At 34.8% G+C, this 68,309-nt stretch overlaps 6 protein-coding genes and 1 pseudogene across 7 annotated transcripts in view; 4 read left to right on the top strand and 3 right to left on the bottom strand.

The window, feature by feature from the left end:
- Positions 1–23,917: 23,917 nt before the first annotated feature.
- LOC112036431 (multiple C2 domain and transmembrane region protein 7) lies at positions 23,918–29,887 on the top strand. Of its 2 annotated transcripts, none has more exons than XM_024069225.2 (2): positions 23,918–24,153; positions 26,614–29,887. In XM_024069225.2, the coding sequence occupies exon 2, from the start codon at positions 26,684–26,686 to the stop codon at positions 29,723–29,725; it is 3,042 nt and encodes a 1,013-aa protein (XP_023924993.2). In that variant the 5' UTR covers positions 23,918–24,153; positions 26,614–26,683; the 3' UTR covers positions 29,726–29,887. The 2 variants fall into 2 exon arrangements, with proteins under 2 accessions (XP_023924993.2, XP_065621238.1); XM_065765166.1 differs by lacking the exon at positions 23,918–24,153 and adding an exon at positions 24,872–24,891.
- Positions 29,888–30,559: 672 nt separating this feature from the next.
- Positions 30,560–32,974, top strand: LOC112036441 (xyloglucan-specific galacturonosyltransferase 1). The gene has a single exon (XM_065765584.1). It carries the CDS (start codon positions 30,857–30,859, stop codon positions 32,666–32,668), a length of 1,812 nt encoding a protein of 603 aa, XP_065621656.1. The 5' UTR covers positions 30,560–30,856; the 3' UTR covers positions 32,669–32,974.
- Positions 32,975–38,600: 5,626 nt separating this feature from the next.
- On the top strand, positions 38,601–43,768 carry LOC112038122 (probable phospholipid hydroperoxide glutathione peroxidase). Its single transcript, XM_065765775.1, has 8 exons — positions 38,601–38,891; positions 39,494–39,570; positions 39,977–40,038; positions 40,285–40,403; positions 42,375–42,542; positions 42,628–42,663; positions 43,483–43,650; positions 43,736–43,768. The coding sequence occupies exons 1-8, from the start codon at positions 38,610–38,612 to the stop codon at positions 43,766–43,768; spliced, it is 945 nt and encodes a 314-aa protein (XP_065621847.1). The 5' UTR covers positions 38,601–38,609.
- A 3,432-nt stretch (positions 43,769–47,200) lies between these two features.
- On the top strand, positions 47,201–52,856 carry LOC112036445 (probable glutathione peroxidase 8). Its single transcript, XM_065765164.1, has 6 exons — positions 47,201–47,475; positions 50,643–50,719; positions 50,943–51,004; positions 51,347–51,465; positions 52,239–52,406; positions 52,545–52,856. The coding sequence occupies exons 1-6, from the start codon at positions 47,422–47,424 to the stop codon at positions 52,578–52,580; spliced, it is 516 nt and encodes a 171-aa protein (XP_065621236.1). The 5' UTR covers positions 47,201–47,421; the 3' UTR covers positions 52,581–52,856.
- A 1,052-nt stretch (positions 52,857–53,908) lies between these two features.
- LOC112036440 (subtilisin-like protease SBT3) lies at positions 53,909–55,198 on the bottom strand. The gene has a single exon (XM_024069234.2). It carries the CDS (start codon positions 55,196–55,198, stop codon positions 53,909–53,911), a length of 1,290 nt encoding a protein of 429 aa, XP_023925002.2.
- Positions 55,199–57,801: 2,603 nt separating this feature from the next.
- On the bottom strand, positions 57,802–61,458 carry LOC112038152 (subtilisin-like protease SBT3; annotated as a pseudogene).
- A 4,895-nt stretch (positions 61,459–66,353) lies between these two features.
- The window catches only part of LOC112036449 (AT-hook motif nuclear-localized protein 5), an 8,232-nt gene continuing 6,276 nt past the window's right edge, over positions 66,354–68,309 (bottom strand). Inside the window, exons 5-6 of the mRNA XM_024069242.2 lie at positions 67,514–67,672; positions 66,354–66,841 (exon numbers count right to left, since the gene is read on the bottom strand). Coding sequence (XP_023925010.2) covers positions 66,605–66,841; positions 67,514–67,672 — 396 coding nt within the window. The 3' untranslated portion in view covers positions 66,354–66,604. The remainder of the gene's footprint in view (positions 66,842–67,513; positions 67,673–68,309) is intronic.

The following is a 68,309-nucleotide window of genomic DNA, read 5'->3' as shown; positions in this document are numbered from 1 at the left end:
TTCTTTTTTATACTCTTCCTTCAAACCAAATATAGGGCAAAAAATTTATAAAACGGGCTAATTTTGTCCCTTTTTTAAAAGAATAACTCTGTCCTTATTACCTTTTTTTTATTTAAAAAAATTATCCTTATTCCTTACGTCCGTTGTTGATAAGTTTTTTTTTTTTAAGACCATCTAGACTTTTTGTCATATCACGTCAACACTTTGTATGTTGTAATTTGTTTAACAATAAAGACATAAAATTGATGGTGAATTTTATTTAACTTAATAGATAAAGTTTATTGATCGATAACAAAAGGTTTTGAATTTAAACTCTACCTACACCAAACCAATAACTCATTGATATTTTGGTACGCAAGAAGGATTAACCATTATGGAAAAAACATCATATATTAAAGTTCTATTTTACCTATAAAAAAAAAACAATAAAATTGATTTTTTTTTCTTTTTAAAGATGTAATTGTAACCTTTCAAAATTAAATCAAATTTCAAAGATCAAAGATCAAAGATATATTTCACTTTTTTTTCCGTGTGTCACCACCTATGTAGATGTAAATGACTAAATGAACTTTATAAGCTTTTTCTTTTTTCTTTTTAAATTGTAAACTACCATACATAAATCTTAGAATCATACTAAATTTCATTAAGGAAAAAAAAAATGAAATTAATTAATTTAGTATTTTGCGTCACGTTGGGCTTCCACTCTCTTCAATAAGTAAGCCCTATTACATAAAAATATTCATTTTCAAATGGGATGTGATAATGTAAATAAGAGATAATGTTTAAAATCATAAACACCTGCAATAAACGGGTTAAGGAGAAATAACTACTCAAACCATTTTAGCCCTTTAAATTAGTCATTTTGAACCACCGCACACCCTTTGTGTGATGGTTACTCTACAAGTATAAGTACTTATGGGGTGTAGGGGGGGTAAAGGTCGGGATTCAAGTTTCGAAGAGGGAGTTTCACACACATATACATTTAGATTAAGTTAGAGTAGAATTTCTATTTTGTATATATATAAAAATAAAAAAAAAATTAGTCATTTTGAGTGATTTTTGGGCAAAATTACTGGACTAAGTGAGTCCTTAAAAGTCTTAAAATAACTAAAATGATTTTTTAGGCAAAGTTAGTGAATTAGAATGACCAACTTAAAATTTGAAGGATTAAAATAATTTTTGGGCAAAATTAGTGGACTAAAATGACCTGCTTCAAATTTAAAGGACTAGAATGATTTTTGGTGTAAATTTTATTTTTGGCAATTGTTTATGATATGAACATCCTTTTTGTTTGGGATCGGGGCTTTGTATTCATGGGTCGATCTACTAAATTTTATGGCCTATAACTTTGCGGGTTGGGTTCCTAACGTATTGTAAATCCTTCGGGCCGAGCCTCATCTACAAACTTTTCCTCTGGGTTTTTGAGATGGTTCGGATCGGGTCCATTCTTTCGGCTTTTTTCCGCTATTAAACTATTAATTAATTAATATGGATTCGATTTTTTTTTTTTTTTTTATATTCAAACGAGGCCACGACAGTATTCAACATCTTCCAGTATTTAAATATATCATCCAATGTATATAATCTCTCATCTTACACACCACGTTATTATCAGAAAGAATTCTGACAAAAAATATCAAATTGAGAATCTCATAAATATTACTAGGTATTAAGATTTTAAAACCACTTAGCCAATCCAAGTTAACATGGATTCGATCCTTAATTTAGAGGTAGTTTGTGATGCTACTTCACGTGACTGATCTACTCATATATAACTTGATGCTGACTATGCAACAGAATTAATAATGTAAAAAAAACTCATGGAAAATTCTTGTAGGAGACCGTCTCATATAATATTTATTCGAAAACTCATAATTGCAACTTCAAAAGATTGTGACTGTTCCTACTGATTTCACGAGACCATTGATTTCCCGAGTCTGGAACCTTTTCCCATGCTGAAGGTCATAAAGGCGTTGGCAATATATTAAAGTCCACCATTAATGCTTCGAGGTGGACCATCATCTACTTCTTCAGGTTACAAGGGCATGGAGCTTCTGAAACCAACTGGACATGGAGCTTCCGAAACCAACTTTGACCTTCGCACTCAATGGGGTACTATTTATAATTTAATCCTCCATAAAAGTTACATTAACTAATTCTGCCTTTTCTTTTTTTCTTCTCAAGCACGTGTAGTATTTATTGTATATATGATGAAGCATGCATAATTATGGGCAACCCTTTTGTTTTTGAGCTTTATAATTGATACTGCACAGAATCAGTAGGCTAAATGCTCCGGCTTCGATGAGACAATGGTTGTTGTGAAGGACTGCAAAGATGAACACACTATCAAAAGGGACCAGGGTGGACCAGCCAAATACCCTCCGATAGCTAAGTTATTTCTTGCAAGAAAAGAGTTTCAACTTTTTTAGAAGTAAAATCTCATAATGCACTTTCTTTGATTTGATTCAGATCGGTCCTTATATAAAGAACCTTGGAGAGGTTATTGGCTTAGTAACTTCCCCAAGATTCATAGAAATCAGTGAGTCCGGACATAACTTCCTCAACGGCTATAGGAGTTACAACCGCTAGTAGAAATTAAGTACTTATGAAGAATTTGTGGCAATAAATATGGGTTGGGTAACCGCTCCAAGATTTTGTGGCTTGAATCCTCCACACACATGAGTGAATCTATACTTGAGGATTTCCCAAGTGTTATGCAGTCGTTTATGTGCTTTGCTTATAGACGACTCTTTTGTTCATAGATGGAGTGTTATGTGATCGTCCATGTGCTTTGCCCATGGACGATTCTTTTGCTCAAACAGTCTATTTGAACATTTGGCTCAAGGCTCATGGACGATCCCTATGGACGAACCAGAGATGGTAATTTTTGCTATCCCATCAGTTGCCCCCTTGTCTAGGGATCGTCCAAGGATATTGTGGGGATTTAATTCACACCTTTATGGATTTGACCTAATTCCTTTTCCTTTCTTTTTCTTACTTTCTTTTATGGGGCCACATGTCATGATTTTCTAGGTTGACCTGTTGCGTCGATTGCATTTTTCAAAGGGACTACCACGTGTCGTCTTCTTAATGGCTGGTGTCGCTTCGCTGACCCTACCTCTGGGCCCTATAAATAGGCACATTCTCTTTCTTGCCCTTCACCTTTCTCATAATCTCCCTTCTGTCATCTCGTCCAAGACCATCGTCTTGCCCTCGTCCTAGTTCTGTCAGGTATTTCCTCTTCCTTTTTAGGTTTTCGTCTTAATCTTTATTTTAGTCATGTCTTCGTCTAGTAATAGTACAGAGAGAGAGATAGACGAGTACCAAGACGTTTCTTCTGGGAGTTATGGCAGTAGTGAAGGTAGCACGAGCTATAGTAGTATTTCCTTGAACGAACATAATTCGTCTGGGGTTCCTGGTATTTCTTTAGAGGAATTCTAGGAGATGCAATGTAGGATGGCCTCTGGAGTTGGGACTAGCTCGTCCAGAGAGCCACCTAGCCCTTCTTAAGATGAGGAGGAGGAAGAGGAGAATGTGATATACAGCTGTGCCCCTGAAGTAGCGTCCACCCTAGACGCCCCAAAATTGAAAACTCTTGTAGATAGATACCAGATCCCTTTGGAGTTCAAACCTCGTCTATCCAAGGAAGGAGAGTGGTGTTGTTCTCCCTCTTCTGGTTTGGGAGTATGTAAGTCTTACTTTTTAGCTGGCCTTAGGTTTCCCCTAAATTTTTTTTGTAGAGGTCTTCTGCATAGGTTGGGTATTGGACCTAATCAACTCAACCCCAATGGATGGAAGACGGTGGTTATCATGCAAGTGTTATGGTGTGAGGCATTGGAAGTGGGTTATCCTATAACAATGGACGAGTTCCTCTACTGTTATAAGCCCTCAGAGATAAAGAAATCTGCTGGTTTTTACCAATTCTCATTCAGAGGCTCTTACTATAGTTTAATAAGGAGTCGTAGCTCGTCTAACAGGCTTTGGAAAACAGAATTTTTTATTATTTCCGGAAATTAGGCTGGGGACCCAGTAGATGTTGGTAATGCCCTTTTCCCACCTTTTACCAGCCCTTTAGGTTGCCTTTGTCTTAAGGGAATGTTTCCTTCCCATTTTATTTCATTTCTCTTTATATATTTTCTAACTTTTAGTCATCTAACCCCCTTTTCTTTTTTATTGATGCAGCTGTTGTTCGTCCACGCTTGGACAAATTTTACTTGGATCGAATTGACCAAGTTCATGCCTTCCCTGGGAGAAATTTTCACGATCTAGTGACTCTCAGTTGTCTAGCTATGTAGGCGCTTAGCCCAGTACCTACTGCTGAGAATCTCGGTCATAAGGAAACCACTCGTCGAAGTAAGTATCGCTCATTCTTCTTTTCTTCTTCCTTTTTTTTTTTTTTTTAACTTGATTTTCCTCGTCGCAGGAATGACTACAATGAGGGAGAACAAGGAAAAAACCATAACTAGTGGGAACTAGGATGCCACCGTACCACCAGTCGTCCAGAAAACTTCCGTCCAGACAAGGAAGAGAAAATCTAAGTCTATATCCAGTGCTGTGGATCTGGACGACTTTCCAAGTCGTCAAGGTCCTAAGAAGCAAAAAAACCTGGCAAGGCTTCTCTTCCCAAGGTTCCCAAGTTTACACCCCTGACAGTAGACCTGGACGACCCTCTAGTCAATGTGGAGCCTGTACAAATAGTTCATCCCATCCAGACTGATCCTACTCCCCCTCCAGCCAAGACTCTTCGCAAGCCTCATCTGTCAGAGCCATCTGAGCGTCCTTCTAACCTAATGCTAGACAAGAGCTACGCATGGAGGACGTTCAAAGGAATAATCACTAATAATGAAGTCAATGAATGCTACAATATGTTAGTGAAGGAGTTTGAATGCTCTGGTATCCATGACCTCTTTAAGGTATGAGTTTCATTCGTCCTCATGTGTTTTCAGTAAGTTTTTCAAAATAAAATGTCTAACTTTTCTTCGTCCACACATAGGCTATGTCGAAGTTTTATATAGCGACGTGTCAGGCCAAGGAACTCTGTAAGGAGGCCAAGACGGCTAAGGAGAAGGCTAAGGAGCTGAACAATGAAATTCTATTAAAAAAGGGGGAGGTGATTAGGTTGACTGATAATTTCAATCGTCTGCAAAGAAGTGAGATGAAGTTGAAAAACAAGGTGGAGGAGCTCAAAACAGATGCCATCAAGAAAGACACTCGCATTGCTCACTTGGAGGGACAAGTTTCTGGGTTTGCCTCGTCCTTGGAGAAAGCATGTGAGGAAGCCATATCAGCCTTCAAGAAGTCTGACGAATACAAGAATCGTCTAGATAGTCACTATGCTATTGGCTATGAGGACTTCCGTATTGATGCCAAGGAAGCATTTCCTGATTTGAACTTTGACTCTTTTAAGCTTCCTCTCACTATAGAAAGCTCCTTACTGTAGACGAGTTCTAAGGATGTGAACGTAGTGGACAATGCTAGCAACGAAGTTACCCAGGATGACCCCAAGTCTGGGGGCAATGCCCCTAGTGGTTTATCCAAATGAGGTTATTTATTAGTTTAATTTTATTAAAAGTGCCCGTTGTTTTGGGCTTTGCTCTTTTTTTTCTTCTCTTAGGATTTATTCAAGTACAATTCTCTCGTCCAAGTTTATGGACGAGCTTTATGAATAATCACTCATTACATTACTTCTAAGGGTTTTTGGACGATGGTCGTCTATGTAACACCCACCTCACTTAAATTGAATTTAATTGCTTCTAGAGTGGAATTGATGAATTATTTAATTTATTTTGAAGGTGATATTATTTTATATTATGGTCACTAGAAAGAAAATAAATAAAAGAAGATGCAACGTGAGAGTTATTTTGTGGATTATTCATATTTAACTTTTAGTCTCCTTATCAGTTAAGGAAAAGGATAAGAGATTTCCTATTTGGATTAGGAGTTTAAGTGTTATTGGAATCCTTTAGAGTTTTAGCCTATCTAAACAACCTTAATATGAGTTTTAGTGGGAATTAAAGTCTTGAAAGCTTATTTAAGTTCTAGTGGGTTTTAATTTCAGCCCTAGTGGAAACAGTTTTAACGTGTAAAGCTGAAAAATAAGCTAGGGCTTCCTGCGTGAAAGATTAAGAGTAGGGAATTAGGGTTTCTCAAAATTGAAGGGATAGAAGACCGTGGCACTACTAGGGGCAGCTAGCAAATTTGTTGTATTGAGGTAAGCATCTATTTTTATGCAAGCCTTATTGATATCGTTGGACACATTTTTGATTAAGGAACCTTCATTAATAACAGTGGCTTAGGAATAGAAGTTATCATGGAAGTGTATTTTAGACTTGCATTATTTTTACTAGATTGTGAAACGGATCCTCATATATGAACGTGGAGTAACCTCACATCCTTTATAGGTTAATCACTTGTAGATGTCCTAGGGTGGTGTTTAGATGGTCGATGTGCACTTATATATATATATATATATAGGTATCACAGATCTTAGCTTTAAAAGAATTGTTATTTGGGATTTATGCAGCTTAATTACTAGTGTTGCTGACATATTGAACCTGGTAATCTATAACATGGTTTCGAGTTCCTAAATTTTTGTCAATACATGCTATAGAATACTAAGTCCTACGGTTTGAGATTTTATGGATGCTATATATTTATTTTGGGTTAATATAATCTACAAGCATGTGATTTATTTGGAAGCCAACTTGTACTGGGAGAATTAAATAACATAGAGATTCACATATTCGGCTCATTAGAATTGTTTACTAGGTATTGATTTTGGAGTACTTGATAAAGCAATTGAGTACTAGATAGCTATAGTTTCAGAATAAGTAGTGAGATACGAAATTTAAGAGTGAAATTTATATTTTGTTGCTGCCTTAGTGTATCCAATCTTATTGAGTCGTCTTGTGCTTATTTTAGGTTCTAGTTGATACTATTTCAGACAGTTGAGGTGAAGCTTTGTTTAACAACTAGAGGTAAGTGGACTTCAGAACATGACGTCTCTCAAGACGCGTATATTTATATATATTTTTGGTAAAAATATATTTATATATATATATATATACATATAATTGCAAAAGTGAAGTTTCCAAAAACTTATACCATTGTCAATGCTATTACATATCTAAATTTTATTATTTCTTGTATATTATTATGAAATTGTACATGTCAAGAATGTTTACAAACAGTCAGTTAAACAGTCTGCAACCATTGCCAACACAGGGTTAAGTGTTGGCCTCTGGCCGATGTAGTGTTATTGTGATGTGGTGCAGTGTTATCGTTTGCTCTTCGGAGCCAGTGTTGCCTCTTTGAGGTTAGTGTTATTATTCCCTATGGGAATTACCCACCGAGTGTTTAGCAGCTTATGTCTTTGTTTGGCTAATGTTTAATGTTTTCATATCAAACTATTGTTATATTGTTATATTGTTATTGATCTTTATAAGTGGAAAAATTGTTTATCGTTATAATATATTGTTTCTACCTATTTAGCGTAATTTTTACTAACTAAAGTGATTATTATTTTATTGAATGATTTCAACGTTATAGTTAAATGTTTTATTCTTGACAGTTTTACAAAGTGTATTATATTACTGTTAAAACTATTTGTGAATGTTTTGTAAAGCTTATATTTTACCAATGATACTAATGTTTTGTTTTGAAAGACATCCTCATGTTATGTAGTCTCTTATTAGGCTTCTAGCCACCCCCCTTTCTCCACCCTTTCAGATTAGAGTAGTGGAATATCTTTTGGTGGTAGATCTTTGGAGACATAGATTGAAGACTTCTTTTGGAGCTATGTTAGTTGATGGATTGTTTTGGTATATTTTCTTAGGATAGTGAGTTTGGCATTTGTGGAACTCTTGAGATTGTATTTGAAGACTTTATTGTTAAAGTTTTTGTTTTACGGATTTCATAGGAAAGATTTTGATGGATTGAAGTTTATTTGTGGATATTTAATTACGCTCTGTTCCATTATATTAGTGTTGATTATTTATAAGACAGGTTATGCATCTAAAACCTTGGTATGGGTTTGGGGCGTTACAGTCTACCCTTGAATTTTATAAATGAATGAATGTTTTTCGTTTCTATTGCTTATTGTGTTTGAATATGCCATAAGCTTTGTGAACGAGTTTTATTTATATCGTCCACACCATTCCTGTGGTTGTGGGGTTCACCCACTTATGGACATTTTATCTCGTCTTGAGCATATGGACAAATTTTTTCTTGCATCGTCAGAAATAGAGTAAAATGAATCCTTCATGTTCATCATTCAAGTACAGTTTGTCCATGAATGACGTCTTTTTGCCAGCTTTATTTGTTATTCAAATTTGAGACGATCATTTACTTGTCCTTAGCGAAATTGTTCCCAGCAAATGCTCATCCATGTGCTGGATTGTTAGGCTAGTTATATTCATCTATGGGCTTGTGGTGTTTTTACACGCACATTATTCATCCATGATTTAGTTGATCATACCTTAGGTTTTATCTCGTCTTAAGCTGCATGATTTAGTTGATCATACCTTAGGTTTTATCTCGTCTTAAGCTGAGACGAATATACCTTAGGTTTATTTTTCTTACTTTATCCTTATTTGGAGGAAAGCTTATAGACGATACATCCTTGCATCCGAGGATTTTATTCGTCTTTGGCTGTTTGCCTTATGTGGATTATTTTGAATGAAATCACAAAAATGGAGGATTCCCATACAATCATACATATACTTGGAAATACATCATATATATATAATAATATATTTGGAAATCGACATTATGCAAACATTCATCCACAGTCATGGAATATGCTTAAGAGCTAGTGCCTTTAGTGAATTAAAAATACTTATACAACACAACTTCGTCCATAAGCAGTACAAAATACTTATACATCTAAAACACAGTAGTAATAAGCAAATACGAGAAAATAACACTGTAATCAACACATTGCTTCAAATGTCCCAGGATTTCGTCCATGGCAATGTTCGTCCATGGTCACCCTTTATTGATAGTATCTACTTAGGTATTCAACATTCCAAGGGTGCTCTAACTTTCATCCATCTAGGGCTTCCAAGTAATAGAATCCTTGCCTCTTGCAGTTGATAGCCCTATAAGGTCCTTCCCAATTTGGCCCTAGCTTCCCGTGGGCCGAGTTTTTGGTGGCCAAAGAGACTCTTTTAAGGACGAGATCCCAAATGTTGAAGTGCCTGGGTTTCACCATGGCATCATATTGTTTTGCCATAAGATTTTTGTACCTCGCTGTTCTCTGCTTCACGTCTATCCTCACCTCGTCTATAAGATCGAGGTTAAGATGAAACTGTTCCTTGTTTTCCTCATCTTGGTACTTAATCACCCTATGGCTGACCATGTGCACCTCTGCAGGTATAACAACTTCACTTTCATAAGCTAGTTTAAAAGGAGTTTCCCCTATAGGAGTCCTCATTGTTGTTCTATAAGCCCACAAAACATCTAGTAATTCATCCGGCCATACTCCCTTTGTTCCTTCAAGCCGAGTCTTGATAATTTTCAACAAGGATCGGTTTGCCACTTTTGCTTGTCCATTGGCCTGTGTGTAGGAGGGTGAGGAGTAATGGTTCTTGATTCCAAGTTGTTCACAAAATTTCTTGAAAGGTGTGTTGTCAAACTGTCGTCCATTGTCAGACACTAGAACCCTAGGTACTCCAAATCTGCATACAATACTTTTCCAAACGAAATTTTTGATATTCTGTTGTGTAATCTTTGCTAAGAGTTCAGCTTCTACCCATTTAGTGAAATAATTTATTCCTACTATCAAAAACTTTATCTGTCTAGTTCTAGTTAAGAAGGGGCCTAAAATATCCAAACCCCATTGCGTAAAAGGCTAAGGGGCCATTATTGGAGTAAGATACTCCGATGGCTGTCTAGGAATATTACTGAAACATTGACATTGATCACATATCTTAACATATGCCTTAGCATCAGTTTAGATGATTGGCCAATAGTATCCTGCATGGACGGCCTTGTGGACGAATAATCTGGCTCCTGAGTGGTTACCACATGCTTCTTCATAAACTTTCCTCAACACATAATTCGCCTCATTTGGAGCTAAACACCTTAAGTAAGGCTGGGAAAAACCTCTTTTGTATAACACTTCATTCATAAGGATGTACCTGGCTGATTTAACTTTGAGCATTCTGGTTTCATCCTTCCCCTCTGGAAGCCTTTCGTCCTTCAGGTATAATACTATCGAGGTCATCTAATTTTTTTCACCTTCTATCTGTAACATTTTCGGGAGGTCTATGCTTGGCATGTATTGTATTTCATCAAACTCGTCCCTTGCTTCATTTGCGGAGGCTTCTTTTGCCAGAGTATCTGCTTCTATGTTCTCTTCCCTTGGGATTTGAACGAAATCAGCTTCTTTGAATTTCTTCATAAGGCATACCATCTTCTTTAAATATTTCTTTATTCTATCTTCCTTAGCTTCACATGTCCCATTTATTTGGCCTATGACCAATTGAGAGTATCTTAAGATGAGTATTGAGTCTGCTTCTACAGATTTAGCTAACTCCAACCCTTTAAGAAGGGCTTTATACTTCACTTCATTGTTAGTTGTTTAGTACTGCAAGTGAACCTTGTGCTTCAATTTATCTCCTTCTGGTGATTGCAAAACAACTCCTATACCTCCTGCATGCAGCGTAGACGATCCATCTACATGGACGACCCATTTTATATTATCCTCTCTTTCACCTAAGTCCTCATAACTTGAAGTGAACTCTTTAATGAAATCTGTCAGGCTTGAGCCTTTATTGCATTTCTCAATTGGTACTGGATGTCAAACTCACTAAGCTCGACTGCCCATTGAATTAGTCGTCCTATAGCTTCCAGCTTGGTCATTGCCTTTTTGAGTGGATGGTCTGTTATAACATTGATGACATAAACTTGGAAGTAATTTCTTAATTTCTTAGAAGCTATTATTAATGCAAAACCTAACTTCTCTATCAATGGGTACCTTCCTTTTGCTCCTCTCAATGCTCGGCTAGTGTAATACACAGGCTTTTACACATTCTCTTCCTCCCTGATCAACGCTGAACTCACGGCATGTGGGGACACTACTAAGTACAGAAATAGTTCCTCTCCTAGCACGAACAGACTTAACAATAGAGTTATGGTAAGAAAGTCCTTTAGATCTTAGAAGGCCTTTTGACACTCGTCCGTCCATTCGAATACCTTCTTGAGAACTTTGAAGAAGGGTAACACTTATCTGTAGCTTTTGAAACAAACCTGTTCAGAACTGCAACTCGTCCAGTGAGGGATTGGACTTCCTTGACATTCTTCGGTGGTTCCATGTCCAATATGGCTTGGATCTTGTCTGGATTTTCTACAATTCCTCTCTGTGAAACCATGAATCCTATAAACTTTCCTGACGATACTCCGAATGCACATTTACTTGAGTTCAGTTTCATCTTATATCGCCTAAATGTTTCAAAGGTTTCCTAAAGATCGTCCAAATGGCTTCCTTTGTCTAAGCTCTTCACAAGCACATCGTCAACGTACACCTCCACATTCCGTCCTATCTGTGGACAGAGCATGTGATTCACCAACCTTTGATAAGTTGCCCCTACGTTCTTTAGACCGAAGGACATCACCTTATAATAAAACAAACCTTGACTGGTAATAAAAGAGGTTTTTTCTTGGTCAGCCTCATCTATCTTTATCTGATTATATACTGAGAAAACGTCTATGAAGCTTAACAACTGATGGCCAGCTGTAGAATCCACTAATTGATCAATGCGTGGCAAAGGATAACTATCCTTAGGGCAAGCCTTGTTCAAGTCAGTAAAGTTTACGCACATCCTCCGCTTGTCGTTTGCCTTCTTCACCATCACCACATTGGCTAACCAATCCGGGTAATAGACTTCCCGGATAAACTGTGCTGTGGTCAGTTTCTGAATCTCTTCCTTAATAGCCTTATCTTGTTCAAGAGCAAACACCCTCTTCTTCTGACGAACAGGCTTAGAAAAGGGGTACATGTTCAATCGATGAGTAATTATACTTGAATCGATACTTAGCATATCGTCATGACTCCACGCAAAAACATCAATACTCTTCCTCAGAAATTGGACAATGTCTTTTTTCGCCATCTCCTTCATATTTGTTCCAATTCTAGTGAACTTTTCAGGATCACTTTCTTGTAATAAGACATCTTCCAATACTTCAATAGGTTCCGCAACAACTCTTCTTTCCTCTATACTCATTGTCTGCACTTGCTCGTCCAAAGCCAACATAGCTAGATAACATTCTTTGACTACCAACTGATCTCCTTATGCTTGCCTATCCCATACTCCATAGGGAATTTAACTGATAGATGGTAGGTAGAGGTTATTGCCTTCCAACTGTTTAAAGTTGGTCTTCCAATGATGGCATTGTATGAGGATGAACAATTCACCACAAGGAAATTCACTTTCTTAGTTATCTGCTGTAGGTATGATCCCACCACTACAGGCAATGTAATGATGCCCATAGGCTGCACTTTCATTCCTATCCTATTAGTGGGGAACATACTGGACAAAGTCGATCTCATCCAAGTCTCTTCTTTCCTCTATACTCATTGTCTGCACCTGCTCGTCCAAAGCCAACATGGTTAGATAACATTCTTTGACTGCTAACTGATCTCCTTATGCTTGCCTATCCATACTTTATAGGAAATTTGATTGATAGATGGTAGGTAGACGTTATTGCCTTCCAACTGTTTAAAGTTAGCCTTCCAATGATGGCATTGTATAAGGATGAACAATTCACCACAAGAAAATCCACTTCCTTAGTTATCTGCTGTGGGTATGATCCCACCATTACAGGCAATGTAATGATGCCCACGGATTGCACTTTCATTCCTATCCTATCAGTGGGGAACATACTGGACAAAGTCAATCTCATCCAAGCCTCATCTGCTGGAAGGAGGAGTAATACAATATATCCGCTGAGCTTCTATTATCCACCAACACCCTCATAGTTGTGTAATCTGTTATAAGTAGGATAATAACAATTGCATCATCATGTGGATGATGGATTCTCTCAGCTTTCTCGTCCATAAAAGAAATGGTTGGCTCGGCCGTCCCCCTCGTCCTTGGGGATTGTCCAAAGAGTTGGATGTTTTGCAGCACTTTGAGATACGTCTTCTTTGATTTGGAAGACTATCATGTCGAAGTCCCTCCTATAATAACCCTTATTTCTCCAAGTGGGGGTCGTGATGATTCTTCCATCTTTCCCTTCAACTTCTCATCTTTATGATCTCTTCCAATGAAGTGCCTCAATTTTCCTTGTCTAATAAGATTCTCGATCTGCTGCTTCAAGTCATAACACTCGTCCATGTCATGCCCATAATCTCTATGGAAGTGACAATACTTATTCTTATTGCACTTGTTAGGATCTCTTTTCATCTTCTCTGGCCACTTCAAGGAAGGATCATTCTTGATTTGCATGAGCACCTGATCAAGTGGGGCATTCAAGGGTGTATAATTCTGATTCCTTGCTGAAGGGCTTGCCTTCTTGTTATCTCGATCTTTCTTATCTTCCGTTCGTCCCTTCTTTGGACGAGGCCCTTGTTTAGAGTGACGCATGGGGTTCGCTTCCAGTCTCTCAGCTCTCTTCCTCTTCTTAGCTATGATTGCGTCTTCTACATTCATAAAGTTTTAGGCTGAATGGACGAGTTCAGTCATGGACTGAGGCTCTTTCTCATAAAGCTTGTAAATGAATAAGTCCGAGTTAACCTCACTGTGGAAGGCTGCCAATAATAGCTTGTCATCCACCTCGTCTATTGTCAAGAATTCTCTATTGAAACGAGTGATGAAGGACCGCAGACTTTCATTCTCTCCTTGTTCTATAGTTAACAAGCTAGATGAGAAGCAATTGTGCCTTTGTCGTTCGATGAAATTATTAACAAACAACTTACTCAACTCTTCAAAAGAACTAACTGTGCTTCGAGGTATTTTGCTGAACTACACTCGTGTTGGTCCTTTAAGGGTGGTAAGGAAGGCTCTGCACATAATCTCATCTGGAACCTCTTGGAGATGTATTATAGTCTTGAAAGTAGCAATATGATCGAAAGGATCACGCGTTCCATCATATGAATTCAAGGAAGGCATTTTGAACTTTGGGGGCAAGGGATGGCCATTAATGGAAGCTGTGAAAGGGGAATTTGTTCGATGAACCAAATCCTCTATGGGATTTGCCCTTCTCATGTTCTCCCTCATCTTGTTCATAACCTTCCCCATCTGATCCATCTCCTTCTCCAAGTGTGGCACCCTTTGCGAAGTGGTGCCCCTTGATTGACTTTTGGGCTCAGCATTTCCCCCTCTATTTTCTTAACTCTAGGCTTGTCATTCAACATATACTTCAAGACGCTACCTCAGATTAATCTCCCTAGCCAACTCTTGGTTCTGACGAATTAACTCCGACATGGAGGCTGCCATAGACTGTATGTGTTGGATAGAAGGCGACTACATGATAGGCGCTGATTGGCGATCTCGATGGGGATTGCTAAAAGCATCCCTACTTTCTTGGTGGCTTAGGCTAGTGGCCCTTGATCTTGTCCGAACCATATAGCTTTTTGTTGGAGAAAGATAAACTGCAAAACTCAAAGTTTCTCTTTCCCACAGACGGCGCCAACTGATACTGCACAGAATCAGTAGGCTGAATGCTCCGACTTTGATGGGACAATAGTTGTTGTGAAGGACTGCAAAGATGAATACACTATCAAAGGGGACCGGGGTGGACCGGCCAAATACCCTCCGATGGCTAAGTTAGTTTCTTGCAAGAAACAAGTTTCAACTTTTTTAGAAGTAAAATCTCAGAATGCACTTTCTTTGATTTGATTCATACCGGTCCTTATATAGAGAACCTTAGAGCGGTTATTGGCTTAGTAACTTCCCCAAGATTCGTGGAAATCAGTGAGTCCGGACATAACTTCCTCAACGGCTATAGGAGTTACAACCGCTGGTGGAAGTTAAGTACTTATGAAGAATTTGTGGCGATAAATATGGGTTGGGTAACCGCTCCAAGATTTTATGACTCAAATCCTCCACACACATGAGTGAATCTATACTTGAGGATTTCCCAAGTGTTATGCGGTCGTCTATGTGCTTTGCACATGGACGACTCTTTTGGTCATAGATGGAGTGTTATTTGATCGTCCATGTGCTTTGCCCATGGACGATTCTTTTGCTAAGACGATCTATTTGAACATTTGGCTCAAGGCTCATGGATGATCCCTATGGACGAACCAGAGATGGTAATTTTTGCTATCCCATCAATAATTATTATCCATGTGCATTCTGATTAGCTTAACTGATAAAGTCTTTAATGATTAAATAAGAAATCTAGAGTTCAATTCTCACCTACACCAAAAATCGATTAGTGTTTTAGTTTGATGATAAAGAGTTATCATTAAGAGCAGATGCTATGAGTTAAAACTCTCTCTCAAAAAAAAAAATCTTACTATCCATAAGATATGTGAAATGAACCGTTTAGAGTGTTCGCATCAGCTAATGTTTAAAAAAAAAAAATGTCTATTTTAATATAAGAACCAACTTTTTCCTATTTTACACACTCACTTTTCAGAACGACTCACATCAAATTATCTATTTTATACTACATTTTATTAAAATATCAATTTTTTAAAATTTTTTTAATTGTTTCTCTCTCTTGATTTTACACTACTTGAGATTCATGAATACCATATAGAGATTCAATGGGAATTGGGACACCTGTGTTTGGGTAAGGATGTTTACGAAAGTTTCCTCTTCTATAATCCTATTTCATTATTTCTATTAGGATATTTTATGTTGGCTAATTTCATGAAAAATTTAATTATAAATATTCAAGTATATTCAATTGTAATTGCAAGGTGTAATTGAGGATGAAGATAGTTCGTAGATTTGAATTATTTAAAATTGATTAGAATTTTATATGTTTCATGATTTTTTAAACTATTTATAATTTAATATACTCTAAATTTTTAATCTCCAATTTATTTAACAAAATAAATCTTGATCTGAAATGTTTAAAGAATATCAGTCATAATTGATAATATTTAAAAGATAGTTCATAGTTTATAAATCAAATGACTAGATAAAAAAAAAAATTAGTTAATATAAATTAAAGGCTAATTTAATGTAAATATTTTGCTATATATAAGAAAATAACATATGCTAAATTATGTTATAGGCATATCTTGTATGTGTGTAATATGTTATATTCTTTGAATTTAAAATTTTCTTGATATATTTAACTTGACTCTGTCCCTACCCAAGTTGTTATCTCCCCAATAAGGTAACAAGTTTAAGTTTGTTATATAACTATAAAGTAGTATAAAGTGTATAAAGTGTAGCTCAAAATTTTTCCCACAAAAAAAAAAAAAAGTGTAGCTCAAAATTTAAATATACCATTTCCTCCTTTTCTTTAGACCAAGTTGTTATCAACTATTTTCTCCAAAAAAAAAAAAAAAAAGTTGTTATCAAGTATCAACTAGCTTGTGGCTATCTTGGTATTCGTTGTTTCCATCTTTGGGGATTGTCTCTAAGAGCATTCACATCCACTATCTTCAAACTATTCTATTTTACTATCTCAAAACATACTTTATCAATTATACCATACAATTCTTTAATACACCCAACATCCCATCTTTTATTTTCCTATACAATACATTAAATAATATATCTACGCAATAAAATATATAATTCAAAATCCAACACATCTCTCAACCTCAATCTCACCACCCTAAACAAATCCAACACAACCACCCTTCAAACCCACCACCCCACCACTACTGCACTATCCAAATCAACCCAACAAATCACTACAAACCCATATCAAAATCACCCAAATCAACCCAACAAATTCCCAACATAAACCACTGCCACCACCACCAATCCAAACACAATACAACCCCTTGCCACCAAGCCAAACACCTACCACACTGGGACCAAAACCCACCCAAGAATCAAACCCATACCAAAACCTATCCAAGAATCAAACCCATTAAAAAAAAATTACAAATGATCAAACCCATTGAAATCTCCACCACCAACCTTCAACCTCCACCATAATCTCCACCGCAAACCCACTGCCACCAAGCCAAACCACTAATCAAATCATCGTTCTCAACCCACATCAGCCACCACACACACAACACCGAACCCAAAAACCCACCATTGCCGGTTTCCATGCCACCATAGGCTGATCTCCACGCCTCCACCATAGGCTGATCTCCAAGCATCATCTCCATGCTGATCTAAGAGAGAGGAAGTAGTGAGAAAGACCGAGACAAAGTGAGTGCGAAGAGAGAGGGAGGGAGGCTGGCTTGGGAAGAGAGAAAAGTAATTCAGGGAGAGTGAAAAGTGATTCAGAGAAAGAGAGAGAAGAAATTAATAAAATTTGGGTTAACAAGTTTACAGGTTGCTACAGTATCGTCATACATATAAGATGGTACTATAGCAGTATTGCAAAATATTTTGCAACTAGAAGACCGGTGATGAGAATGCAAAATGTCATATTTTTATCCCTTAATGTTTAGTCTTTTTATCCCTTATTTTTATATTTTTTTTTCCTTAATGTTGCTACAGTATTGTCATACATATAAGACGGTACTATAGTAGTATTGCAAAAAATTTTGCAACTAGAAGACCGACTGAAGCCTCATTTTAAGGGTTTGATGGTAAATCAAACCTACATATCCCATTTGGCAGTCCCAATGGGAATGCTCTAAGGACTCAACCTTGCTATAGGCACCAATTTTTTTGTTGAATAAATCACACCACCACTCGTCCATCTCATTTAGAGGTGATAATGCATTTGACACAACTTGCAAACACGACACTTTTGTTTTTTGTCTTTGTTTGTTTGTTTGTTTTTTGTTTTGGTAATTTAGTGTTTAATATAAATAAGTTCATGTCAAAGTGAGTTGACATGCTTTAACACAATTAATAAATGTGTCAATTCTTTGTAAACTAGTGTTGAGGTCCAAAATATCACAAATATTGAAATCTAAAACTAAAGGGGCCCCTTGAAGATAGGCAAGGCCCATTTAAAATAAGCAAGAGGAAGCCCAAACCCATGAATGGGCAGCTTTGGGGACTTAGAAAAGGAAGAAAAAGGAAAAATGAAGCTCATCCCAACCTTTGTGAGGAGAGTTCCCTAGGGAGCCCAGAAAGGGACTAGACCAGGATAACTTGGAACTGCCAGAATCAGGGGGATCCTCGGGAAATGTAGGAAAAGGTCAGCTAGGATTTGGACAACTCAAGAGAGCATGTTCATAGACACAAGGAACGAAGATAGGCATGTCCCATTAGCCACCTATAACTCAGAAAAAAGCTGATGACTTAGGAATCAGCACTTGATAAAAAGAAGCCTAGTACCTTGGGGAACATAGGAAGTTGAACCATGAAGGAAGATGGCTGAGGATCTTTCAACTTGACAAGGACAAATCTACCCATTTAAAGAAAATGACAAAAGGTGAAGCGGCCCAAAAGGTGGGGTCTGAAAAGGTCCATCTAGAAGTTTTGGGAAGAGAAGATTGAAAGTCAGCCCTTAGGACCCCTTCCCTCCAAAAGAGGAAGGTCAAATGGGGATTTTTTTTGGGGGGGGGGGGGAACCTTAAAAGAAGAATGTAGTAAGAANCTCACCACTGTCCATATTATAAAATATAAACTCGATCACTATAAATAATAATTAATCTAACCAGTAAAATCTTTTAAAGGTCAAATCATCAATAATAAATATGGTAAAATCCAACCCAAAAATAACCCATTATGCTTATCTTCTCCAAAAGAAACTAAACTATAAAATAGGAATTTTGTTTTGAGATTAAATTTTATAAGGATGTGGTGTAAAATCTATGTTTTACCCCTTCAATTTTAACATGCCACATCATCTTATCACATATTTAAGAATAAATACAATCACACTCAATCAATTCTAATACCCATATATAAATCCAACCAAATTGGAAATCTATCAAGATGTTATTAGGTGTGGTAGGATGTATTGAATTTTAATAAATTTTAAGTAAAATGCTAATGTAACAATCACTTATTAGATGGTGTAAAACATAAGTTTTACACCCCATCCTTATAGAATTTAATCTCTTTTGATTTTGGTGGGTACTTTTGTCGTGGCTGTATTGGAGCCGAGTACATATAGACTTGTTACTTTTTTTTAAGTTGGGGTTAAGGACAATTGCATTAGTCGATAGCAGTGACTTTTTAGTGCTGAGAAAGAGAAATATGTCTCCGGTGGTGAGAGCAAATACAAAGAGCCAAAGCCCTTTTCCAGTTTTCGTTATAGCTTTCTGAGTGACGCTTCGTTGTCCGTTGTCCTTTGTCCAGGTTTCGTTTGTTTTGAAGAGAAATGATGCTGTGCTGTGCGGGGCGTAATAGGGATGCAATGCGGGCGCGCAGCATAATGGGTTCATTGAGTGTTGGATCTTTACTCAATCTATTATTGAGACCCGATTTTTCAAGAAATTAAATTTTACTGGTTGGTATTTTGACCTGATAGTAAAAAATAATTATTATGGAGTTGAACTATAAGTCTCATAGCTAGACATGGTTAGATTTAGTTCCTCATACCAAAAAAGGAAAAAAGGAAAAAAGAATTAAGTTAGATTTAGTCCCTCGTACCAATAAAAGAAAAAGAATTAAATTAACAAATGTTAAGTTGAGTCATTTTAAAGGTCAATGATAAAATTATATTTTGAAATGTGGATTACAAAAATAATCTCTATTGAAGTTATATTATATAAAAATAATAAAAAAATGATTATATATTTACATGTGAAAATTCATGAAAAAAATTAAAACTTTTTAATAAGATTTTAAAAAATATTGAAAATTTTAAAAATATAAAAAAATACAATATTAAGATATCGGTTATTGTGGAAAAAAAATGATCAAATCTCGAATCTGGGTGATAATTAAATCTAATTGGGAAATTTTGAAAACATAGATATTTCATGTATTAAACCATTTTCATTAAGTGAACAAACTTATAGAAACACACTTCAAAGCAATATATATATATATATATTGTTTCTAATTTTGAGGATGGAAGGATACGTGACTAGTAATTATTCAATTGAGCATTCAACACAATATTTTATATGTAAGTTTTATTAATCACTTAAACGATAAATAATGTTAATAGCATGCAGGTCAATTGAAACCTTAAGATATTTCTAATAGAAACATTGAAAATTTGATCCATTTATCTCACTAGAAATACAATTGGATTTGAATATGGTGCGATCTGTGTAATTATTATTTTGATGTGAGAGGGAAAAATTAACAAGGTAACAAGTTAAAAGATTAAAAAAAAAAAAAAGATAAAAAAAGATTCAAGGACTAATTAAGATTAAGAGTGAACTTTTAATTGCAGCTATTGACAGTGCTATTGCATGGTGCAGCGGTATAATAGTCTGAGTTATGGCTCTAGATCTCAGTCCAAAATACTTAAAAGAACAAATGATTTTACCAAATTTTATCTTTTCTTTGTAGGAAGTGAATTGTGACCTGCATGGTTTTTTTTTTTTTTTTTGGAATTGTTAGAAGTTGAATTGTAGGCTTTAATGTGCTTTCATTGCTGCGTTTGAAACAAGCCTCTCAATCAGGCAGGTTTTGACGAGTTCAAATCTTCTGTCTCACTTTTCCTGCTCTACTTTATACTCCACCAATAAATACTTGTCACATGTTCACCTAATTAATTAAATACTATTATTATTGACTTATTAATACTACGGTTATTAATTAATAGTAGTATTTAATTAATTAGATGAACATGTGACAAGTATTTATTGGTGGAGTATAAAGTAGAGCAGGAAAAGTGAGACAGAAGATTTGAACTCGTCAAAACCTGCCTGATTGAGAGGCTTGTTTCAAACGCAGCAATGAAAGCACATTAAAGCCTACAATTCAACTTCTAACAATTCCAAAAAAAAAAAAAAAAAGACCATGCAGGTCACAATTCACTTCCTACAAAGAAAAGATAAAATTTGGTAAAATCATTTGTTCTTTTAAGTATTTTGGACTGAGATCTAGAGCCATAACTCAGACTATTATACCGCTGCACCATGCAATAGCACTGTCAATAGCTGCAATTAAAAGTTCACTCTTAATCTTAATTAGTCCTTGAATCTTTTTTTATCTTTTTTTTTTTTTTTTAATCTTTTAACTTGTTACCTTGTTAATTTTTCCCTCTCACATCAAAATAATAATTACACAGATCGCACCATATTCAAATCCAATTGTATTTCTAGTGAGATAAATGGATCAAATTTTCAATGTTTCTATTAGAAATATCTTAAGGTTTCAATTGACCTGCATGCTATTAACATTATTTATCGTTTAAGTGATTAATAAAACTTACATATAAAATATTGTGTTGAATGCTCAATTGAATAATTACTAGTCACGTATCCTTCCATCCTCAAAATTAGAAACAATATATATATATATATATTGCTTTGAAGTGTGTTTCTATAAGTTTGTTCACTTAATGAAAATGGTTTAATACATGAAATATCTATGTTTTCAAAATTTCCCAATTAGATTTAATTATCACCCAGATTCGAGATTTGATCATTTTTTTTCCACAATAACCGATATCTTAATATTGTATTTTTTTTATATTTTTTAAAATTTTCAATATTTTTTAAAATCTTATTAAAAAGTTTTTAATTTTTTTCATGAATTTTCACATGTAAATATATAATCATTTTTTTATTATTTTTATATAATATAACTTCAATAGAGATTATTTTTGTAATCCACATTTCAAAATATAATTTTATCATTGACCTTTAAAATGACTCAACTTAACATTTGTTAATTTAATTCTTTTTCTTTTATTGGTACGAGGGACTAAATCTAACTTAATTCTTTTTTCCTTTTTTCCTTTTTTGGTATGAGGAACTAAATCTAACCATGTCTAGCTATGAGACTTATAGTTCAACTCCATAATAATTATTTTTTACTATCAGGTCAAAATACCAACCAGTAAAATTTAATTTCTTGAAAAATCGGGTCTCAATAATAGATTGAGTAAAGATCCAACACTCAATGAACCCATTATGCTGCGCGCCCGCATTGCATCCCTATTACGCCCCCGCACAGCACAGCATCATTTCTCTTCAAAATAAACGAAACCTGGACAAAGGACAACGGACAACGAAGCGTCACTCAGAAAGCTATAACGAAAACTGGAAAAGGGCATTGGCTCTTTGTATTTGCTCTCACCACCGGAGACATATTTCTCTTTCTCAGCACTAAAAAGTCACTGCTATCGACTAATGCAATTGTCCTTAACCCCAACTTAAAAAAAAGTAACAAGTCTATATGTACTCGGCTCCAATACAGCCACGACAAAAGTACCCACCAAAATCAAAAGAGATTAAATTCTATAAGGATGGGGTGTAAAACTTATGTTTTACACCATCTAATAAGTGATTGTTACATTAGCATTTTACTTAAAATTTATTAAAATTCAATACATCCTACCACACCTAATAACATCTTGATAGATTTCCAATTTGGTTGGATTTATATATGGGTATTAGAATTGATTGAGTGTGATTGTATTTATTCTTAAATATGTGATAAGATGATGTGGCATGTTAAAATTGAAGGGGTAAAACATAGATTTTACACCACATCCTTATAAAATTTAATCTCAAAACAAAATTCCTATTTTATAGTTTAGTTTCTTTTGGAGAAGATAAGCATAATGGGTTATTTTTGGGTTGGATTTTACCATATTTATTATTGATGATTTGACCTTTTAAAAGATTTTACTGGTTAGATTAATTATTATTTATAGTGATCGAGTTTATATTTTATAATATGGACAGTGGTGAGTAAAATAGATAATTAGAATTTTTTTTTTCCATAATTTAATAGTTGGAGGAATCAATATGAACGGTGTACGTCTCCATTAAAAAAAGACAACTATTTATTCGAGGAAAAAAGACTTATAATTAATATTTTACTTAAACACAACTGGTGAACGTCTCAATTGATGAAGGCTTATAGTTTTAGTTTAAGTTTTATTTATTTATTTTTTCCTTTGTTGAGAAAAAAGGCTTATAGTTTACTTAAATGTAAGTTTCGATTAAAGGTTTATCTAACTCCTATGCAAAAAATAGGTCTTTTTTAGGTAGATATGGGGAGGAGGAAGGAAAAAATAAGATGTTTATTTAACTTTATGTAAAATTCTTAAAATTTTATAAATCAATTTTTTAATAATTTTTTCTTTTATAATTCAGGAAAAAAAAATTGAACATCTCTTGAAAATACACATAAATGTTTGTTAATTTTAAAATGAAAAGATTACATTTTACCAAATCATCAATAATTTAAATAAACACCAAAATGATACACTTTAAAAAAAACATTTAAAAATATTTAAAAAGAAAAGTTCATTCAAATCAATCATAAACCTCCTACTTCAACTTATGAAAATATATATTTTTTAAAATCACACATTTTGCACATAAGATGACAGATTGTATTTTCTACCTCGAGTTATAAAGTTATTGAAGAGAAAAAATTCACATATTTTTACTTAATAATAAGTGAGTTCATGAGTCATGACTTTATAATTGGGCTAACTTTATGTTAGGCATTTCTCACCCCACCATTAATAATACACTTTTTCGAACAATAATTCTGACAAAACTCCAATAATATATATAATATTATTTTTTATTATTATGTGGCTTATGAAATCGAGAAGTCTAAAACCTTTTTTATATAAAGAAAAAAAAAATAATAACACACCTTTTCCTGCACCGCCAGACAAGTTCGTGTGAATAAATATGTCATCTACATTAATTTCCTGAAAAAAAAAAAAAAAAAAAAACCGCTGGAATATATCTCTCTCTGTGTACTGTGACTCATTTATATATCTGCATTTGTTGTTTCTCCTTCTCTTTATCTCTCTCCTCGTTCCACGTGCATTACCTTTTCTGCCATAACTCTCTCTCACAGTCTCACTCTCCTTCTCTGTGTGTGTGTTTGTGTCTGAGTTTGATGTTTCAGCTGTGAGGTCAAGGGAGTCCAAACTACAAAGCTGTGAGATCTTATGGAGCTCTTGAAATTGAAAATGGTCATACTCTTTAGGCTTTTCAGCTAAAAAAAGGTAACCTTTTTTCTTTTAAAATTTATTTTGATTTCTTCTGCGTTGTCTTTTAAACCATATTTCTCTGTTACAAACTCCAAAAAGCTAGCTTTTGTTTCTTCATATGCTACTTTCATTTTTTTTCTCTAACTGTCTGTATCCTCAGCGTTACATTTTGGATTTTGCTTAGTAACGGTTGGAGTTTCAGTTGCTAGAATTTGCTAACAAAGAATGTGCAAGTCAAATTTATCAACTTTCTAACACTTTTTCTTATCCTACATTTCATTTTTTTGAGGAAAATAATATGATATTTAGCACACTAAGCTCACACTTTGTATACTATTCACTGATCTGTGATGTTGACAATTTTGCTTTTCAAATCTTGTTTTGCTACATTTTCTTAGCAAAGTAAACGGATCAAAGAGATGGGTTTGGAATTTTTTTGGTTTTCTTTTTGTATTTTTGTTACTTTTGCTTCTACTTTTTTTTTTTTTTTTGAAAGTATATTCAGTGGGAACCTCATGTGTAAAGCTCATGTGTGTGAAGCGGGGTTTAAGGGTCTTTTAGCTTGAAGAGTAAAAAGTATTACTCTTTACTAATATATAATAAGCTTAATATTTTCAAGATCCTTCTACCATGGAGCGATGCACATGATAATAATTTTTTAGAAAAAGATTTAGAAGTCTTGGCCTGTGTGCTTTCTGGGTCTAAATTATATAATTTTGTTTAAGTTCAAGACTCACTTTTAGTCTTAGTCAAGTAAGTAAATTAGCTTTCGGATTTTCCGGGTACTTTTCTAGTGTTACTTAGGTAGTAATTATAAAAATTAAATTAGCTCAATAAAAAAATTAGAAGAAGATAAATGTGAGAATATATTGTGGATTCTGCTTATGTTTGTCTTTTTCTTTCTATTTGACTCTTGAAGAAGGTGAAAATGATAGTTTATAAAGTTTGGTTTTTTTAATTTAATTTTCTGTTTTGTCTCTATCACAAGAGTTGGTCGCTGATGGTAATTTTTTACTCACTGGTTTCTTCTTTAACCAAATTTTCCATTGAGAAAGAGCCCGTGAACTTTAAATGCAAGGAGGAGAAAAATATTGGGTTTGGATTATTATTTTTTTTTTAAATTTTTTTTAATAGCAAAGATTCTGATAAATCACTCTCTATGTGGTAATAAATATTCAATGCATAATTTTTGTGCACATTAATATTTTAATGACTTACTGCATAACTGATTTGTTTACTTCTACATTTGCGGATTTTATTTTTAATTTGTAATTTAAGACCAGATCTTTAAACTAGTGTCATCTATTCTTTTTTTTTCTTTTTTTTTCTTTTCTTTTTTGGTGTGGTTCAAGTAGGGAACAAGTTAATAATTCTTAGTTTGTTAATATTCGAAGCTTGATTTTTTTTCTTAGGGAATGTAGAATGTGACTACATGAAGCTTGTTTGCAAGCTGAGGTGTATTTTTTAAGTGGCACACCAGCATACTGTGTGTGCCCCCAGATTCTTATGCAAAAGGTTCCATTTTCCTATGTTCTCATCTCAAATTAAGAATGATTTTAGTTGAACTACTTATGAGTTATGAGAGCTACACTCATGATAAACATCTTCAAAGGCTTAAAAGGCAATGTGTAACCCTTTTTCTCATGTCACTTCATCCCTAATGGTGTACTTGCACAATTTATTTTATTTTATTTTATTTATTATATTTGCTTGTCCTTTGATGGCATGCCTTGTAATTTAAGGCTTATTGCCTGCTCTTTCAGTTAATTGCAAGGAATTATGCTCAGTTTATTTCACTGACACTGCATTTGATTTACCAAAACATGATTTCTTGGGCATGGTAATCTCTATCTATTAATGAAATCTTTGAGAGCTCTTTCATTAGGTGATAGATTCTTGTGTTTTACTCGTATGTCAGGTCCTTTAGAAGGTCCCATATAGCAAGGTTTTGTGTCTGTTTTGTTGGAACAAATCAAATGTGTTTCCCCTGCCTACCACAATTTGAAGCCCTCCATTACCTTGCCAAAAGTCACCGCTAGAATTTCATTTCATTTTTTACTTTTTAAGGTTGGGGGAGAGGGTGGTTTATGATTTTTTCGTGCTTTCGTTATTGTTTACTGGTTAAACCAATTCAACTTTGATTCTTTTACAACTTTCTGATTGTTGTTGAAATTGATCTTTCTATTGTCTTTGTTGCCGTGTTAGTATTGTGCACACTGATACGCCCAAGCATTCTCATATTTACTGACTTGTGACCTTTCTTTCGTTGCTTTTGTATTAGATCATTTTAGAGTACATTGACTGCTCTCATAGTAGAATGTTTTATTTCATAGATGTATAGCTTCTACTGCTTTAATTTTTGGATGTTTATCATAGGTATATTGCTTCTATTAATTATTCAAATAAAATTTTATCTCTTTCTTACAGATTGTTGCAAGCAATTGCGCATATTGATAGCTACCCTCTTCTTTGCAGGCACCAGTAGCTATTTGCTCTCTCTCCAGTAGTTCATATTCTCTTCAGCAAACCTATCTGCCTATTCATCATGATGAACAACCTTAAGTTAGGGGTAGATGTAGTAAGTGCCCACAATCTCTTGCCTAAAGATGGGCTAGGTTCATCCAGTGCATTTGTGGAGCTCTACTTTGATGGTCAAAAGTTCCGTACCACCATCAGAGAAAAGGATCTCAACCCTGTTTGGAATGAGAGCTTTTACTTCAACATATCTGATCCCTCCAACCTCAACTATCTCACTCTTGATGCCTATATCTACAATAATGTCAAAGATACCAACTCCAGGTCCTTCCTTGGGAAGATTAGCCTAACTGGGACGTCTTTTGTTCCTTACTCTGATGCTGTTGTCTTGCACTACCCTTTGGAAAAGCGAGGCCTCTTCTCACGAGTAAGAGGAGAGCTAGGCTTAAAAGTTTTTATTACTGATGACCCAACCATAAAGTCTTCCATTCCGATCCCTGCTTCTGAATCCTTGCCAAGTAAGGAACCAGGCGTAACTAATGCACAAGCCCAAACAGTTCCAAATTCAGCCACAAACACTCACAAAGTTGAGTCAAGACACACCTTCCACCATCTCCCTAACTCAACTCACCACCACCAACATCAATCTTCTGCTTCTGCAGCTCCGAGTCCTATAACTGCAGCTGTTCACCAGCATGGAACCAAATATGAGTTTGATGAAATGAAAGTGGAATCACAGCCTTCAAAGGTAGTTCGTATGTACTCTGCGTCATCGTCACAACCTGCTGAGTATGCACTAAAAGAGACAAGCCCTTTCCTTGGTGGTGGAAGAGTTGTTGGGGGCCGTGTCATTCACGGAGACAAGACTGCAAGTACTTATGATCTTGTGGAAAAGATGCATTTTCTCTATGTAAGGGTTGTTAAGGCCCGTGATCTTCCTGCTATGGATGTTACAGGAAGTCTTGATCCATTTGTTGAGGTGAAAATTGGAAATTATAAAGGGATTACAAAACATTTTGAGAAGCAGCAAAATCCAGTGTGGAATCAGGTGTTTGCCTTTTCGAAGGACCGGATGCAAGCATCTGTTCTGGAAGTTGTGATTAAGGACAAAGATCTTATCAAAGATGATTTTGTGGGCATCGTAAGGTTTGACATCAATGAAGTTCCATTGCGATTACCTCCGGATAGCCCTTTGGCTCCAGAATGGTACAGGCTTGGGGATAAAAAGGGTGAGAAGATTAAGGGCGAGCTGATGCTTGCAGTTTGGATTGGCACCCAAGCAGATGAGGCCTTTTCTGATGCATGGCATTCTGATGCAGCTATGCCTATTGATAGCACATCAGCTATCTCTGCAGCAATACGTTCTAAAGTCTATCAAGCACCACGGTTGTGGTACGTGCGTGTTAATGTTATTGAGGCGCAAGACTTAGTTCCAACAGAGAAGAATCGTTTCCCAGATGTGTATGTTAAGGCACAGATAGGTAACCAGGTTTTGAAAACCAAAAATGTTCAGGCTCGGACCCTGTGTTCTCTTTGGAATGAGGATCTTTTGTTTGTTGCTGCTGAACCCTTTGAGGATCATCTGGTCATATCAGTTGAGGATCGTGTAGGTCCTGGAAAAGATGAAATCATTGGAAGGGTCATCATACCCTTGAGCTCTGTAGATAAGCGTGCTGATGACCGTATGATCCATTCCCGTTGGTTCAACCTAGAAAAGCCAATTGCTGTGGATGTAGATCAGTTAAAAAAAGAAAAGTTCTCTAGCCGACTCCATCTCCGAGTCAGTCTAGATGGAGGATACCATGTTCTTGATGAGTCCACTCATTATAGCAGCGATCTCCGCCCCACAGCGAAGCAACTGTGGAAGCCACCAATTGGAGTTTTAGAGCTTGGAATATTGAATGCTGTAGGGCTTCATCCCATGAAGACGCGAGATGGAAGGGGCACATCTGACACATACTGTGTAGCAAAGTATGGTCATAAATGGGTCAGGACACGCACCATTGTTGACAACCTGTCTCCAAAATACAATGAACAGTACACTTGGGAGGTGTTTGATCCAGCTACAGTTATCACCATAGGTGTATTTGACAACAGCCAGCTTGGTGAAAAGGGTTCAAATGGTAACAAGGACCTGAAGATTGGGAAGGTTCGTGTTCGTATCTCCACACTTGAAACAGGCCGTATTTATACACACTTTTATCCATTGCTGGTTCTTCATCCTACTGGTGTTAAGAAGATGGGGGAACTACATTTGGCAATACGGTTTACATGCACCTCATTTGTGAACATGCTTTACCAATACTCTCGACCTCTACTGCCAAAAATGCACTATGTAAGGCCTTTTGGCATTATGCAGGTTGACATGCTCCGTCACCAAGCTGTCCACGTAGTAGCAGCACGGTTAGGTCGATCAGAGCCTCCACTTAGAAAGGAAGTTGTGGAATACATGTCTGATATAGACTCACACCTTTGGAGCATGAGGAGAAGCAAGGCTCATTTCTTCCGGCTAATGACAGTTTTCTCAGGACTGTTTGCTGTTGGGAAATGGTTTGGGGATATCTGCTTGTGGAGGAATCCTATTACAACAGTCCTAGTTCATGTGCTCTTTCTTATGCTTGTTTGTTTCCCAGAACTGATACTGCCAACAGCTTTCCTCTACATGTTTCTAATAGGGGTGTGGAACTTCCGGTACAGGCCAAGGTATCCTCCCCACATGAACACAAAGCTCTCACAAGCTGAGGCTGTGCTCTCTGATGAGCTAGATGAGGAATTTGACTCATTCCCTACAAGCCGGAGCCCAGATGTGGTGAGAATGAGGTATGATCGGCTGAGGAGTGTGGCTGGTAGAATTCAGACTGTGGTTGGTGATGTTGCAACTCAAGGGGAGCGACTTCAGAATCTATTGAGTTGGCGAGATCCTCGTGCTACAGCCATCTTCATTACATTCTGCCTTGTAGCTGCACTAGTGTTGTATGTGACACCATTCCAGGCTGTGGCAGCTTTGGCAGGGTTTTATGTGATGAGGCATCCAAGATTTCGCCACAAGTCTCCATCAGTGCCTATCAACTTCTTCCGCAGGCTGCCTGCTAGAACGGATAGTATGCTGTAAATTGGTGATTGGTATGTCTTCCAGCCTGGGTTCTATCCTAATGTAACTTCATCACCCATGTTGCAACTCCTCCTTGTTCTGCATGTTTTTTTCTTGCTATGTCTTAAATTAAAAGTTGTAATTGACCAGATACTGAGGGATAATGAATAATTTGTATCTTCCCATTCTGCCTAAAATAAAGTAGCTTATTAAAGGGTTAACCAAGAAAAAAATAACAACAATGGACAATTACATATTTGTTGTTTTAATTTCTCCAAAAAAAAAAACATATTTGTTGTTTTACTTGTACCACTTATTTTTGCCCTCTAGTGCTCCACTAAAGCATTTAAATCCAACTGCAACGGCATGGAAAAGGAATCTGGAGCCGATATTAATAGAGAGATGTTATGTCTATAACATTTTCACAACAAATTATCGGTGGTTAGTTGATATTGATTTTCATTTGAACTTATCATTGAAATTACTTTTCTACCTCACCAATAACAACCTATAACAACCTATCATATAAGATTTGTTGTAAAAATGTTGTGGACATAACATTTTTTATATTAATATGGTCTTATTTTGTACATTAAGCATACAAAAATGTTATTTTTATAAATAAAACAAACAAAAAACAAAAAAACCGTTAGTTGAATAGGAAATGTGGTATGGTAGGTTTAGCAGTTTATGGGATCAATCAGTTGACCAACGATTCAGTCAATTTGATGATTTTGAGCATAATTTAAATTGACAAATATGAGCTGTTCTTAATGGCAGAGTACTGAAACTGAAGAAAATAGAGAAATGGCTTGTTCAGTCCCAGTTATACATTAATCTAGCACACGTCTTTGACTATTTATGTATTTTGATACTTTGTCCATGGACAAAATAGAGGTTCAATCAGCATGCATGCTAACTAAAACAAAGGCAGTGCTGACCTGCAAAATTTATATTACAATGCTGAGGCATCACCTTCAAAAATAATTTTTTAGTCTCCGACGTGCAAACTTATAGGACACATTCAAACGTGCACACGTATCTCATAATACGTGCTTCCATGTTCAAATCATTCCAGGAGACAATGAAACTTTCCCCCACTAGAAAACCCGAACTAAGACCAGTTACAAACATTGTTCCTAGCTACCAAAAATGGCAGTTTCTGTGTCCAAAAAGAAATCAAAACAATCCAAAAAAGTAGAAGCACGAGAAATTTGCTTCTCTTATTCAATTTTGATCAACCTTTTTTATCGAATCCCAGCTGCTGTCTTCCTCCTAATCCTTATCTTCCTTTGGTCTTCCTCCACCACCATTATATCAGGGAAAATCATTCATGTCTGCGTCTCATCTCGGAAGCTCAACAACCTCTATTGCCTCTCTGCGGGGACCCAGCCAAATTTTGATATCCCTATTCCAGTAATCAATAACAGTGCCATTAGTCCTAGCATCAACGGGGATATAAAAGAGATTCTTAATGTTGTTCGGGATGATCTGAATCCTGAGATAGAAAAAAAAGTCAATGCAGACAGAAAAGAGGAGGTTGCAAATACTGTGCAGGCTGTCAATGTTTTTGATGAACAAATTCCAAATGCTGAAAACCGAGCTGACAAAGATGAAAATGAGGCTGCAAATGCAGTGGAGGTTCTGAAAACTGCTCAGAACAACCCAAATCCAGATATTAGAGAAGTAGAAAAAGGCAGAGAGAAGGAGATTGCACATGCTAAGAAGGTTGTGGAGGAACAGTTGCAACTTCATCGATCATGGAAGTTAAGTAAGAATCATCCGGTGTGTGATGGGAGGGGAATATATGTTTATGATTTGCCATCAAAGTTCAATACTGACTTGGTTGGTCAGTGTCATGATTTGGTTCCATGGGCAGATTTTTGTGAGTATTTCAATAATGATGCATTGGGCCAGCCAATAACAAAGCTTGGAAAAGGATGGTATCAGACTCATCAGTACTCACTGGAGCCAATATTTCATACGAGGGTCTTGAAGCATCCATGCAGGGTTTATAATGAGAATGAAGCCAAGCTTTTTTATGTCCCATTTTATGGTGGTTTAGACATTTTGAGATGGCATTTCAAAAATGTATCCAATTATGTCAAGGATACCTTATCATTGGAACTCATAAAGTGGCTGGAAAAGCAGCAGCCTTGGGTTCGGAATGCAGGTAAGGATCATGTCTTTGTGTTGGGGAAGATATCATGGGATTTTAGGAGATATGACAATTCTTCATGGGGGACTAGATTTTTAGAGCTTAGTCAAATGCAAAACCCCATAAAGCTCTTGATCGAACGCCAACCATGGCATGTAAACGACATTGGAATTCCACACCCGACCTTCTTCCACCCTCATTCAGATGATGACATTATCTCATGGCAATTGAAGATTATCAGTTCGAGTCGAAAAAGTCTTGTGAGCTTTGCTGGGGCACCACGGCCCGATCAACCGGACAACATAAGGTCAATATTAATCAACCAGTGCAACTCTGCAGAGAATGGAATGTGCAGGTTTATGAATTGCAGTTCAGGAGGGTGTGATCAGCCTGAGTCAGTTATTGAGCTCTTCAAGGAGTCTGAATTCTGCTTGCAGCCTCCAGGGGATAGCCCTACAAGAAAATCAGTATTTGATTCTTTAGTGTCTGGTTGCATTCCTGTATTTTTCTGTCCTTTCACAGCTTACTACCAGTATCCATGGCATTTGTCTGCTAATCATGGTAAATATTCTGTGTTCATAGACCAAGAAGAGGTGAAGCAGAGGAAGGTGAATGTGGTCGAGAGGTTGATGAAGATTTCTCCAAGGAAGAGGGAGGATATGAGGAGCTTTATAATATATGAAGTACTACCTGGGTTGGTATATGGGGATTCAAATTCACAGCTTGAGAAGTTTCAAGATGCATTTTCCATAGCTATGAATAATTTGCTTGAGAGAGTAACCAGAATGGAATCAAATGCACAGTAGGGGTTGCTGTTGTTCTTTATTTTGGTTATTGATTTTTTCCCACTTACATACAAAGTATAGTGCTAGTGGGGACAGTTTCATATTTGTTTTATTACAAACTGTAACTTAACTTTTAAAAAAAATTCGATATTAAGTCGGCAATCATGACAACATTTTATTGGTTGCCGACTATCTTATTATCTTCATTCCATCCAAGCCTTTCAAAGTTGTGATACTTCTTCTCTCTCTCTCCATCGATAGTTGGGGATAGAAAATTCGAACCCTAGACATCTCGGATGGAAATATTTGAAGGTGTCAATTGAGTTATAAGGCTCTCAACAAAGTTATAATGCTCCTAAATTACAAGCAAATATAATTTTTTATTTACTTTCCATGCAATTGAAGACCAAATCAAGACATTGATTTCAAGAGAAGATATTGTAGCATTTAAAATAAGTTATCAAATCTTGCCTTGCAAAATTTTAAGTACTCTAAGCTTTGCAAGGCAAGATTTGATACTTATTTTAAGTACTTCGCAAGGCAAAATTTTAAATACTTATTTTAAGTACTCTAAGCTTTGCAAAATTTCAAGACATTAATATTTAAATACTTATTTTATGTTATCAAATAAGTTATCAAATTTTGCAGGGCCTGAGTAAAAAAATTATAAAAATATATATAGTTATATATACAGTATAACACAGTGATAGTGAGAGTGGGATTAAAAAAACAAAAAATGCATTATAAGTAACAACAGTACACCCATTCACCCAAAGCATATCTGAAAGAAAGAAAGAAAAAAAAAAAAAAAAAAAAAGCTCGAAAGTTATGCTGAAAATACTAACTGATATGCAGGCTGGAATCCTAATCCGAATTGGACTTGGATTTGGTGCAAATTTCCTTTGATTCCTTACTCCAATTGGACTTAAATTTAATATTCATGCCTGGCTGGATGTAAATTGGCTTGATTCAATTGGCCTAGCCCCACTTTGCATGTAAAGCCCTTGTTACCTGCAACACAAAGATATTATATAATCAGTCACAAAATAACATAAAAGTAAGGCCAAATATGTAGATATGTGAGTACTTTATTGTATATATTTCATGCACATCAGTTTACCAGACAGGGACGTCCTTAAACCGTGATCAATAGGGAGGCCGAGCTTAAACGTTTCCAGGGCCATTGCGTCAAAATTGCCCTCCATGTCGTTAAAAATTTCCCAATATCTATCCGAATACATCTTCAGGGATTCTCCTTCCTTCATGGTCAAAGACAACAGAGAGGACAGAGGTCGGGCCACTCTTCGGCATGTAACAAATCGTGAACCAAATGCTTGGATGAGCTCTTTGAAGGAGCTGATGGAATTTGGGCTCAGCCCATCGAACCACCTCATGGCAACTGGCCCAAGACTGGAAGGGAAAACCTTGCACATCAGCGCTTCGTCCCTAGAGTAGACAACCATCCTTTGGTTAAAATGACTCACGTGTTCCACGGGGTCTGTTTTGTCGTTGTAGATGGTGAACGCTGGTTGGTTAAAGCGGCGAGGAAGTCTAGCCTCTTCGATCCTGCATGTGAAGGGTGACCTGGAAATCTGGTTTAGAGCCTTACTCATGGCGTCGCTTCCGACGTCTCCACGTGATGGACTTCTGTGTTGCCCCTTGTGAGGAGACTCCTGTTCGTAGGTATAGGTCTCGCTAGCTGGTGTCCTGGATTTGGGTTGATAAGTGACGTCCGGCTCATCATCAGGGTCCTCATCAAAATACGAGGGAGCCCGTTTCCTCTTTGCATGGCGTAACTCCCTTTTTAGCTTTTCAACTTCCCGCTGCAAATCTCGGTTCTTCTCTGCATGGGACATGTGGCTTCCGCCATGTGACTGGCTCTGACCAGGGGGTACGGTGTGCACGCTACCCTCGCGGTCCTGTCTTCGCTCCAGGTTAAGGAAAGGGTCCTCGTGTTGAGGTGCCCTAGATTCCACTTCTTGTTCACCGTGTTCAGCCATCACCTACTGTTGTCTCCACCCCTGCGCAAGCTCTTCCCACAGACGGCGCCAATTGTAGGGTCAGTTTTTGTTGCCCAAGCCCAAAGGATATGGGTTAGAGGCCCAACGAACCCAGAACAATAAATTTGTAGAGAGTGGGCGAAAGAGCTGGGCTGGTTATGAAGCACAGAACGGCTGGCTAGGTTACGTGCAGTGATGGTAACATGAACTAAAGCCCAGATAACTCCATGAATGTCCGAAGAGGAGTTTATTAAGTGAACGGTGATTACAACATTCAGAGCTACAGTAGAGCTATTTTCTCTCTTTCTCTCTCTTTTTTTCCGGTCCCCCATTACCAGTGACCCTTCTTCTTTATATAGCATCCCTTCCTATCATCTCCATCGTCCACCTGTTCTTCATCCGCGCATCTACTCAAGTGCATGTCACGTCATGTGTCTACTTTAGTTATTTGTGAGTGGCGGTAGCTGAGGTTGCACTGTTCAGGGGTCTTCTCCACATAAATGCAGCCAGAAAAGCTGTTGCAGCACATTAAATGAGGTGGTAGCAGCTTTTCCTTTAGATATTTTTTAGTTCTGATCATTTCCGGATCCACCCAGGATCTATCACTGTCGTTGGGATCGTTGGGAAGATTAGTCGGTCCTTCCACACGTTCGTTTGATCAAGGCTCATCATAGCCGAGGATAAAGACGTCCTCGGACCAATGGTGACCTCTTCGGACGACACTCCTCTTCCGCTTCTGGGCTTCCTACTTTTAGATGGGCCGCCCCAACCACCTGTTAATCCTCAGAAATACAATAGTCCTTAACAGGGGGTTTCCGGGCCCTTTAAGTAGTTTTGGGCTTTTTCCCCCCACAAAACTGATATTGAAATTTTGTGACAAATTAATCATTGAGATAAAAACTTATTTTTTGAGGCCAGTATTAACTGTATTTTGAGAAAAACCATAACATAGGACTCGCATTCAACTAATCACTTAATCGTATTACACTTTTGACCAAAAACATAATAGTGGAACTTGAAAAAATAAGTTACCAAGGCAAAAAAAGAAATAAATAAAAAACACTTATTGTGGGATCCACATTAGATTGACAAATAATAAACTTTTTCCACAATTATCTTATGTGATAGACTGTAGTTTTTTGTTTATTACTTTTACATGAATCACATGTTCCTACTATTTTTACTTCCACCAATCACAATTTGTCGCATCAAAATTGTGATAAAGATATGTCATATAAGTTCATTGTACCAAAAAGAGATTGTGACAAACTGGCTCGTAATTTTAGTCCCAAACACACAGACATTTGAACCTCAAAACTTCTTCATGTAAACTCTCACAAATCACAATGCACAAAAACAATAAGCAACGTCTCAAAAGCCATCCTCTAGAAGTGCACATATATTAGTATACTAGTATTATGCCCGTGCGATGTATGGCTTAATCAAAATTCATATATAAATAATTTTTTTATTAATTTACTTAAAATAAATAATAAAAATAAATGAATATTTTACTTTTAAGTTATATAATGAATGCATGTTGTGTGAGACTAAGGACCAAGGTATCGTAAAATGCATATATATATATATATATATATGGGCTACTTTTTTGTTGTCTTAGGGAAACTATTTGCGTACTCCCTGGGAAACTTTTGCAGTCCCACATCGAAGCAACTCCCTACCTAAAAATATATATAAAATGATTTTCAATAATACATTGAACTTTAAGCCTCAATTAATCACATATATTTAAATGGAAAACCCTTGAATTTAATAGTTAAAAACTATCCAAAACAATAATTGAAATCATGTTTAAGTGATACGTCAATTCAATAATTAAGAACAATCTAAATTATTAAACATTTAAAAATTTGAAGTAGAGAGAGACTCACATGAGAATTTAATTTTTGTAATTGAAAGCATGGAAGAAGGCATGAAACTTGAGTGAGTTTCACCCTACCAAGTTTAAGTTTAAACTTAAAGTTTCAGTCCAGTACGTTGCACGCTACATGTGTGTGTATATGCATGAAAAATGATCTAAATTTAACATTTATTGTAAAAAAGATGTAGTGTAGTCTTACTCATGTCTAACTGATTCTTATTATAATCCATTTGTTTTGCGGGGAGACAGAGAAACGCTTCCTTTGAAAAAGAAGAAGAAGAAGAAGTCAATGTATAATATATAATAGATAAGATATTAATCTTTGGAAGTGGTATCTCATACTGATTAGTATTTCAATTGTGAGTTTTGGTAGATAGAAGTTAGTGCATAGTAGTTAATGATTAGAAAATTACTTTGAAATTTTTTAAATCAATCCCTTAAAAAGGTTTTGGTGGAGTTTAAATCACGTTAATAAATTATCTCTCTATTCATTTTTTTTTTTAAATCATGTTAATAAAAAGTTATTGATAAAACTATTATTAGTAAACATTTCTAAGGCTTATCTTTTTTCTTTTTTTTTTGATGAACATTTCTAAGGCTTATCTATTTAGCTTTGTTGCCAAATTTATATAAACTCCTTTTTTTAAAAAAATTTTTTTTCCAAAGAATATAACACAACCAAAAACCTATAAACAACAATTTACATTCAATATTAAGAATATAATCAAAATTATTCATAATTTAAAATTAAGAAATTAATACAAATTATAAATTAAGATATAAATTTAGAAAAAGAACAAAAAATAAACTTGTTTATTTTCTCTATCACTTTGAGAGATAAAAGTGTGAGTATGCAACTAAAACCTGAATCAATTATTGTAGAAGTGAATAAATGAATACGAAAGGTTAATATTATGAATTGGGTTAAAACGTGTGTGAGAAGTTTTTATTAATTTTTTTGAAGTTAAAAAAAAATAGCTTAAACAAAATGAAAAATAATAATGAAGAATACATGTATGGTTTGGGGTTGAGGTGCCTACAACATCTGCCTTGTAAGTAAAAATTTGTAACTTCCATAATAAGGTTTTGGCCAATTGGGGATTATCAAGTGTTTACCTAAACTTTATATCTTAACTTCATTCTCACTTGAACGAAATCATGTCTTGTACAATGAATAGACATTTTATTCGACCTAAATTACACTGGTTCATATTAGTTCATATTACGTAATACATAATCCAAAATTACAACATATTTTTATAATGAAATAAACTGATATTGAAATTTTGTGACAAAATCATTGAGATGAAAACTTATTCTTTGATGCCAGTATTAATTGTATTTTGAGAAAAACCATAACACAAGACTCACATTCAACTAATCACTTAATTGTATTGCATTTTTGACCAAAAACATAATAGTGGAACTTTAAAAAAATAAGCTACCAAGGCCAAAAAATAAAATAAAATAAAATAAAAAACACTTATTGTGGGATCCACATTAGACCGGCAAATAATAAACCTTTTTTATAATTATTTTATGTGATAAACTGTAGTTTGTTGTTTTCCGTCACAATTTTGAAGTTTTCCTATTATTTTTACTTCCTTCACTATTTGTTGCGTCAAAATTGTGATAAAAGATATGTCATATAAGGACATTATATAAAAATAAAGATAGTGACAAACTGGCTTGTAATTTTAGTGCCAAACATACGGACATGTGAACCCCTAAATTCTTCATGTAAACTCTCACAAATCAGTTCACAATGCACAATAACAATACGCCACGACTCAAGAGCCATCCTCTAGAAGCACACACATATATTGATATATATCCCGTTCACACTTCTACACCTTCACACTTCTACACCCACATTAGTATTACCATGCCATGACGTATTCTCTGATGCAAATGATCCTAGCCGTCCGCTTCGCTCAACTCCAAAAAACCCAATACTTGGTCCATAATGCTCCACACGTGTACACAACACCAGCCCTCCACGTGTAACCTCAAGATTCACAAATCCTATATAGCCCCTACGATCATCTAAACCCACACGAGTACATACCTCTGTATTTATATGTCTATATATATATCACAACTCCGAATGCTGCGTTCCTCAACTCGCATTATCCTACAAAAAAATCAAATCTTGGGACCCATTTCTGCGTTCTTGTTGACAACCCAGTTTTCAAACAATTCTAAGCAAACCCATTTGCGTTTTTCGCATCGTTCTTCTGTTTCTTTGTTCTCTAAGCCAACCCGAACAGAGTTCTCGAGGCCCTTGTTGTTTGATTTTCGATCGGTTCGTGCAATGGCTAGCCAATCCCAGACAGAATCTGTCCACAACTTCATCGTCAAGGTTGGTTTTTTTGGGTTCTTTTGTTTCCCTTTGTCAACTTTTTGGAGATGCTTTTCTTGTTTCTTTGGTTTTTGAAAAAAAAATTCATGTGGGTTTGTGATGTTTTGTGTGGTTAAGAAGTTAATTTGATTATATCTTTGTATTGAGTGACATAAGTAGGGTGATGGGGATTAGTGTTACTCAAGAAATGGGGATTCAGCCTGTCAAATTAATGTGTTTGCATGCTGAGAAAAACTGTGAAAGAAAGAAGAATAAATCATGGGAGTGGAGAGCTCATGTAAAAAGATCTAAAAAGTTGTGTTTTAACTTTTAATTATTGTTTTCCTTTGGTGTTTGCTTGATAATTGTCGTTGCAACTGTGAAAAACTATATTTCATGGGCATCAAACTAGTCACTAAGTCTGCACCTATTTCTACATAATTGAGTGATGGATTTTGCCGATGGCTGTATTTTTAAGTTAGGAGCCTTAATGTTCGAATAAGCACTTCCAAGTTTGATTCTTTATATAAATTATTGTCCTTGAGATCAGTAACATCAGTTTGCTTTCTCAGACACATAATAATGTTTCTTTCATTCATCCGAGTTCTCTTTGATGCTTGCAGGATGCTAAGGGAAACGATGTTGATCTCAGCAAGTACAAGGGGAAGGTCCTCTTGATTGTCAATGTTGCATCACAATGGTATGTTGTAACTTCTCATTTTTATTTTCGATTAGGTGATTGTTACATTTAGAGTATAGAAGTTCTCTTGATTAGGATGGAGACTAAAATTTGGAAGTAATATACTGATTTGAATAAAATAAGATTTTAATATGAATTATGCTCTCCTAAACTTCCTCATGGCATACATCTTTTTATTTTTTATGGAATTGTATGAATATGTTACCTTAGAAGCAATTCAGCAAGACTGTTCTTAGACCAGAACCAGTTTAGACAGTGTCTCTCAACTGGATATTTACTTATTTAGTACTTAAGATAGTGATATTTGTGAACCACCTTCTGCTAAAGAGTTGCGCTTATTGCTGCCCTCTCTTGCTGTTTATGTGCTCACTTTATGTATAGTTTTAACACTCAGCTTTTTATGCAGTGGCTTGACTAATTCAAACTACACTGAGCTGAATCAAGTGTATGAGAAATACAAAGATCAAGGTTGGCTTTCATTTTCCTTTCCCTCCCTTTCTTCTTTGTGCTGTTTTTGTTCTGTTTTAATTATTTTTCTTTTTTTTTTGGCATCAAGTTACACTTACACCTATACTATAGAAAAGCATAGAACATGTTATGAACTCTTGCTCTGGAATTATGTCTTGCAAATTTAGTAGTGACTTTTCATCTTTTTATTATTCTTCCTTTTTTTTTGGATGCTAGAGGGCTAATCTTGCTTCTGCCTTGTTTCAGGACTGGAGATTCTGGCATTCCCATGCAATCAGTTTGGAGCTCAGGAGCCAGGGAGCAATGAGCAGATCTTAGAGTTTGCTTGCACCCGCTTTAAGGCGGAGTTTCCTATATTTGATAAGGTAGGAGGGTAATAATTTCCATGTTTTGTTAAAGATAGTTCTAGAGAGTAGAGACTAGGTTTTATATTTTAAGATTTTGATAAAAATCAAACTAAAGCTAAATTAAGCTGCACTAAAGTGACAGGACAACTATGCAGTTTGAAATTATTTAATGTTGGAAGTAACCAGGCAGAATAGTTTCTGGCACTAAGATGGATAGGGTCTTTTTTTTTTTCAGATTTTGTAACCATTATGTTTTGCCAATGAGCTTGCAAAAGAGTTTTAGCCCACTGAATTAGACTTTGAAAAGCTAATTATGTTTTGGAGGTGAGGTGTTAGGTAGGGTGTTCACAGTGTGGTGTGGCCGGTTTTCAGGTTTTTTCTTTTTTGCACTACACCTACTTGGGTGGTTTCCCCCTCTTGCTTTATTCACCTGTGGAGGGGTGGGAATTGGTCTACACAAGGTGTGGTGCACCATACTGGTTTGGTGCGTTTAGTTCAGTTATGTAACCCTAGAAGCAAAATGCCAAAAAAAAAAAAAAAAAAACTTACAAACAAAATCAAACATTTGCGAACTCAAAAGAGAAAATTCCCTAGTAATCTTTGAGCCTTTGGGCTTTAGTCCTTTACTAGGCTAAATCGCTTAAACACCCCTGAAATTGCAAGAAAATAACCCAAATAAACACATTAGAATCACCAAATAGGACAATTGGTGAGCTCCAAACAAAACCAAAAAAGAATCGGAGAGAGTGCAAAAGGGAGAAACAAACTTACCAAAGAGAGAGCTACATGGTGGCACTGGAAAACGGTGGCTTCAAGTGGCGGAGGCGGAGAGGAGAGAGAGATTGACTGACTTAGGGTTTTTGTGAGAGGAAAAAATTTCTGAGTGAGAAACTGATTCCAAATGTGCGGCTGAGAGCAAAGGAGGTACACAATATCTAACCTAAATGTCATTATTTCATGGTATGTTTTATTTTTTTAACTTGATACTAAAACCACATCGTTTGGACCTGATATTAAAATTATTATCAGGTCCAAAATGGCGTCTTGTTTAGTATCATAAAATCGAAGCGACATCGTTTTACTATATGTATTTTTTTAAAACTGAAACACAATTGTATATGTAATAGATATGTTAAATTATATATATATATATATATATTTGGAAGCAGATTAAAATTGTACGTCTAAAGTAGGAAGAAATTAGTTTTTAGATTTTTTTTTTTCTTCCTGTTCATGAGATTTGTACTGGTTTGCCAAGATATGTTAGTTTGATTTTTCTGGTAAACGTAGCTAATTTGAGTTACTAAAGATCCAATTATGATGTTAGAAATTGTGAGAGCTGTGTTATTATCATTCCGAATCTGTAATATGATAGGTCTCTGAACATTTCATGTGCGTTTGGATGCAGGTTGTTGCAGATTGCTAATTTACTGAAAATTTGTTGAAGTCTAATTGTACCTAGAAAATGTTAAGACTTTAAAAAGTTGTATGTAAGAAAAAATAAGCTAAAAACTAATATTTGCCAGTTTGCTTAAATAGGGCTAGGCTGCTGGGGGGTGGTTGTGAGTTGGTTCATTGGAAAATGTTTGTGGGTTGATGGTGAGTGGCTATGCTTGGATTGAAGGGAGTTAGGAGACAGCGGAATGGAAAGGGTAGTTGTAAGCAGCAGCATGTAAAATATATATATATATATATATTTTATGCATTATACGTGTGGCCGGTTCTAATTAGTTTGTTGAGGATTCATATCCGACCTAAAAGTTTTGGTACCAAGTATAAATGTTGCAGAAAAAAATACATTGTGTTGTTTACAACTATGGCAAACATAAGAGAAATTGAGAATTTCAAGGTGATAGGGTGTTAGGCTTCAATCAATGATTGTGCCAGAGGGATTCAATTTATTTCTTTGTATCATGGGTTTGTTTATATATTTTTTGTCATCTGAGTTGGAGATGATGCCTTGTGAAACTTTATTTTGTGTATTGGTAGGTGGATGTGAATGGTAATAATGCCGCCCCATTGTACAAGTTCCTGAAGTCAAGCAAAGGTGGCATATTTGGAGACAGTATTAAGTGGAATTTTTCAAAATTCCTGGTTGATAAAGACGGGAATGTCATTGACCGTTATGCCCCCACTACTTCCCCACTGAGCATTGAGGTAAAGCCGGTCTGTGGCATTGTACATTCATTTATCTTATAATTGGCTTATCTGATTAACTACAAAGTTTGGGTTCCTCTTGCAGAAGGACGTAAAGATTGGTTTGAAGATTGAATCAGTGGTCAGTTTGTACATCTAAAGTAGGAAGAAATTAGTTTTTAGATTTTTTTTTTTCTTCCCATTCATGAGATTTGTACTGGTTTGCCAAGATATGTTAGTTTGATTTTTCTGGTAAACATAGCTAATTTGAGTTACTAAAGATCCAATTATGATATTAGAAATTGTGAGAGCTGTGTTATTATCATTCCGAATCTGTAGTATGATAGGTCTCTGAACATTTCATGTGCGTTTGGATGCAGGTTGTTGCAGATTGCTAATTTACTGAAAATTTGTTGAAGTCTAATTGTACCTAGAAAATGTTAAGACTTTAAAAAGTTGTATGTAAGAAAAAATAAGCTAAAAACTAATATTTGCCAGTTTGCTTAAATAGGGCTAGGCTGCTAGGGGGTGGTTGTGAGTTGGTTCATTGGAAAATGTTTGTGGGTTGATGGTGAGTGGCTATGCTTGGATTGAAAGGAGTTAGGAGACAGCGGAATGGAAAGGGTAGTTGTAAGCAGCAGCATGTAAAATATATATATATATATATATATTATGCATTATACGTGTGGCCGGTTCTAATTAGTTTGTTGAGGATTCATATCCGACCTAAAAGTTTTGGTACCAAGTATAAATGTTGCAGAAAAAAATACAGTGTGTTGTTTACAACTATGGCAAACATAAGAGAAATTGAGAATTTCAAGGTGATAGGGTGTTAGGCTTCAATCAATGATTGCGCCAGAGGGATTCAATTTATTTCTTTGTACCATGGGTTTGTTTATATATTTTTTGTCATCTGAGTTGGAGATGATGCCTTGTGAAACTTTATTTTGTGTATTGGTAGGTGGATGTGAATGGTAATAATGCCGCCCCATTGTACAAGTTCCTGAAGTCAAGCAAAGGTGGCATATTTGGAGACAGTATTAAGTGGAATTTTTCAAAATTCCTGGTTGATAAAGACGGGAATGTCATTGACCGTTATGCCCCCACTACTTCCCCACTGAGCATTGAGGTAAAGCCAGTCTGTGGCATTGTACATTCATTTATCTTATAATTGGCTTATCTGATTAACTACAAAGTTTGGGTTCCTCTTGCAGAAGGACGTAAAGAAGGCACTGGGAATCGCTTGAGCTCTGCAAACTGCTTCTTCAGTTCTTAGTAATAAATGATGATGTTGACTATGAATAAGCATCGATATGTAAATGCTTCCTGTATCTTTATCTTCACTCATCAACATGTACTCAAGCTGTTGTTTTTATTTTTGTTTATGATTGAAACCATAACTGGTTCAATAAATTGAGATTTTACTATCCTAGTGGTAAAGGATCAGAGTACTTGATCTATGTTCAAACCTCGTAGGCAGTGGCATTGAGAATCTTATTTAACATGCCAGTTACATGGATTGAGACCTCCAAACATGGGGCTGGTTGAGTATGTGAATTGCATCTTATAACTTACAGGTTTACCCAACTTTTATGAGCTGCGTTTGAATTTGGGTTGGCTATTACATCAATGTTGGTGATATGAGTACCAAACATGTTGGTTTTGTGGTGGTCACTGTCACTGGATAAATTGCTTGTTTGGGAAAGTGAAGAGGCTGGAGCAGTGTTGGTAATGGGTGTTCAAATTGGCTAGTCTTTTTCGTTTTCTTTTTAGGATGGAAGACCTACGATTGTATTGTCTCTATGAGGCACACTACAATATAGTCATGGTTTGGCAAAATTACCCATTTAACTACTCAAATGTGTTTCATATTGTCCATTTTATATTTCACTTGCAGATGAGGTAAAGTGTTAAGGGAGATCTAATGTATCACCTAAAGTAGCTTTCTTTTTGTGGATTGGGGGAGATTTTAACTAGTGATAATTTACTAAAGAAACGGATTGCTGTGTTAAATTAGTGTTAAATGTGAAAATGGATTCTTTGTGTGTTTTTTATTTTTTATTTTTTCTTTGAGGTTTGATTCTTTGTGTTAAATTAGTGTTATAAATGGGAATGTAGTTGGGGAGACATGGGGCCATTTACTTGTTATTGAGTTGTGGACTTACGGTATTTGGTTTGTTTGGTGTTTAATGGTTTATGCCACAGAGAGTGCATGAATATGAGTTTAGACTCCATCGGAACATAGCCTTTTGGAAAGTAGTGTCTTATTGTGTAAGGTGGTGTACTTGGTGGAAAAGAAATCAAAGAAGATTTGAGGGCTGTGAATGGATTACTCCTAATCTTAAGCTGTCATTCTTTAAATATTTGCTTGATTGGATTCTAGCTTTGGCTTCATTTTTTATTTTTTGGTAAACCATGAAAAATGCATTAAACTAGGAATTAACTATTCCGTTACAAAACAAATTAGCTTTATCATGAGCTAATATACCATCCACCACAGGCTTCATTTTCTTTTACTTCTATCTCAGATCTAATTGATCATTGTAACTTGAGAACTTTTATTTATTTATTTATTTTTTTTTTTTTTGAGAAGATTGTAACTTGAGAACTTGATTGTGTTGTACACATAGTATTCCCCTTTATGCTTGGGTTACTTTTTTTATTTAATAAAGTTATATCATTTATCAAAAAACTAAAAACTAACATAATTATAGCTCAGTTGGCCCCCAAAAAAAAGTATAATAGCATCCAATTAGCTAAAAAATTCACACAAAATGATAACGTTATATATTCTAAACATATTGTTCTTTCTTTTCCTTTCCTTCACTTCTTAGCCACCAAACAGCAAGAAGTGTTGAACTGTTGATGCGGTGATTTCTGCGAATTAGAAAATATTTTTATTAATATTAGGTATAATAATAACTTGACTTATCAGACATTCATTTGTCACCTCAATGGTTTTCATTAGTTTTGACTGGAAAAAATCGCATGGGGTTATGATCATTAATAAATTCAAACAGCACAAGAAACTCTTATCATTGTTTAGAGACTTTCACATAGAAAATCAGGTTCATCTTCTATTCCATATCTCCTCTTGATTTATTGTTTGACAATTCTGAATTGTAGTACTATCTGTGGAATGATTATCAAAGCTCACTCAATTCCTCTTCGTGGCTCAAGATGATTCGCACAATAAAAAGGTAATATTGAAACACATGCTTTAAAAACTGTAATAGGGACTAAATACCACTTTTTTTGAAAATATCTTGCAATTTATTATTGTTTGCGAAATATTTAGCAATTTACCACTTTTTTAAGACTCGATTTTGTGAAAATCGAGTTTCAAAAAAGTGGTACATTGTTAAATATTTCGCAAATAGTAGTAAATTAGTGATATATGGCCATTTTGGCCCTAAATTGAAAGCCTTTTAAATTTACCAATTACCAGAGAAAACATCAATTTTATTTGTTTAATTTAATTTAATTTTAAACTTCTCAATTTTATATTATAATTGTAGGGTTAGAATTTGTGGCCCAAGCTCCAAAAACAATAAATTTGTAGAGTGTGGGTGATAGAGCTAGGTTGACTGTGGAGCTTATAACGGTTGATCACAATGTCCCAGTATAAATCAGCATGAAAATACACGTAAAAATCAAGTAAGTTCAAGTCCGAAGAGACTTATGATAAATTGAATACAGGTTACAATTCTTAGAGTTACAGTTAGACCCCCCCTTTTTCTTTTTTCTCCTTCTCCTTTATATAGCCTCCTCCCCCATCATCCCCATCGTCCACTTGTTCTTCATCTAGCTCCCTACTTGAGTGCATGTCATGTCATATATCTCCCTCAGCTTTTCGTGAGTGGCGGTAGCTGAAATTATATTGTTCAGAAGTTTTTTCCACATAAATGCGGCCAGAAAAGTTGCTGCAGTGCATTTAATACGGTGGTGGCAGCTTTTCCTTTTAGATATTTCTCTGTTCCTCTTATCTCCAGGTGTGTCTAAAGTTTATCTAGATTGCTGAAGTCACTAGTAAACTCATTCGAACCCCCCAGGTATTTACATGACCCCAAAATCTTTTCATCCGAGGATAATCATCTCTTTGGAACACTGATGCTCTCTTTGGACAGAGTTTCTTCGTCCCTATGTATACTTCTTTCACGCGAAGTACCTCTCGACAATTTTAGCCTCTTCGGACATACAATAATCTTCACCTTGGGCTTTAAGCCCACTACGTATGGCTGGGCTTTCCCCCCTACAATAATTGTATTTGGTAAAACTAAAATGCAGTGAATACCCTTAGGGTTTACCATAATATTACGTTATGTCATAATATTATGTTATTGTAATCTTACATTAATGTAATCTCAATACAATAATATTATATAATATTATTTAGGAAGGTGATAAAATTAAGATGATGCGATATATTTTATAATTTTAAATTATAGTATTGTTAGAAAATAAAACAAATAAAAAATTTTAATATCATATTATTATAATGTACATCACATCCCCTTTAGAGTTTGCACTGACCAAGTTTAAGATATTTTAAAATTGACCAATTTGATCCTAATTCTGGTAATTAAAGACCAAATTGAACCGTTTTGAAATATCATAGACATAGCCAGCATTAACTAAAAGTTAAGGGCATTAATCTACTGAAAAAAAAAAAGGGCATTAATAATCTCCCTAACATCATTATCCAGGAGAAAAAACATCATTATCCAGGAGAGAGAGAGAGAATGATTTTACACGTGTCAGAAGAGTAGTGCTTGAAAGCAGGAAAAGTCAAAAAGCATGCTTCATTAATATCTCTCTGCTCCCCAAAGTTGTTGCTTTGTGTTGTTCTGTCATTTGTGTCGTTCTTATTTTTCTTGTTCAGAAAAGAAAAGATCATAGGATGGCAAGCCAACCAGCAAAGGAGCAACAATCGATTTACAACTTCACTGTCAAGGTTAGTCTCTTGCATTAATATGTGTGCCTTTTAATCTTTTTTGATAAGTTCCTTGCTTGTACAGATTTTGCTTTGTTACTATCATTTTAGCTCAGTTTCTGTGATTGTAAGATATAAAAGTTCATTTTTTTAACATGGGTATTCTTTTTTCTGTCTTGGATTTCCTACGGGTGTGTTTGTTTGGGATGAAAGAAGGTGGATGAAAAACTTTAGAAAAAAAAATGAAATAGAAATATTTTTTGGTGCGTGTCTGGTTGGACGGAGAGAAAGGGAAAAAACAGTAGGGCCGGAAGAAACCTGGGCCCACTAAAAAGTTCTCCTAAAATGAAAAAAAAAAAAACTAAATGGAAAAAATGGGCTGATTAATGGACAAAAATGTCCATGTCCAGTTCTTTTCATTTCGTTTTTTTCTTTTTTTTAACATAATTTTTATTTTTTAATAAATTGGTTGATTTTTTTTGTTACTTTTTTGTTTTAATTAGCCATTATTTTTTAACACAAACAAGTGTATAAGTAAATTTATACAAATTTACTTTTTTTCTCTCTCCATTTTTCATTCAATCAAACAACAAAAATGAGATAAATTAAAGCCTTTTCCAATTTTTCACCCCCTCCAATCAAACGACTCTAATGCGTCATTGTGTTTACAATGGTTGGTTTATCATGTACAAAGTACTGAATTAGTAATAATTAATACATCTTATTGCCCTTCTTTGAGGAAGATGACCAGTGGTTTAGACCAAATTGTAACATGAGTGGTCCCTTTACACTTTAAATGATCAACCGGTCTCTAAAGCATTATATAAATGTTAAAAGCTACCAACCCATATAAGAATTTTGGATATTGAGTATTTTGTTGTAGCATGTTTACCAGAAGCTTCTGAAAATATTGCTTTAGTCCAGAGTTAGCAATCAAATAGATAGTGCAACCAAAGACAAGATCAATTCAAGCATGTCACCACAATCCAAACACAATAAAGATATATAAATCAATAAAAAGCACAGATAGTTTTGGTGATGAAGTGGAAAACCTGTAAAGAACTCTTCATAGGAAAAAACACTCCTGGGATAAGCAATCCCTTAGGAACTTTCATTATAGAAGAAGCAATTACAATAGTTTAAACTTTTGTAAGTAGACTCTCTATGCAACCTCAACAAAAGATAGGGACTCTAAAACTTGGAAATTCTTCTACGAAGCTTTCCTCCACGAAAAAACTCAAAACCAAAACTCTGATATTCCAAAAACCTCTTCAGAGGGAAACAACAATGAGCTCACTGTCAAGGGGTAACAACCACTGTGATTTTAATGGAAATCAATTTTGGCATGCCAAGATGTAAAAGTTTCAGAAGGGGTTTCTCTTTTTAGCTCAAGAAACAAGGCACTCTTTTAGGTTCTTGATACAGACGCCTTCTTATCTTGAAATTTGTTCATCAATGAGTATTTAAAGGTAGGCAAAAGGCTTGGTTAAAACTGTCCCTGAGTAGAACTAGGATTGGTGAATCCGTAATCTCGCTCAAGCGAGGGTCAAGGGTGAGTCTTGCAAAATTTTTGTCTTAATGATCTCTGGAGTGAAGCCTGATTTTGCTCGAGCTAGCTTCTTGAACTTCAACAACTTCAAGCAGCTCCTTACATAAACTTTTACCTAACTTAATTACATTTACAATATCCCTCATATGCTTTTCCACTAAATTGTAACAGCTTCCCATGGTTTGGTGTTTTGTTTGCTTACATAGGAAAAGCATAATGAGCAGAGAATCAAGATGATGTGGGTGAACGTTACAAATTAATATAACTGGCACATATTTGATAGAGTTGGGATTCTGTCGGGATTAAATAAGAAAATCAATTGGATTTTGTGGGGTGTATGGATTGTCTACAAAACCCTTGTGTTGCATTCTATAATGATTGAGGCAATGAGGGGAAAGCACTAAAGAGTAGCTTAGGAGGTGAGTGTGGACATTTCAAATGGCATCATCAATGAAGTGTCAGCAAATTTTTGTAGTGGGTGATGCAAGCCTAGTTATGGATCCGATTTGAAGAAGACATGATCTCAAACTGGAACATCTCTTTATTAATTAAAGACATATAGAAGTTAATGTTGAATTTTGAATCTTGTTTGTTTAATAGACTTAGCAGGTCTGCAAACTCAACTGCTCATGAGCTCAGTCAATGGGAAACAAAGACTATGCACTCTGGATGGGTGGAACCAGCCCAATTTCCTCTAACCCTTGACAGTGCTTCCGTGGCTGATTCTTCTAATAACCTCCTTTGTGCAATATAATGAACCTTTTTTAAGCAAAAATAGAAAAAGAAACTTAGAAAGTGAGTGTGCTAGTTTATAACCATCTGGTTTCATCTCAAATTCAAGAAGAACCGGTACTTTAGGTTTATATACAATGCTTAAATACCTTGAGTAAAAGCAACATATCCTAGGGAAATTCTTTGAGCAGCTTTCTTACCACATACATATAAGTTTATATTTTTTGGATTACATAGAATATTTAGTAGAAACAGATGCAACTTAGGAATGGAAATAAGACTCTTGAGAAGCACAAGAAAGAAAGAGAGGTGGTTGAAATGGTTACCCTCTGCTCAAATTGGGAGCATGGTAATCAAATTATTTCCATTTTTGTGTCTTGGGCTTTTGATCATTGTCCAAAACAATAATATTATCCTTTTATTCCATATAGGTGCATGAATAATTTCCTTACGAAAGAAGAAAAATAAAATACACGAGTTTCTTTTTTCTTATCATATTCCTTGAAACAGATGAATAGAAAAGTACCCAATAGTAATGGTTGAAGGGATGAAGAACAAGACTAATGAATTTAAGAAAAATGAATTAAAATAAAATATTTTGTGTCTGATGTAAATATTCCACGGTGGTGAGGTACATATAGGTCTCTTTTGCTTCATTAAAGCCAAAAAAAAATTCCTAATATCATTTTTAAGGCTTCAAGGCTGAGAATCATAAGAAGGATCTTACCGAAATTATCATTTACAATCTTAAAATGCTTGTTGCATTGATATCTACTTGGTATATATCTGTACTAAATCTCACGCCCCTAAGGTGGAATTGCTTTGCCCTAAAAGTTTAGATATGATTCCTATTAGTTATTTCATTATATTTAAGAGTTGTATGCTAATGCTTGCTTCCACTTTGCAGGATGCTAAGGGAAATGATGTAGATCTTAGCACTTACAAGGGAAAGGTCCTCCTGATAGTCAATGTTGCCTCCAAATGGTATTATGCAACTGCTTCATTTTTTTCTTCTTTATAGTTATTACAAACCTAATTACCCTAAGAAATTATAGATATAGTTGAAGTAAGTTGTTTTCTACTATTTGGGATCGGAGCTGATCTTATTCCTGAGAATTTTCCCTTACTATGCAAAACTAAGCATCCAGAGTATTCTTTTTTCACTATTAAAAAGATCTATTTATTGCTTGCTTGTCTATTCATGCAGTGGCATGACCAACTCAAATTACACAGAGTTGAATCAACTATATGAAAAGTATAAAGAACAAGGTTTGGAATTCTAACCTTTGCATAATTGCTTTGTAGTTTCTTGCCTGTCGTTTCAAGAACCATTACATTTATAAAGTAGTCTAAAAAATGACATTCTTGGGCTTACAAACGTTGTTTTCTTACATGTGGATCCTGTGTCCTTCCTTATCTCTTCCTTGTTCTCTGAGAACAATTGCATGTGCACACATGTCTGAATCTTGTGTCTGTGTGGTATCAGGAAATCACTGATACACACAATGTGTACAGCATTTATAAATCAGGCATTAAGAATAGTTTGGGAGCTCACGTTGACATTATACTATTTTCATTATTTTCTGTATCATGTCCTGGGGCTTGATGCAGGACTGGAGATACTGGCATTTCCTTGCAATCAGTTTGGTGAGGAGGAACCAGGAAGCAATGATCAGATTGTGGAGTTTGTCTGCACTCGCTTCAAATCGGAATTTCCTATCTTTGACAAGGTAGATCTCAGAATAGTAGAATTACGTTGCATTTATGCCCTAATAGCTGCCTCCTTATTACACACCTTCTTAGGTCACTACAAATATAGGATTTTTTTTTCCCTTTTATTTTCCAAATTTTCATTCCCTTTGGCCTCTGATGGTGAACAAAATAGAATGGTTTTGGTGTGCTTGGTATTTTAAGATTACAATAAAATTTTATTTGTGTTTGCATTTACATGATAAAGTTATCTATAAGAGACATCTTAAAGAAACCGCATCAACAATTGCATCTTGGGTCGCATTGGGTGATCTAATAATTGTTGTGCAAACAGCATTGCGCTGCTAAATACCCTAGTGTCATTTAGCACTCCTGCCCTTGTATTTCTTTCTTGTCTTCCCTCTTATTCCATTCAAACAATAGTGGGCTGCTGAATTTTCTGTATGCCACTAAAAAGGACAGGATATTCTGCACCCAGATGAGAAATTCATCAAAAATAACTGAGTCATTTTTCTCTCTGTTAAAAAAGCAACAAAGGGTGAAAACACACTTCAAACTTATTTTAAGTTAAATTAATTTCATATCTTCTAAATTGTACTAGTAGTATATCATTATATCTAATGGTATGTTTTTTATTTCCTCCTTGTGTTGTTGTATATAATTTCTTCAACAGTAAGACATTTGAAAAAATTTACATGACCTTCTGCTCTTCTTCCCTCTGGCTATTCCTGTAAGGTTTGCAGCATTTTAGTTATCATGATCTGTGAGATATATTGCTCTTTACTTGTTTTAGATTGAAGTGAATGGTGAGAATACTGCTCCAGTGTACAAGTTCTTGAAGTCTGGAAAATGGGGGATAATCGGGGATGATATCCAATGGAACTTTGCCAAGTTTCTAGTTGACAAGGATGGGCAAGCTGTTGATCGTTATTATCCCACAACTTCTCCTCTTACCATTGAGGTAAAACCCAGTTTGCAGTTTATGTTTGATTCTCAAAGTTCAGTTGGCTTATTCTGCCTAATTGTTCTTTTATAGCAAAAGATCATCTTTATTCTATCAAAGTGATGTAATTCTTCTTGCTTTGTGACCTTACTGCAGCATGACATCAAAAAGCTTCTGGGAGTGAGTGAATGAATTCTATTTGGGAGGGGACATCCTAAGTTTGAAGCCTTTGATATGAACTTGGCTTTTGTGTTTGTGACTTTGTGCTTTTGTGTTTGTGCGCCTTACTGACTCGTTAGATTTGTATAATAGAATATTATGTGTGATTATGCTGCGTATTTTCCTTCATCTGTGTTAGTTTTAGTTGGTTTGGAGTTGTTGCAATCTGAACAAAATCCTTTTCTATGTATTGATGCCGTTTATCAGTTTTTATATATTATGGGTGACTATGATGCGTATTTTCCTTCATCTGTGTTAGTTTTAGTTGGTTTGGAATTGTTGCAATCTGAACAAAATCCTTTTCTATGTATTGATGCCGTTTATCAGTTTTTATTTTTTTTCCTTTAAAGTCAAAAGGAAAATTTTTACTAGATAGCTTTAAGACCAACTATATTGGTCTATCAATAAAAGCACCAATAGAAAGTATAATTTTGGATGGGATATAAAGACGGAAAATAATGCATCTGGCTGCCCCTGATTAGCATGTTGAGAATCTGAACCTAAACACACAATTTTCGGTACTGATGCTTTGTTATTGTTGGTTGTTGTTTGTAGTTAAGATAGTGTCGTCAACCACACCATATTGCTTGTGCAAGGAAAGAAGCAAAATGTGGATTTAGGAGATCGAAACAAAATTTAAAAATTATCAGGATGTAATCAGGGTTGTCAAAAATGTAACTTTGAGATTCCATGATGTGAAAGGTATTAATGTGCGTTGATCCTTCTTCAAAATTTTGGGTGGTCCAGTACATCATCATGGTAGTCCTCTTTGGGCTGTACTCAAAAGTAGTTGATGAATTCGGGTATGGTATAGAAATCCTCCATTCTAAACTGTTACATAGTAGATCATGGTACTATCAATCTGTTTCATATAGTTGAATGAATAATTTACGTAGAAGACTAAAAAGAAAGTACACAACTTTCTTCTTTCTTCTTTCTTCTTCTTCTTCTTCTTCTTTTTCTTATTATTATTATTATTATTATTTTCAAAAGGAACGAATGAACTGGTTCCCGAAATTAAAGTAATGGTTGGGATGCAGAACCGGATTAATGAATTTAAGGAAAATAAAATACAGCATTACAAAGTGCTAGCTTATGACTTGCACATGGTGCTTTGTAACCAAAAACTAGCCCAAAGTCTAGTCAAACGCTCATCAACCACAATGGCACTTACATTCATTCCTTAGTAGGCTGGCACGAATTATACATATATTGACAATACAAAAAGCATCCTAGTCAGGATTTATATATGATCAATTTACTGATACATTCGTACATGCATTTTCAATTTAGATTTACATTCAACTCAAGCCAGTGCTTGTTTTATAGACATCAAGTGTTATTACAATAGGACTTCTAACCTTGTGATTTCCATTTTCTTCAACCCAAACGAGTGTGCCGAATGAAGATTGTTCTTTCCCTTCATATGTTATAGCGTAATTATATGATTTCTTTTCATTTCTCTTCCTAATGATTAGTTTCTCTGGTGAAACCATAACTGTAGAACCCTCTGGTGCTGTCACCATTGCCTTGTAAGTTGAAACATCTTGTCCAACATTGGTTACAGTTCTTTGAAAGTTTTGAATGATTGAAGATGCCCTTTTCTTACGGAGTAGAACTATATATGATGGGTAATTGAGATCAGAAGAAGGGCTCGAACAACTATAACTGTTTGATCCAATGAAATTCAAAATTTGTGCACTGTTAAAATTCATGGAGCATAAGAGATTCACGTAATCTTGTGGGGTTGCATCATAAACTAAACCAGGATCAAGTGCTTGATTTGGACGAATATGACCTGACCCCATGGCTAGAGGTGAAGCAATTTGCAAACCATTCCCACTGTCTCGAATTGGGCTGTTGGTATTATCTAAATGGTCAGCAGTGGTCATAATAGCAGACTTTATAGCAGCAGGACTCCATTCTGGATGTACACCTTTTAGAAGTGCAGCCACACCAGTAGCATGAGGACATGCCAAAGATGTCCCATATGAAACTGTAAAATCACGGTATAACTGTTTACGTCCTCGGATTTCACCAACTGGAATAATTGGAGGCCAAGCACCCAAAATTAGTGGGCCGGGTGCCATTATATCTGGCTTTAAGATGCATGGGATGTGAGGTGAGGGACCCTTAAGTATATAACTAGCCACAACTGGTGCGAGCTTAATTCCCATCATGATTTGTTGGAATGTCAAGTTGGCCACAGGCTTATCAGTAGATTTTATGTATTGCTTCAAAACTCTTGCATTGTCTAGGCTAATCAAAATGCAAGGACACAGAAAATAATTCCTATCCTCCATTGCAGTTGTTATAGGATTATCGAGGATAATTATAGCTCCCAACACATTTGATCTGGCCACAAACCGTGCTTGAGATTCAAGACGGGCATACTCGCCAAGACATACAATAATGCTATTAGGGACATTCCGTATTTTATCACACGATTTCAGGATCATAGGGTATACTAATGGTGCATTTTGAAGTAAGACCTTACCAGGAAAAATGCTCCACCCAACAATGTCTTCCTCAATCCCTAGTGTTATAGTTCCAGCAAACCAACGATCAATGGTACCTGCAGTGACAGTCATGACCCATGGGTATCCATTGCTTAATCTGTTAAGGCCACTGAAACCATTTCCGAACCAAATCACCTTTTCGGTCCTATTCAGTCCACAGTGGTTCTATTCCGTCTGTTCGGTCCAGTCTGTCTACTTCGGTCCAATTTGGTCCCATTCTATCCACATTGGTCCTTTTCGGTACATTTGTTCTTATTTGGTCCACTATGTTCTATTTGGTCCAATTCGGATCACTTCAGTTCATTTTGATCCACTTCGACCTATTTTTGTGCACTTACATAATGGGAAAAGATATGTTTGGGTTGAAAGCACCTAATCTAAATCCAAATTTATTAAAAAATGTATATATAAATCTCAAACTCATAATATAAAAAATCTTGAGCATAACATTTATTATTGTTACGCTTTTGTTGAACCATATTAATGTAGCATTTCATCCATTTCAATATGGCTAAATTTAAGTTAAAGTATTTCTAAACATAAAACCTATGAATATACAAATGTAATCTTTAGGGCAGTTATTCATTTGTTTTAATGTCGCTACTTTTAAATGAATTGCATGAGGTATTACTGTTTAGTGTTAATAAGTATTGCTTTTTACTCAAAAAATAAAGGGAGATGTTTATCCCACATCAGTTGTGTGTGTGTCTAGTGTCCGTTGTTTATAACTCTAATCTACAACTATAAAGGTTAGACCCTTTTATAGTTGTACTCTGATTATATAATGTATTATAAACTTTGTTTAAAACACTAGTATTACTATTTTCATGTGTGTTCTAGTAAGTATTACTGTGTACTCAAAAAAAAATGCATGAGGTTTATTATACATTTAAGCAATATAAATAAATATATGCATACATATATGTATGTATGTATAATTTTTATTTAAATAAATTATTCATTCTCTTAAAAGAGATTATCATGATAATTAAAGCTCTTATCAAACTTATAATGAATATGTATAATTTATTCTCTAAATTTTATTGGAGAGAGAGAGAGAGAGAGAGAGAGAGAGAGAGAGAGAGAGTACTTGTGATGGGGAACTAAAAAAATACAACACCAAAATGTATAAACAAAAAATAGAGTTTTAAAAATCACAATGATTCATTAATATAAAGTAGAGTTGCAAGAAAGAATAAAAAATCAAGAGAAAGAGAATAACCACTTTTTCAAAAGAGAATGTGAGAGAGAATAATAAGAAATTTATAAAAATTAATATGAGAAGAAAAAATGTAAAAATAAAAAATATAGTAATAAACACCAAATTATCCAAGTCATGTTATATAATAAAATAACATAATATTCTTATATACTATCTTTATACTGCAATATGACAACATCAATGAAATCAAAAAGATAACAAATTAAAAACACAAAACTTAATCACACCAACTCAAAGTAGAGTTCCAAATAATACACAAATTCATCAACCTAAAGTAGAGATGCAAGAAAAATATAATAAAATCCACCAAAAAAAAAAATTTGAGGGAGAGAAATAACCTTTTGTGTTTGAAAAAATTATGAATAGAATGGAAAAGCTAATTGTAAATTTATAGTAAGAGGAGGGGAATTAGAAAAGCAAAAAATTAAGAAAGATAAAGAGATAGAGGAAAAGTGATATTAAGGTAAATAGTAGTGGAGAAATGAAAAGGTAAAAGGGAGGGAAAAAATTAGAAAAAGTATACAATAAGTTGGAAAATTAATAAGAAAAAAAAAACTTAAAAATAAGAGAGAGAATGTTGAAAATGAGTGGATAATTGGCTGTTGATGTGGCTCACCAGGAGCGTAGCAATAATGAATACTACGCTTCAGCTTTTAGATATATTATAGATTAGGAGTTAATCTTGCTAAGTACGTTGTTTGCTTTTCTTGCAATTTGTCTTAATTCAAGTAGGCTTGGTAATTTAGGTACGATAATTTAGGATTTTCCTTGTTTTCATTGTTAAGTTGTGCATTTCTCAAAAAGTCCTATTAAGTTGGGCAATTTCGAGCCCCAAACCCATATCCCTGAAGTCAAATATTCACTTCAAGTAGATGGATCACTTTAACTTTTTTTTAATAGAAAGATGCTGCAAATTTCATTAAAGGAAAGCCAAATCAGTTTGAAATACAATATTGATGTGTGGAGAAATATCATCAATCCACACCAATAAAACTGTGACATTTCTAGTATGTCTAGCAAGGTTATTAGCTACAAAATTGGCAAATTGACGTATACAAGAAAAATTAATAAAGATAAAGGATTTTGTAAAAAGTTTAGCATCAGCGATTAAGTGACCAAAAAGGGCAAGAGATTCCAATTCAGCTTTTAAGGAGTTTATAACTTGAAATATAATAAAGAGACCGAAAGTATATAAAATGTGGTTTCTACTCAAACAAATGTACCATTTTGGGCTTAATATTAGTGTAAGTACATTAATCCAACGTATTAGTTTGAATAACATGTTTTATAATATATATTTTTAATTTTTTAATTATTATTATTTTTTTAATTGTGCCGGCCAAAGCAATCCAAAAATTCCTAATACAAACAGGTATTTAATTTGGTACATTTAAGAAGAGTAACAATACTAGTTTAATAGCGGTTACAATATATTACATTGATAAGGCTGATAGTGTTACGATATTGATTACCTTGATATTGACAATGCGAAACCATCTTAGTCAAAACTTTGATTTAGTGATTCATAAGCTCATGCATTTTCAATTTAGATTTACAACTAACACAGGCCAGTGCATGTTTTATAGACATCAGGTGATATTACAATGGGACTTCTGACCTTGTGATTTCCATTTTCTTCAACCCAAACAAGTGTACCGAATGAAGATTTTGCTTTCCCTCCATATGTTATAGTGAGATTATATGACTTCCTTTCATTTCTCTTCCTAAAGACGGGGCCGGCCCTAGGCCTAGGCCACTTAGGCCATTGCCTAGAGCCCCTCACTAGAGAAAGGCCCCCAAATTTGGGGGGCAAATTTTTTTTTTTTTTTTTAATTTTTGTGGGAGATATTAAAAAAAATTTAGTTTACATTTTTTTTTTCACTATTAAGAATGCCTAAAGAATTAAGTAATGCTAGAAATAGAAATAAGACAAATTTAAATAAATAGGTCTTACAAATAAATGTGTTACTAATCACAACTAATTCAAATAGGAAAATGTTAAAAATACTATAAATTTTACTACATAACTTTTATAATTTTATGTGACAATGAATATGATAGATGAGCTTTAACAAACTATTAAATGCATTTTTGAATGAATTTTTGTGATTGTGTGTTACTAATCACAACTAATTCAAATAGGAAAATGTTAAAAATACTATAAATTTTACTACATAACTTTTATAATTTTATGTGACAATGAATATGATAGATGAGCTTTAACAAACTATTAAATGCATTTTTGAATGAATTTTTGTGATTGGTGATATATCTTTGTAATTCTCATGTTGTAAATTTTATATTATCTCTAGCATTTTTGTAAACCTTGCGTCACTGATCACATCTGTTACAACATCAGTTTGTACTAAAATTTATTATAACTTTAGCATTTTCTATAATAATAATAAATATATATATATATATATATATATGTGGGTACTTGACTCCACTCTAAGGATTTGTTCGCTTTGGGGAGCCAGTCCCTCATGAATTTGTCCTCTTTTACCGAGTGCAGGCAAGCCGAGGAGGGTTTCATAGTCTCAGCCCCAAGGCCTGGAATCCCACATTGGAAAGAGAACCCTCCCACTAGCGCTTTATATGCTTCTGGAGCTTGCACTAGTGTACCACTACTACACCCCTTTTATTGTGGGTACTTGACTCCACTCTAAGGATTTGTTGCCGAGGAGGGTTTCATAGTCTCAGCCCCAAGGCCTGGAATCCCACATCGGAAAGAGAACCCTCCCACTAGCGCTTTATATGCTTCTAGAGCTTGCACTAGTGTACCACTACCACACATGTGTGGGAGGGACTGGCTCCCCAAAGCGAACAAATCCTTAGAGTGGAGTCAAGTACCCACAATATATATATCAAAAAGTAAAAAGAATAGATTTAAAAAAAATTATTAATATTGTTTAAATGATAATATAAAGGCCCCATTTGAACATTCCATCTTAGGCCTCCAAAACGTTTGGACCGGCCCTGCCTAAAGATTAGCTTCTCTGGTGAAACCACAACCGTAGAACCCTCTGGTGCTGTCACCATCACCTTGTAAGTTGAAGCATCTTGTCCAACATTGGTCACAATTCTGTGATAGTTTTGAATGATGGGTGATGCCCTTCTCTTACGTTCACGAAGTAGAACTATAAATGATGGGTGGTTGAGATCAGAAGAAGGGCTTGAACAACTATAGCTGTTTGATCCAGTGAAATTCAAGACTTGTGTACTATTAAAATTTATGGAGCATAAGAGACTCACATAGTCTTGTGGGGTTGCATCATAAACTAAACCAGGATCAAGTGCTTGATTTGGACGAATATGACCTGACCCCATGGCTAGAGGTGGAGCAATTTTCAAACCATTCCCATTGTCTCGAATTGGGTTATTGGTATTATCTAAATGGTCAGCGGTGTCCATAATAGCAGACTTTATAGCAGCGGGACTCCATTCTGGATGTGCACCTTTTAGAAGTGCAGCCACACCAGTAGCATGAGGACATGCCAAAGATGTCCCATATGAAACCAAAAAATCTTGGTATATCTGTTTATGTCCTTGGATTTCACCTACTGGAGTATTTGGAGGCCAAGCACCCAAAATTAGTGACCCGGGTGCCATTATATCTGGCTTTAAGACGCATGGGGTGTGAGGTGAAGGACCTCTAAGTGCATAACTAGCCACAACTGATGCGGGCTTAACTCCTATCATGGTTTGTTAGAATGTCATGTTGGCAATGGGTAACTTGGCAGATTTTACATAATCCTTCAAAACCCGAACATTGTCTGAGCTAATCAAAATGCAAGGGAGAGGAAGAAAATGCACCTCCATTACATATGTTGAAGGATTATCGATGATAATTATAGCTGCTAACACATTTGAATCGAGCAATGACCACGCTTGAGATTTAAGCTTAGCATATTCATCACGGCATACAATAATGCCATTAGGGACATTCCGTATTTTATCACACGGTCTCAGGATCTTGGGGTAGAATAATATTGCATTTTGAAGTAAGTCCTTACCAGGGAAAATGCTCCACCCAACAATGTCTTCCCCATTCCCTAGTGCTATAGTTCCAGCAAACCAACGATCAATGGTGCTAGCTGTGACAGTCATGACCCACGGGTACCCATTCCGTATTCTTTGGTCACCTTGGAATCTATTTCCTGCTACAGTAGAAACCAACACACCTTTCTCCATAGCAGTAAATGTAGCTTTTGCTAAATTATCTTCTTCTAGAGGTACTGACTCATTAAGAAAGACCATAGATAGGGAAATCGCATCCACACCATCAGTAATGGCTTGGTCTATGGCAGCAATAACATCGGATTCGTAGGTAGAAGATTTCCCTGTGACCTTGTACATGGCTAACTTAGCACGTGGTGCAACACCACTTGCTGTGCCGGAAGTATAGCCGAAAAAAAATGCACCCTTTACATAATTCCCTGCAACAATGAAGTTAATGTTCCATGACCAACCATGTCTCTTGCAAATCTCACACTAATATTGAAGCCTGGTTTATTAGCTATCAGACCCTTGCCAAAGCTCCTAGCACCTATAAGCTTTTTATTACACGAGGCATTAAACTCTTGCGCTTCCTCACACTTTCCCTTCCATCTTTTTGGATTTTTAGTCATGCCATCATCATTGAAGCTCTTACTTTCTGGCAAAATTCCGGTGTCAATGACACCCTCACCCTGGTTTGAAGCTAGCCATAAGCCAGTATTAGGATTGAGGGAGAGGAACTCAGGGGTGCGAGTCGTTTGAAACTAGAAAGTCCTGTCTTCAGAAGCCAAGACAAAACCCGGTGACTTCTTTAGCGCCTCTAATTCATCTTGAGAAAGAAGAGCAGCAAAACCATGAATGGCCTGATCATAACTATATAGAAGTGATGGTGAAGACTCATCGTATTCTGATGATGCATGATTTGAGTTTTGAGGGAGTGAATGGTGGAGGAATACCAATTGTGATGATTGGTAAAGGCTTTAGGCATGAAGGTCATATCCATGCTTATAATATATGTTTTCCTTGATACTAACTTTGATTTGGCATGAATAGTTATTAACAAGTACATAAGAAAGAACAAGTATATTAAAGGAACCCTATTAAACCCCATTGTCACTTTCATGGCTAGACGCTGAAAAGTTAATGAGATTTGAATGACAAGAATGTAGAAAATGGGAAAGGGAAAAGGTGAATTTGAGAATATTAATTTATAGGCAAACTTCTTAAAACTAAATTGACCGTTGGTGAAAATTTAGGAGTGAAGGTGTTTCAATAAACTAATGTAACATCACAGTAGGAGAACAGAAGAAGTTTGCTTTTCATATGATATAAAAGTTGGAACTTGAATTGTTAGACCTAAACAAAATCATATCTTTTCATAGCATGAGAGGTTAAACAAGAGTCTATGACTTAATATGCTCTTTTGAGTTGCAAGCCATCTCAAGAGGGAATTTATCAGACATGTTATGTCCCCTGTTAATTTTTATAGAAATTTACCATAAACAATTCACTTTTTTTTTCCCTAACTTAATTAAAACCCATTGCAGGCTCATTCCATTAGAATTATCATGTCTTCCAAGCTCAACTAGGTTGTATTGTCTAAAATGCGAATTTTCAAATTAGTTTCCATTAAACCACCAATTGAGGAATGATAATTTGAACTATGAACATTTCCTCAAGAGATGACAGTTGAACTACAAGTCTTTTATCAAATCTTCTCTAAAAAGTTTAAATCCAATTCTTACTCTAGCAAACTTATTGAAAATTCCTTCATTATACTAATAATTATGATTTTGAAACCATTCAATATGAAAATATAATGATTTTGAAAAATTATTTCTCAAAAAATCAAGGCCAAATTGAATTAAATGATTTGGTGTGAGATCAATTTCCCATATGTCAAAATATTCTTGGGAAGTTCCATCTCGATGATGACTTAGCTACAACTATCATTGACAAACACTACAACGAAGTCAAAATGACATATTCAACACTTGAAAACGTAAGCACATTGGAAACAAAGTGAAGACAGTGGCTTTTGCAGCAACAATTTACTTAATGGCGGAAATGAACGACAATTCTTCTTGTAAATCAAAGAAATTAACAAATAATCCAAATCTTATGATGGTGTCCAAATTGTAATTTTAGGGTTATATGTTGTGGCAGGTACTACTATTTACTATGTATAAATAAATTTTCAAAATTTTGGGTAATGAAGTTCAATATAATTAGGCCTAGTTTGGCCTTGCTAAAAGAGGTTATTTCCCGATAACTCCCTAGTATGGTTTTCTAGTACTTCACGTTGGAGACTATATGCATTTCACCCTTCATCATATTCAAATAATGGATATTATTGCTATAAAATAAAAAAGGATATTATTTTTCTAACTTTTCTTAAAAAGTTTTATTTTTTATTTTTTAAATCAATCAAATAACAAGAGATTTATTAGTGACTTTCTTTGATTATTATTATTACTAGTCGCAAACCCGCACGTTGCACGTGATTATTTTTTATGGTGATCTCATTATTATTATTATTATTTTGTAATTTGAACTAATTTAATGAAAAGTAATGTATTTCATAATCATATTTATCACAAAATAATTTTTTATTATTGTAGAATTGTTTTATTTAAAATTTGAAACCTTAATTCTACTATAGTTGGTTGACTAATTTTTACATCTCTAAGTCAATTAAACACGTTTTGCATACTACAGATAAACCTTCTTTTCCATAATGGTTGAAATAATGTGCGTAATATTTTTTTTTCTATGGAAGTTAAAAAGAATAAAATTCACCTTGTCTTCATGTTTTCTAAAATCTAAATTTGGAGATTCTCTTTCAATAATTGTGAAAGTTCCAAGCAATAATTCAGAAGGTAATACATGTTACATGTTCATGCTTCGATTGTGTAATTGTATGATTGATTTGGGTTGTAATTTATAAGTTGAATATGGTGGTATATATCCAAAAGGGTCTAACTATGTTGTTTAGGATATTGAATACAGTGTTGTTTGTGATTTATAGAGTAGCGATGGTTGTAGTAATTAAAAATTGGTTTTTCATTGTCTTTTAAGTTAATAAAAATCTTACATATACTTTTTTTTTTCCAAAAAACATTTACATATTTTTTTAATGTAAATCTTTGCATATACCTTAATAAGTAAACCCAATACATTTCATTTTCTTAGATGCATAAAAAAAAAAAAGACATCTATTCCATAATAATAGTGGCTAATTAGTTTTTTCATGTTTTCATTTATAACATTTCTTACTATTATCATATTTTACTGGCGGTTGATTTTCATAATAGAGGCATTAAATGAGAGTTAAATTCTTAGAACCTTTCATTAGATTTTAAAAGCCATGGTGTGTGAAGAATATAAGCATTTAAGGACTTTTTTATATTTTATTATTTATAAATAATGTCAAATGAAATGTCAAAAAAAAAAAAAAGATTTTGAAAATTTTCATCTTTATTTCTTATATATTTCTATTATTACTGAATAACGTTTTCCATTTAGTTTTGATCATAAATATGATTTTCTAAATTAGAGTTTGATTAGTATCAGGTTTAAATTTTGTATGATTTTATTTAATTGTTGATTATATGATTTAATTAAGTGAATTTAACGATTTATTTATTTGCATTGTAAAGTTTATAATAACATTCTTAAGGTCATCTTTAATTAATTTTTTACTCCTTTAGCCATCGGTCTCTTTGTTTTCCAATTAATGGTTACTAATTAATTTATTTAATTAACATTTGATTTCTTTTACTAATATCTTTCTCTCCCTCTTTGTTAACATCCTATTGTTTTCCCAAATTTGATGATAATTCTAATGTACTAAATATGCATATTGTAACGTTTATTTTTATTTTTATTTTATTCCATTTTGTTGTCATGAAGTTAGTACATCCATAACTATTAGTTTATTATTTTATAATATGTTTGATTTGATATTATTATTATTATTATTATAAATTTAGTGTTTCTAAAATAGCATGTGTTTTGTATTATCTTTTTCTATTAATACACTGTAAAGTTTTATGGGAATACTTTATAAGAAAATTGTTTATTCCTTTTTTTTTTTTTTTTTACATTTCATTTAACATTATTTATAAATAATAAAATTTAAAAAAAAAAAGTCCTTAAATGCTTATATTCTTCACACGCCATGACTTATAAAATCTAATGAAAGGTTCTAAGAATTTAACTCTCATTTAATGCCTCTATTATGAAAATCAACAGCCAGTAAAATATGATAATAGTAAGAAACGTTATAAATGAGAACATGAAAAAACTAATTAACCACCATTATTATGGAATAGATGTCTTTTTTTATGCATCTAATAAAATGAAATGTATAGAGTTTACTTATTAAGGTATATGTAAAGATTCACGTTAAAAAAATATGTAAAGGTTTTTTTTAAAAAAAGAAAAAGTATATGTAAGGTTTTTATTAACTTAAAAGACAATGAAAAACCAATTTTTAATTACTACAACCGTTGCTACTCTATAAATCACACACAACACTATATTCAATATCCTAAACAACATAGTTAGGCCCGTTTAGATATACACCACCATATTCAACTTATAAATTACAACCCAAATAAATTATACAATTACACAATTAAAACATGAACATGTAACATGTATTACCTTCTGAATTATTGCTTGGAATTTTCACAATTATTGAAAGAGAATTTCCAAATTTAATTTTTAGAAAACATCAAGACAAAGTGAATTTTATTCTTTTTAACTTCCATAGAAAAAAAATATTACGCACATAATTTCAACCCTTATAGAAAAGAAGGTTTACATGTAGCATGCAAAACGTGTTTAATTGACTTAGAGATGTAAAAATTAGTCAACCAACTATGGTAGAATTAAGGTTTCAAATTTTAAATAAAACAATTCTACAATAATAAAAAATTATTTTGTGATAAATATGATTATGAAATGCATTACTTTTCATTAAATTAGTTCAAATTACAAAATAATAATAATAATGAGATCACCATAAAAAATAATCACGCGCAACGCGCGGGTCTGCGACTAGTTTACTTAATGGCGGAAACGAACGGCAATTCTTCTTGTAAATCAAAGAAATTAACAAATTATCCAAATCTTATGATGGTGTCCAAATTGTAATTTTAGGGTTATATGTTGTGGAAGGTATTACTATTTACTATGTATAAATAAATTTTCAAAATTTTGGGTAATGAAGTTCAATATAATTAGGCCTAATTTGGCCTTGCTAAAAGAGGTTATTTCCCGATAACTCCTTAGTATGGTTTTCTAGTACTTCACGATGGAGACTATATGCATTTCACCCTTCATCATATTCAAATAATGGATATTATTGCTATAAAAATAAAAAAGGATATTATTTTTCTAACTTTTCTTAAAAAGTTTTATTTTTTATTTTTTGAATCAATCAAATAACAAGAGATTTATTTGTGACTTTCTTTGATTATTATTATTATTATTATTATTAAACACCAGTGCTAACCCTCTATTACAAAGAAAAGTAAATAATAATAAAAATGTCAAAGGTCTTATTGTCATTTGCTTATCTATTTCAGAAAATTTTAACGAATTGGTTTTAAAATCATTTTATAAAAAAATGATAAAACAATTAATTTTGTTGACAATTTTATATATTTCTCATAAAAATAATATCAAAATTTTCCTATTATAGATTATTAACAATTGCCTTAAAGACGCTCATTAATATGACTTATCTATTATTTCATCTCACTTTTCAGTATTTGCAGTGATAATATTATCTAATACATGGAATTACTATAGAATAATATAATTAAAACTTATGATAAAATCTCTTTTAAGTACTAAAAAAGACCTTGTGTAAGAGACTAAAAGTGCATTTTGTGTGTGTTTTGTAAATCCAGATGCCTAAGATTTGCCAAGTGACACTGCTTTTTCCTCACTGAATTTAATCATAGACAACTAGGCATTCTAGGTTTTCCCCACGCATAAACCTAACACTTCAAATTATTAACTTTTAAGTAAGATCGTTTTGTGAGAATCTTGAAAGGATGGCTTTGTTACAGAACATGAGAATCTTGAAATGATGGCTTTGTTACAGAACATGTTAGCACAAACCCGTCACCCGTCATTGGGCAAACAAGCTGGAGTTGTAAAAGTTACAATTCTCTCAGAATCATCAAGTTCATATACAACAACACATATATACAAAATTGTAATGTGTCTGTTGCAGCAAACTTTCATCCACGCGTCAAGTCAATACCGGTGTGGGGGTTGTTTCTCAATTCAGCTTGCCGTGAACCATGCCAAACGCTTATCCCTGAGGGATTGTAATTTTGAGAAGACGGTGCACTAGTTGGTGTAGCTAACTTATCACTACGCTGAGCCTCAGAACCCTCGTTACCTATGGCACCAGCCAAGGCCAATTGTTTGGGCTTGGTTTTAGAACCGCCATATACAAAACTGCACACTACCACCTGCAGTGAGCAACATATTGATAATGTATTAGGCTCCCAAAACACAACAATGTATTCCCAACCACCCCCAAACCACTGGCACTAGTAAATATTCAACCGCCCCACATGTATACACAATCAGCTATAAACATAACAAAAACTTATCGAAGTAAAACCATACCATATTACCAAACACACATGTTAAATGAAACCCCTCCCCTCCCCTCCCCCAGTCCCTGCCCCCAAAAAAAAATAAATAAATAAATAAATAAAACCTTTTCATCTCCAGAGCATACATTCCATGCCACATCCACATGAACATCTATTCCCACACAAGCAGCATGCAAGCATTATGACATTCCAATCAGGCCTAGTATNAACAATGTATTCCCAACCACCCCCCAATCCACTGGCACTAGTAAATATTCAACCGCCCCACATGTATACACAATATCAGTAAAAACATACCAATAAAACCACCTATTAAACACCCCCTCCCCTCCCCCAGTCCCTGCCCCCAAAAAAAAATAAATAAATAATAAATAAAACCTTTTCATCTCCAGAGCATACATTCCATGCCACATCCACATGAACATCTATTCCCACACAAGCAGCATGCAAGCATTATGACATTCCAATCAGGCCTAGTATTCTAGGAAGGTATGACAAAATTCAGGGCAATCCAGGAAATACCTGAACTGGGCTAGATGCAATAAGCATTGCAATACCACCACCAATAACATGACCATCAGCACTTGAAAGGGAAGCACTTATGCCACCAGTACGATTACGTGGGCCACCATCTTCAGCAACCAAGTAGGAACCAGACAAGCATAATATCTGGAAACGGCCCTATAAAAACAAACAAAAAAAAAATTATAAATTGTTTGAAAAGAAAAAGATATATACCAGAATATATGATACACAAGAAATGGCCAAAAGCTTATCTAACTGCAAAAACTAACTGTGCAGAGTAGATGGGGGGAAGATTTAAAAAATAGTAAAACAATGCATAACATCATACACCATTTTATTTTATTGTATTTTTTGATAAGCAATAAAGATTTATTGATATCAAAAAAGAGACACCCAAATAAAAAGGAGTATACAAGTTGGCTGTTATTGCATAGTCCTGGACTATGCAATAATTTTCCGTATACAAGGGTGTATAGATCAAATACAAAATTATCTATCAAAAAAAAAATTACATAAATCAAGTAAATCCAAAATTGAAGAGAAGGGTTGGTTTCTCCACACTGCCGATCAGGCATAAAACGCTCATTATCTTCAAAGCACCTACTATTTCTTTCTTTTCTTTCCTTCCAAACACACCACATCATACACCATTTTATTTCTGTTCAGTAGCATCATTGTTCACCATTTCAGCATTGACAGAGGACACATGTGCGCTGAGGGCGGGATGATGTACATGAAACTTCTCTATACTCATCTCTAAAGCCAATGCTGCACAGCTTAAATCCACAAAGAA

This window comes from Quercus suber, unplaced genomic scaffold (assembly GCF_002906115.3).
Source record: "Quercus suber isolate HL8 unplaced genomic scaffold, Cork oak 2.0 scaffold_23, whole genome shotgun sequence".
Classification (NCBI taxonomy): Eukaryota; Viridiplantae; Streptophyta; class Magnoliopsida; order Fagales; family Fagaceae; genus Quercus; species Quercus suber.
Note: the sequence above shows the minus strand (reverse complement) of the source record. Positions and strands in the feature narration are given on the sequence as shown.

Bases quoted from the DNA above. Each gene is read 5' to 3' on its own strand.
- LOC112036431 (XM_024069225.2), top strand. From the start codon at position 26,684: ATGATGAACAACCTTAAGTTAGGGGTAGATGTAGTAAGTGCCCACAAT.
- LOC112036441 (XM_065765584.1), top strand. From the start codon at position 30,857: ATGGCAGTTTCTGTGTCCAAAAAGAAATCAAAACAATCCAAAAAAGTA.
- LOC112038122 (XM_065765775.1), top strand. From the start codon at position 38,610: ATGTCTATATATATATCACAACTCCGAATGCTGCGTTCCTCAACTCGC. The intron at 40,039-40,284 runs GTTGGCTTTCAT...GCCTTGTTTCAG, and splicing joins TGAGAAATACAAAGATCAAG to GACTGGAGATTCTGGCATTC. The intron at 42,664-43,482 runs GTCAGTTTGTAC...GTGTATTGGTAG, and splicing joins GTTTGAAGATTGAATCAGTG to GTGGATGTGAATGGTAATAA.
- LOC112036445 (XM_065765164.1), top strand. From the start codon at position 47,422: ATGGCAAGCCAACCAGCAAAGGAGCAACAATCGATTTACAACTTCACT. The intron at 47,476-50,642 runs GTTAGTCTCTTG...TCCACTTTGCAG, and splicing joins TTTACAACTTCACTGTCAAG to GATGCTAAGGGAAATGATGT. The intron at 51,466-52,238 runs GTAGATCTCAGA...TACTTGTTTTAG, and splicing joins AATTTCCTATCTTTGACAAG to ATTGAAGTGAATGGTGAGAA.
- LOC112036440 (XM_024069234.2), bottom strand. From the start codon at position 55,198: ATGACTGTCACTGCAGGTACCATTGATCGTTGGTTTGCTGGAACTATA.